The 72089-nt window shown below is 43.4% G+C and overlaps 1 protein-coding gene across 1 annotated transcript; it reads left to right on the top strand.

Moving 5' to 3' along the window:
* Nucleotides 1-17129: 17129 nt before the first annotated feature.
* LOC139381307 (uncharacterized) lies at nucleotides 17130-23920 on the top strand. The gene is made up of 5 exons (XM_071124758.1): nucleotides 17130-17252; nucleotides 17792-17854; nucleotides 18017-18598; nucleotides 20199-20372; nucleotides 23435-23920. Exons 1-5 carry the CDS (start codon nucleotides 17130-17132, stop codon nucleotides 23918-23920), a joined length of 1428 nt encoding a protein of 475 aa, XP_070980859.1.
* Nucleotides 23921-72089: the final 48169 nt, after the last annotated feature.

Genomic DNA, 72089 nt, shown 5'->3' with positions numbered 1-72089 from the left:
CTTCCCCAATCGCCCCTTATTCCCACTATGGTCAAATATATATATATATATATGCAGTCTCCTGACTCAAATCCCTCCTTGGTCGAGTGCCATCACCATCAAAAAGGTGTTTGCAGAGTACCAGTCACCTTAAAGTGCAGCCAAAATTAGACCATTCAGTCACTTTAAATGGGAAGAGAGGAATTCTGTCTGAAAGGCCCATGGTTTATCTGCATTTCTCCATGGCTAAGTCCCAAAGGGCACCCTATTCCCTAAATGGACCGTATGGGCTCTGGTCAAAATTAGCGCACTATAAAGGCCTTGAAAGGCCTTGAAAGAGAATGGACGCAGGCTAAGAGATAACATCACAGTTATAACTGACAGTCAGTGAAAAAACTGAAAAACATTACTGGAACATTGAGTCCCAAATGGTACCCTATTCCCTACATACAGTGACTTGCGAAAGGTTTCATCCGCCTGGCATAATTCCTATTTTGTTGCCTTGCAACCTGATATTAAATGGATTTTTAGGGGCTTGTATCATTTGATTTACACAACATGCTTACCACTTTAAAGATGCAAAACATTTTTTATTGTGAAACAAACAAGAATTAACACAAAAAAACTGAAAAGGTAAGAGTGCATAACTATTAACCCCCCCCAAAGTCAATACATTGTAGAGACACCTTTTGCAGCAATTACAGCTGCAAGTCTCTTGGGTTATGTCTCTATAAGCTTGGCACATCTAGCCACGGGGATTTTTGCCCATTCTTCAAGTCAAAACTGCTCCAGCTCCTTCAAGTTGGATGGGTTCCGCTGGTGTACAGCATTCTTAAAGTCGTACAACAGATTGATGTTTGGATTTTGACTAGGCCATTCCAAGACATTTATATGTTTCCTCTTAAACCACTTGAGTGTTGCTTCAGCAGTATGTTTAGGTTCATTGTCCTGCTGGAAGGTGAACCTCTGTCCCAGTCTCAAATCTCTGGAACACTGAAACAGGTTTCCCTCAAGAATTTCCCTGTATTTAGCACCATCCATCATTCCTTCAATTCTGATCAGTATCCCAGGCCCTGCCGATTAAAAATATCCCCACAGCATGATGCTGCCACCACCATGCTTCACTATGGGGATGGTGTTCTTAGGGTGATGACAGGTGTTGGGTTTGTGCCAAACATAGCATTTTCCTTGATGGCCAAAAAGCAACATTTTTGTCTCATCTGACCAGAGCACCATCTTCCATATGTTTGAGGAGTCTCCCACATGCCTTTTGGGGAACACCAAACATGTTTGATAATTATTTTATTTAAGCAATGGCTATTTCTGGCCACTCTTCTGTAAAGCCTAGTTCTGTGGAGTGTATGGCTAAATTTGGTCCTGTGGACAGATACTCCACTCTCCGCTGTGGAGCGTTGCAGCTCCTTCAGGGTTATCTTTGGTCTCTTTGTTGCCTCTCTGATTAATGCCCTCCTTGCATAGTCCATGAGTTTTGGTGGGTGGCCCTCTCTTGGCAGATTTGTTGTGGTGCCATATTCTTTCAATTTTTTAATAATGGATTTAATGGTACTCTGTGGGATGTTCAAAGTTTCGGATATTTTTTTTATAACCCAACCCTGATCTGTACTTCTCCACAACTTTTTCCCTGACCTGTTTGGAGAATTCCTTGGTCTTCATAGTGCTGCTTGCTTGGTGGTGCCCCTTGCTTAGTTTTGTTGAAGACTCTGGGGCCTTTCAGAAAGGTGTACAGTGGGGCAAAAAAGTATTAGTCACCCACCAATTGCGCAAGTTCTCCCACTTAAAAAGATGAGAGAGGCCTGTAATTTTCATCATAGGTACACTTCAACTATGACAGACAAAATGAGAAAAAAAATCCAGAAAATCACATTGTAGGATTTTTAATTTATTTATTTGCAAATTATGGTGGAAAATAAGTATTTGGTCACCTACAAACAAGCAAGATTTCTGGCTCTCGCAGACCTGTAACTTCTTCTTTAAGAGGCTCCTCTGTCCTCCTCTCGTCACCTGTATTAATGGCACTTGTTTGAACTTGTTATCAGTATAAAAGACACCTGTCCACAACCTCAAACAGTCACACTCCAAACTCCACTATGGCCAATACCAAAGAGCTGTCAAAGGACACCAGAAGCAAAATTGTAGACCTGCACCAGGCTGGGAAGACTGAATCTGCAATAGGTAAGCAGCTTGGTTTGAAGAAATCAACTATGGGAGCAATTATTAGGAAATGGAAGACATACAAGACCACTGATAATCTCCCTCGATCTGGGGCTCCACGCAAGATCTCACCCCGTGGGGTCAAAATGATCACAAGAACGGTGAGCAAAAATCCCAGAACCACACGGGGGGACCTAGTGAATGACCTGCAGAGAGCTGGGACCAAAGTAACAAAGCCTACCATCAGTAACACACTACTCCGCCAGGGACTCAAATCCTGCAGTGCCAGACGTGTCCCCCTGCTTAAGCCAGTACATGTCCAGGCCCGTCTGAAGTTTGCTAGAGAGCAATTGGATGATCCAGAGGAAGATTGGTAGAATGTCATATGGTCAGATGAAACTTAAATATGACTTTTTTGGTAAAAACTCAACTTGTCGTGTTTGGAGGACAAAGAATGCTGAGTTGCATCCAAAGAACACCAAACCTACTGTGAAGTATGGGGGTGGAAACATCATGCTTTGGGGCTGTTTTTCTGCAAAGGGACCAGGACGACTGATCCGTGTAAAGGAAAGAATGAATGGGGCCATGTATCGTGAGATTTTGAGTGAAAACCTCCTTCCATCAGCAAGGGCATTGAAGATGAAACGTGGCTGGGTCTTTCAGCATGACAATGATCCCAAACACACCGCCCGGGCAACGAAGGAGTGGCTTCATAAGAAGCATTTCAAGGTCCTGGAGTGGCCTAGCCAGTATCCAGATCTCAACCCCATAGAAAATCTTTGGAGGGAGTTGAAAGTTCGTGTTGCCCAGCAACAGCCCCAAAACATCACTACTGTAGAGGAGATCTGCATGGAGGAATGGGCCAAAATACCAGCAACAGTGTGTGAAAACCTTGTGAAGACTTTTGACCTCTGTCATTGCCAACAAAGGGTATATAACAAAGTATTGAGATAAACTTTTGTTATTGACCAAATACTTATTTTCCACCATAATTTGCAAATAAATTCATAAAAAATCCTACAATGTGATTTTCTGGATTTACAGGTTGCAATGCAACAAAATATGAAAAATGCCATGGGAGGTGAATACTTTTGCAAGGCACTGTAGTGCACTACTTTTGACCAGAGCCCTATGGGTAGTAGAGCCCTATGGGTAGTAGAGCCCTAAAGTAGTAGAGCCCTACTATGGGTAGTAGAGCCCTGTGAGTAGTAGAGCCCTATGAGTATTAGAGCCCTATGAGTAGTAGAGCCCTATTATGAGTAGTAGAGCCCTATTATGTGTAGTAGAGCCCTATGGGTAGTAGAGCCCTATGGGTATTAGAGCCCTGTGGGACCTGGTCAAAAGTATTGCACTATATAGATAGTAGGGTGCCATTTGGGACACAATCATTGTCTGCCTTGGGGGCAGAGGTTCGGGGGAGGAGGGAGGAGGAGGTGGGTGGAGGAGGAGGAGAAAATGGAGGAGGGATGAGGAGGGAGGAGAAGGAGGAAGAGGAGGAGGGAGAAAGAGGAGGGAGGAGGAGGTGGGTGGAGGAGGAGGAAACAGAGGAGGGAGGAGAAGGGAGGAAGAGGGAGGAGAAGGAGGAGGAGGAAGAGGAGGAGGAGGAGGGAGGAGGAGGAGGAGGAGGGAGGGGGAGGAGGGAGGAGGAGGTGGAGGGAGGAAGAGGAGGGAGGAGGAGGTGGGTGAGTGGGTGGAGGAGGAAGAGGAGGAGCAGGAGGAGGGAGGAGGGAGGAGAGAGGAGGATAGGGACAACAGTGTATGAGGCACAAACCAAAGAAATTCCCCCTTAAAGTGATTATGTTTCTCAAGAGATTTCCTTAAAGCCGTAACATTGAAATGAGTAACATTGAAATGATTCTCTTCCATCCACCCCTCATATAAATTCTGTTGAAACAGATATGTGGTTTGGAGAAAAAAATGAATATGTTCATAGACCAGTCAGTCTGTGACATTGTGTATCTCATTTCCACCTGCAGTCAGACTTTGTGTTCATATGATTTATTGATAACAATCATAAACAATAACAATGGTAAAAGATGTACAAACAAAAAATATGGTCCAATGTATTTTTAGGGTTACAAATTGTAATGGAAGGGTAAGAAAAATAACATTAGTGTCAGAGTTTTCTGTGACCTAACTTAGCTTGTGTCTCTATAGGAGCCTGTTTCAGCACAACAACTCTTGATTGACGTGGCTGATTTGTTTAGGAAAATAGCCAATGAGGTAGATTTTCAATTACCAGCAGCTGACAGATCATCTCTACAGGTCACATACTAACTGGTGTGTGTGTGACAGACAGAGCAGAAAGCCAACTGTGTTGTTTAATTAGTGTCGCTAGCGTGAGTGATTGACAGTTGTGATGTGCCTGTGTGTCTACAATAGACTAGATTGATAGGGACATTACAAGTGACTCTCATGGTAAGTAGCCTATTTTATAGTCATGGTGTATTTCACTTTTCTACAATGACAACTGGTTTCAGAGGTTTCCAATTTTGTTCTGTTTACATTATGGAGATGAGAACCTTAAAGATTTCCAACTCAAAAGAGTACTCAAAATAAATAATAAAATGACCGTACAACAACTTCAGAGAGAAGGAGAGTTGAATACAAACACAATCTCTGAGAGAGGTTTCAAGCTGTGCCCTTCAACAATAATTAAGGTATGTTTTTTGGCAGCCAAACAGGAGACAAAGAGAGTTATCTGCCCTCTACAGAGGTGGACTACAGTGATCCGACACTCTAATCTCTTTTAAATATGTTGGGCTTGTAAATGTGTAATGAAGCCCCTAAGCAAGTAAATAATAATAATAATGTATATTGGCTACATTTTAGCAGTGTGAAATGCTAGGCGATAAAGACAGCTGCTTATGAATATGCTATGAATGTGTTATAGTCCTGGTGGTTTGTTTATTTCAGCATCAATGAAAATAGTTTTTAGAGGTGTCTTTTTGTTTACATTCTGGCGATGTTTTGCAAGTGGGGGGTTGATAAGAGCCTCAATATTTATTCTGAAACTCGTGAGTCTATTCTTGTTTGTGTTCTGAGAAATTGAAATTAACTGAAGATCTCGTACAATGCTGTGTACTACTCCGTTCACAGAACAGCGCAAACAGGCTCTAACCAGAATAGAAAGAAGTACCTTAGCGTGTCTAGTCTTCTAGGCCAGCATCCCGGAGTCACCTCTTCACTGTTGACGTTGAAACTGGTGTTTCAAATCAAATCAAATCAATTCAAATCAAATTTTATTTGTCACATACACATGGTTAGCAGATGTTAATGCGAGTGTAGCGAAATGCTTGTGCTTCTAGTTCCGACAATGCAGTAATAACCAACAAGTAATCTAACTAACAATTCCAAAACTACTGTCTTATACACAGTGTAAGGGGATGAAGAATATGTACATAAGGATATATGAATAAGTGATGGTACAGAGCAGCATAGGCAAGATACAGTAGATGGTATCAAGTACAGTATATACATATGAGATGAGTATGTAAACAAAGTGGCATAGTTAAAGTGGCTAGTGATACATGTCTTACATAAGGATGCAGTCGATGATATAGAGTACAGTATATACGTATGCATATGAGATTAATAATGTAGGGTAAGTAACATTATATAAGGTAGCATTGTTTAAAGTGGCTAGTGATATATTTACATCATTTCCCATCAATTCCCATTATTAAAGTGGCTGGAGATGAGTCAGTGTCAGTGTCAGTGTGTTGGCAGCAGCCACTCAATGTTAGTGGTGGCTGTTTAACAGTCTGATGGCCTTGAGGTAGAAGCTGTTTTTCAGTCTCTCGGTCCCAGCTTTGATGCACCTGTACTGACCTCGCCTTCTGGATGATAGCGGGGTGAACAGGCAGTGGCTCGGGTGGTTGATGTCCTTGATGATCTTTATGGCCTTCCTGTGACATCGGGTGGTGTAGGTGTCCTGGAGGGCAGGTAGTTTGCCCCCGGTGATGCGTTGTGCAGACCTCACTACCCTCTGGAGAGCCTTACGGTTGAGGGCGGAGCAGTTGCCGTACCAGGCGGTGATACAGCCCGCCAGGATGCTCTCGATTGTGCATCTGTAGAAGTTTGTGAGTGCTTTTGGTGACAAGCCGAATTTCTTCAGCCTCCTGAGGTTGAAGAGGAGGCGCTGCTGCGCCTTCTTCACGATGCTGTCTGTGTGAGTGGACCAATTCAGTTTGTCTGTGATGTGTATGCTGAGGTACTTAAAACTTGCTACCCTCTCCACTACTGTTCCATCGATGTGGATAGGGGGGTGTTCCCTCTGCTGTTTCCTGAAGTCCACAATCATCTCCTTAGTTTTGTGGACGTTGAGTGTGAGGTTATTTTCCTGACACCACACTCCGAGGGCCCTCACCTCCTCCCTGTAGGCCGTCTCGTCGTTGTTGGTAATCAAGCCTACCACTGTTGTGTCGTCCGCAAACTTGATTGAGTTGGAGGCTTGCGTGGCCACGCAGTCGTGGGTGAACAGGGAGTACAGGAGAGGGCTCAGAACGCACCCTTGTGGGGCCCCAGTGTTGAGGATCAACGGGGAGGAGATGTTGTTGCCTACCCTCACCACCTGGGGGCGGCCCGTCAGGAAGTCCAGTACCCAGTTGCACAGGGCGGGGTCGAGACCCAGGGTCTCGAGCTTGATGACGAGCTTGGAGGGTACTATGGTGTTGAATGCCGAGCTGTAGTCGATGAACAGCATTCTCACATAGGTATTCCTCTTGTCCAGATGGGTTAGGGCAGTGTGCAGTGTGGTTGAGATTGCATCGTCTGTGGACCTATTTGGGCGGTAAGCAAATTGGAGTGGGTCTAGGGTGTCAGGTAGGGTGGAGGTGATATGGTCCTTGACTAGTCTCTCAAAGCACTTCATGATGACGGAAGTGAGTGCTACGGGGCGGTAGTCGTTTAGCTCAGTTACCTTAGCTTTCTTGGGAACAGGAACAATGGTGGCCCTCTTGAAGCATGTGGGAACAGCAGACTGGTATAGGGATTGATTGAATATGTCCGTAAACACACCGGCCAGCTGGTCTGCGCATGCTCTGAGGGCGCGGCTGGGGATGCCGTCTGGGCCTGCAGCCCTGCGAGGGTTAACACGTTTAAATGTCTTACTCACCTCGGCTGCAGTGAAGGAGAGACCGCATGTTTTCGTTGCAGGCCGTGTCAGTGGCACTGTATTGTCCTCAAAGCGTGCAAAAAAGTTATTTAGTCTGCCTGGGAGCAAGACATCCTGGTCCGTGACTGGGCTGGATTTCTTCCTGTAGTCCGTGATTGACTGTAGACCCTGCCACATGCCTCTTGTGTCTGAGCCGTTGAATTGAGATTCTACTTTGTCTCTGTACTGATGCTTAGCTTGTTTGATAGCCTGAATAGCTGCACTGTTTGTATTCGGTCATGTTACCAGACACCTTGCCCTGATTAAAAGCAGTGGTTCGCGTTTTCAGTTTCACGCGAATGCTGCCATCAATCCACGGTTTCTGGTTAGGGAATGTTTTAATCGTTGCTATGGGAACGACATCTTCAACGCACGTTCTAATGAACTCGCACACCGAATCAGCATATTAGTCAATATTGTTATCTGACGCAATACGAAACATATCCCAGTCCACGTGATGGAAGCAGTCTTGGAGTGTGGAGTCAGCTTGGTCGGACCAGCGTTGGACAGACCTCAGCGTGGGAGCCTCTTGTTTTAGTTTCTGTCTGTAGGCAGGGATCAACAAAATGGAGTCGTGGTCAGCTTTTCCGAAAGGTGGGGCGGGGCATGGCCTTATATGCGTCGCGGAAGTTAGAGTAACAATGGTCCAAGGTCTTTCCACCCCTGGTTGCGCAATCGATATGCTGATAAAATTTAGGGAGTCTTGTTTTCAGATTAGCCTTGTTAAAATCCCCAGCTACAATGAATACAGCCTCCGGATAAATGGTTTCCAGTTTGCAAAGAGTTAAATAAAGTTCGTTCAGAGCCATCGATGTGTCTGCTTGGGGGGGATATATACGGCTGTGATTATAATCGAAGAGAATTCTCTTGGTAGATAATGCGGTCTACATTTGATTGTGAGGAATTCTAAATCAGGTGAACAGAAGGATTTGAGTTCCTGTATGTTTCTTTCATCACACCATGTCTAGCCATAAGGGTACTATTTAATGATGCTGCCAGTTAATGGACTTGTGAAGCATCTGTTTCTCTAACTAGATACTCTAATGTACATGTCCTCTTGCTCAGTTGTGCACCGGGGCCTCCCACTCCTCTTTCTTTCAAAAACAAGGACATTTCTAAGTGACCCCAAACTTTTGAATGGTAGTGTACATACACAGCCATGATTAGCTGATAGGATGGTCTAGAAAAACAACAACAACAACAACAAAAGCACCTGTCAGTTGGAGCTGGAGCCGGACCCTGAAAAGCGACAAACTTCCACAGGTGTGTAGACTACTTTGTCTTGTCATCAAAACAAAAGGCATACATAATCTATCGTCATTATCATTGTTGTGCAGTTTTCAATGTGTCACCAGAAGATGCCGGACCTGAACAGCTTGTTTGTATGGTGGAACATCCGGGCCTATTCATTGCATCATGCCATGCTTATCTAGAGGGAAGACTATGGTATAATCGTCAGTATCGTCACAAAGTCTATTTCATCATTTTAAGAAATAAACTTTGTGATGACACTGGAGATGATCATTTATTTAAATTCCTCAAATGAATTACACATTTGGAATGTTTTCTGCTGCTGAAAGTAAATACAGAAACCAGACTGGAAAGTTGTTGTCATTCTTCATAAATATTTATTTTTATTTAACCTTTATTTAACTAGGCATGTCAATTAAGAATAAATTCTTATTCACAATGAAGGCCTACCCCGGCCAAACCCTAACCCCGGACGACGCTGGGCCAATTGTGCGCCACCCTATGGCTCCCCCAATCATGGCCAGTTGTGATACAGCCTGGAATCGAACCAGGGTCTGTAGTGACGCCTCTAGCACTGAGATGCAGTGCCGAAGACCGGGCGCATATATCAGTTATTTACGGAACATAATAAACAGATTGTAAACAAGATTATAATGAAGTCTAAATAATGGCATAAGTATATTTTCAGGTTATTGTTTTACATGTGTTCAAGCTCTGTAAACTATTCCTGTGAAAGGGAAGCAGATGGTGGTGAATGTTAGAGGGTGTTACTGTAGCTTAACATACTGTAAACTGTTCCTGTGAAAGGGAAACAGATGATGGTGAATGTTAGAGGGTGTTACTGTAGCTTAACATACTGTAAACTGTTCCTCTGAAAGGGAAACAGATGATGGTGAACGTTAGAGGGTGTTACTGTAGCTTAACATACTGTAAACTGTTCCTGTGAAAGGGAAACAGATGGCGGTGAACGTTAGAGGGTGTTACTGTAGCTTAACATACTGTAAACTGTTCCTGTGAAAGGGAAACAGATGGTGGTGAACGTTAGAGGGTGTTACTGTAGCTTAACATACTGTAAACTGTTCCTGTGAAAGGGAAACAGATGGTGGTGAACGTTAGAGGGTGTTACTGTAGCTTAACATACTGTAAACTGTTCCTGTGAAAGGGAAACAGATGATGGTGAACGTTAGAGGGTGTTACTGTAGCTAAACATACTGTAAACTGTTCCTGTGAAAGGGAAACAGATGGTGGTGAACGTTAGAGGGTGTTACTGTAGCTTAACATACTGTAAACTGTTCCTGTGAAAGGGAAACAGATGGTGGTGAACGTTAGAGGGTGTTACTGTAGCTTAACATACTGTAAACTGTTCCTGTGAAAGGGAAACAGATGGTGGTGAACGTTAGAGGGTGTTAGCTAAACATACTGTAAACTGTTCCTGTGAAAGGGAAACAGATGGTGGTGAACGTTAGAGGGTGTTAGCTAAACATACTCAGATAGGCGGTGTAGAGCAGCAGTAGAGTAGTCAGCAATGGTAGAAAGTACAAACAGTGGTTTTATTTACATTGTCTTTCCAACTATACCCAACTACAGTGTAATCTCATCCTGTGACAGAAAAAGTAGAAGAGGTAGTATTTCACATTTAATGCAACACACAGCAATCCCTAGCTTCTCAACAACAACTTGCTTGGCGGAATCTGTTGTGAAATAGGATTGTTGAACAATGTTGAACAATGTGATTGTTGGGGTAGAAATCTACTGGAAAATAGATCTCCAGGAAGATGGTTGCCTACTGCTGAATCTACACACACTACAAATGTATTTTAAAATAGTCATACAGTCAATCACAGATAGACCCATAGCCCCTAACCATTGACAAATCCTAGTAATCAGTTATAGGGCATGGTTCAACCACTACACTCTCTGAAAACCAGTAACATATAGAACTTTTGTCCCCATAGCAGGGGCTAGGGCTGTGCTGTAATAGTGCCTGTGTGTAGCTGGTGTAGAGGAGTCAGGCGCAGGACAGCAGATATGAGTAATAAACATAATGTACTCAAATATTCACAAATACAACACAATAAATCGAGCCCACAATAACGGACCGTATTAGAAACAAACAATCACTCACAAACAACCAGGGGGGAACAGATGGTTAAATAATGAACAAGTAATTGGGAGATTGAAACCAGGTGTGTAAGACAAGGACAAAACAAATGGAAAATGAAAAGTGGATCGGCGATGGCTAGAAGGCCGGTGATGTCGACAGCCGAACGCCGCCCGAACAAGGAGAGGGACCAACTTCGGCGGAAGGCGTGTCATGGGCGATATATCACCATATGTTTCATCGTTTTGACAGTATGAAGTTTTTGACAGTATTTTATGTTTTTGAACAATAAAAGTTCTAAATATGCTTTATGAGTAGTTCATGACCCTAGGGTGACAACACATGAATGATATGTCATTTCAATGGGACTTTCTCAATTCTGATTGTTTTATACGGTTCAATCCAATTTATTCAATTTCTGCATTTCCTGCACTTTTATCATTTCCACACTGTTGAAACATTCACTCCATCATCTGATCATACACCCATAACATGCACATACATTTACACTGACACACACACACACACACACACACACACACACACACACACACACACACACACACACACAATCTTCAAATACACAATCATCAAATACCCTGATGCCTAGTCACCTTACCCCGATACATATCTACCTCAATCCATTCAGTATCCCTGCACATTGTAAATATGGTACTGGAACTGACCATATATATACTATGCTTACTTACTTTATTGTGTTCTTCTTATTTATTTTTATATCTTGTGTGTTTTTGTTCTACCTTGTTGTTTTTTGTATTACATTGATATTGATTACTGCGTTATTGGGGTTAGAGTTAGCAAGAAATGCATTTCACTGTACTTGTGCATTTGAGATTAAAACTTGAAACTTGAATCTAAGGAGTCTTTATCGACTGCCCACCGAACACTGAACTTTTCTTAGAGGTGACCACAAGAAAGAAAGCTCCAACAGCAGAAACATGAGGAAAGGGGACAAGGCAATGTATTAGAAGCAGTAACCTCTCTCTTTGATGGATGTAGCCTGTCAGAAACAAATCTCTGCACACCGAGGTTTGTGAATGTTTTTGTACCCTCCATTTTGAAAGCCACTGATATTATTAGAGATTATTCTATACACCCCCTCACTACACGATAACGCTTTTTTGACAGTTTTTTCAGAAAAGGCTGCCTCCCAAATGGCACCGTATTTCCTTTTGTCAAAAGTAGTGCACTATATAGAGAATAGGGTGTCATTGGGACAAAAAAAGTGATAGAAAAGAGGTCTGATTTGTTCATTCAAGGCTAGAACATCCATCCGTGTTATTGACTGAAAGCCAAATTCAATGGAAATACAATCAGTTGGATGAGAGGTGTCTGATTCAGTTATCAGAATGCTGGCATCACCTCTTGGTACCAGGGAACATATTTCCTGGGATAGTGAAGGTTGATAGGTAGCCATATTCCAACTATTCTCAAACTAATATATTTGAACTCTTCTCAAGCACAAACAAAAACAAAAAGTGAAAAAAGCTACATGAAACATGAAACACACAAATCCTTTCCTGAATATTTGTCAGTTTAATTAGAATATACTATGTACAACAGTCACACAAGGACACTAGCCTCCTCTAATATTATAATTTATGCAATGTTTTTATCCAAAGTGACTTACAATCACGCGTGCATATATTTTTCATATGGGTGGTTCGGGAATCGAATCCTACAATCTTAGTGTTGCAAATGCCTTGCTCTACTATCTGACTCTAAAATGTGTATTTGTGTCATGTTCTGACCATGGTTCTTGTGTGTTTTCCTTGTTTTACGGTTGGTCAGGACGTGAGCTGGGTGGGCATTCTATGTTGTGTGTCTGGTTTGTCTATTTCTATGTTTGGCCTGATATGGTTCTCAATCAGAGGCAGGTGTTAGTCATTGTCTCTGATTGGGAACCATATTTAGGTATCCTGTTTTGTGTTGGGATTTGTGGGTGGTTGTTTCCTGTCTTTGTGTTTTCTGCACCAGTTAGGACTGGTTCAGTTTTCCGTTTATTGTTTTGTATCCTGTTCGAGTTACCTTATTAAATTAACATGAACTCTAACCACGCTGCGTTTTGGTCCGCCTCTCCTTCCCAGGAAGAAAGCCGTTACAATTTGCCTTTCATTAAATGATCCCTCAATTCGTTTGTGTGTGATAGATTTCAACGTTTTGCTGCAACAATGTCAATATCTTCACCTGTAAGATTTGACTGTAATCCCCTGGGTAACCCTCTCTCCAACCTCTACTGCAATTCTTGGAATTAAGTTACTAATTTATGTCACACCTGGATGTTCGATCTGATTATATGTGACCTTTATCTGTGTGGGTGTGTGTCATGCCTGCCATATGTCAATATCACCCTACTTAGAGTAGGATTGTACAAGTAAGATTGACAGGGACAGTGTAAATGAATCAACACATCAATTTAAATACGCCGGATTTAACATAAGACCTCATTTTCATGGGATTAAGCAGAGCAATGGCTGAGTCAGAAGATGTGTGCCTACCTGGGTATATCTCTAGATTCTTAAAGACTGTTCTTCTTTCTAACTGATCATTCCCACTCTTCTCTTCCCCTTTCATTGGATTGATAACCAAGACAAACACATGGGAGCATTAATAAATAAGGGATACCACACACGGTCGTAGTGGTCAAGAATGATGTCGCTCTTTATATTGAACATGGTCTAGAACATTAACTTCTTAGGGCTGCAATCCCGTTAACCGGATTGATATGATAACAGCCAGTGAAAGTGCACAGTGCCAAATTCAAACAACAGAAATCTCATAATTAAAATTCCTCAAACATATATGTATTTTATACCATTTTAAAGGTAATCTTGTTGTTAATCCCACCAAAGTGTCCAATTTCAAATAGGCTTTACAGCGAAAGCACCACAAATGATTATGTTAGGTCAGAGCCAAGCCAAAGAAAAACACAGCCATTTCTCCAGCCAAAGAGAAGAGTCACAAAAAAGCACAAATAGAGATAAAATTAATCACTAACATTTGATGATCTTCATCAGATGACACTCATAGGACTTCATGTTACACAATACATGTATGTTTTGTTCGATAAAGTGCATATTTATATAAAAAAATCTCAGTATACATTGGCGCGTTATGTTCACTAGTTCCAAAAACATCTGGTGATATTGCAGAGAGCCACATCATTTTACAGAAATACTCATTATAAATGTTGATGAAAATACAATTGTTAGACATGGAAATATAGATACACTTCTCCTTAATGCAACCGCTATGTCAGATTTTAAAAAAGCTTTACGGAAAAAGCAAACCATGCAATAATCAGAGTACAGTTTTCAGACAACAAAGCAGCCAAAAAGATATCCCCCATATTGGGTAGTCAAAATTAGTCATAAATAGCATTATAAATATTCACTTACCTTTGATGATCTTCATCAGAATGCATTCCCAGGAATCCCAGTTCCACATTAAATGTTTGATTTGTTCGATAATGTCCATCATTTTTGTCCAAAGAGCTACTTTTGTTAGCACGTTTGGCAAACAAATCCAAAGTCATGAAGCGCGTTCCCTAGTTGCAGACGAAATGTCAGAAAGTTCCGTTACTGTTCGTAGAAACATGTCAAACGATGTATGGAATCAATCTTTAGGATGTTTTTAACATAAAATTTCAATAATATTCCAACCGGAGAATTCCTTTGTCTTTAGAAAAGCAAAGGAACGTAGCTACCTCTCATGTGAAATGCGCGTGACCAGCGTGTGACTGCTGGCAGACCTCTGACTCATTCCTCTCTCATTCGGTCCCACTTCACAGTAGAATCCTCAAACAAGTTTCTAAAGATGGTTGACATCGAGTGGAAGCCTTAGGAAGTGCAACATAACCAATATCCCACTGTGTCTTCAATAGGGGCTGGGTTGAAAATCGACCAACCTCAGATTTCCCACTTCCTATTTGGATTTCTTCTCAGGTGTTTGCCTGCCATATAAGTTATGTTATACTCACAGACATCATTCAAACAGTTTTAAAAACTTCAGAGTGTTTTCTATCCAATACTAGTAATAATATGCATATATTAGCAACTGGGGCTGAGGAGCAGGCAGTTTACTCTGGGCACCTCTGGGCACCATTCATCCAAGCTACTCAATACTGCCCCTGCAGCCATAAGAAGTTAAAAAAAAATGTATAAATAATAAATAGTCATTCCTCTTTATATTGAACATGGTCTCTGACATGAAAAGATGTATAAATAATAGTATTTCCTATCTATATTGAACATGGGCTCTGACATTAAAATATGAATAAATAATAAATAGTATTTGCTCAGTAACGTACATTTCACAGATAGGTGTCACGCCCTGACCATAGAGAGCCCTTTATTCTCTATGTTGGTTAGGTCGGTGTGTGACTAGGGTGGGTTATCTAGGTTACTATATGTCTATGTTGGCCTGGTATGGTACCCAATCAGAGGCAACTGTTTATCGTTGTCTCTGATTGGGGATCATATTTAGGCAGCTTTTTCCAACTGGGTTTTTGTGGGATCTTGTTTTTGTGTAATGCCTGTGAGCACTGCATTGACTTCCCGTTTCATTTGTTCTGTATTGTTTTGGTGAGTTTCATTTATTAATTTAACATGTGGAACGCTATGCATGCTGCGCCTTGTTCCATTTATTCCAACGATCGTGACAATAGGCATGGAATACTCCCAGTCTTCCATCCCCTCCCTGTCCTCCATAAAATAGACCATGTCCTCCATCCCTTCCAAATCTTCCATAGAATACTGTCTGTCTTCCATCCCCTCCCTGTCCTCCATAGAATACTCCCTGTCCTCCATCCCTTCCCTGCCCTCCATAGAATACTGCGTCTTCTATCCCTCCCTGTCCTCCATAGAATACTCAGTGTCCTCCATCCCCTCCCTGTCCTCTATCCCCTCCCTGTCCTCTATCCCCTCCCTGTCTTCCATAGAATACTCCCAGTCCTCCATCTCCTCCCTGTCCTCCATAGAATACTGCGTCTTCCATCCCTCCCTGTCCTCCATAGAAAACTCAGTGTCCTCCATCCCCTCCCTGTCCTCCATCCCCCTCCAGTCCTCCATCCCTTCCCTGTCCTCCATAGAATACTCCCAATCCTCAATCCCCTCTCTGCCCTCTATCCCCTCCCTGTCCTCTATCCCCTCCCTGTCCTCCAACGCCCTCCCAGTCCTCCATAGAATACTCCCAGTCCTCCGTCCCCTACCTGTCCTCCATCGCCTCCCTGTCCTACATCACCTCCCTATCCTCCATAGTGTACTCCCTGTCCTCCATAGAATACTCAGTGTCCTCCATCCCCTCTCAGTCCTCCATCTCTTCCCTGTCCTCCATAGAATAATCTGTGTCCTCCATCCCCTCCCTGTTCTCTATCCCCTCCCTGTCCTCTATCCCCTCCCATTCCTCCATAGAATACTCCCTGTACTCCATGCCCTTCAGTCCTCCATCCCTTCCCTGTCCTCCATAGTGAACTCCCTACCCCATCCCCTCTCGGTCCTCCATCCCCTCCCTGTCCTCCAGAGTGTACTCCAAGTTCTCCATATTGTATTCCCAGTCCTCCATCCCCTCCCTGTCCCCCATAGTGTACTCCCAGTCCTCCATGCCCTCCCTGTCCTCCATAGAATACCCCGTGTCCGCCATCCATCCCTCACTGTCTTCGATAGAATACTTCTTGTCCTCCATCCCCTTCCAGTCCTCCATTCCTTCCCTGTCCTCCATAGAATACTCCCAGGACTCCATCCCCTCCCTGTCCTCCATAGAATGCTCCCCGTCCTCCATAGAATAATCCCTGTCCTCTATCACCTCCCTGTCCTCCATCCCTCCCTGTCCTCCATAGAATACCCCGTGTCCTCCATCCATCCCTCACTGTCTTCGATAGAATACTTCTTGTCCTCCATCCCCTTCCAGTCCTCCATTCCTTCCCTGTCCTCCATAGAATACTCCCAGGACTCCATCCCCTCCCTGTCCTCCATAGAATGCTCCCCGTCCTCCATAGAATAATCCCTGTCCTCTATCACCTCCCTGTCCTCCATCCTCTCCCTATCCTCTATCCCCTCCCTGTCCTCCATCCCCTCCCTGTCCTCTAACGCCTTCCAGTCCTCCATAGAATACTCCCTGTCCTCCATCCTCTCCCTGTCCTCAAATCCCCTCCCTATCCTCTATCCCCTCCCTGTCCTCCATCCTCTCTCTGTCCTCTATTCCCTCACTGTCCTCCATCCCCTCTCTGTCCTCTAACCCCTTCCAGTCCTCCATAGAAAACTCCTTGTCCTCTAACCCCTCCCTGTCCGCCATCCCCTCCCAGTCCCTCATCCCCTCCCTGTCATCCATCACCTCCCTGTCGTCCATAGTGTACTCCCTGTCCTCCATCCCATCAATGTACTACAGAGAATACTCCCTGTCTTCCGTCCCACCCTAACCTCCATATAATTCTCCCTGTCCTCCATCCCCTCCATGTCCTCTATCCTCTTCCTGTCCTACATAGAATACTCCCTGTCCTCCATCCCCTCCCTGTCCTCCATAGAATACTCCCTGTCCTCTGTCCCCTCCATGTCCTCCGTCCCCTCCATGTCCTCTGTTCTCTCCCTCTCCTCTATCCTCTTCCTGTCTTCTATCCCCTCCCTCTCCTTCTTCCCTTCCTTGTCCTTCATATAATACTCCCTTCCTCCATCCCCTCCCTGTCCTCCATAGAATACTCCCTGTCCTCCATCCTCTCCCTATCCTCTATCCCCTCCCTGTCCTCCATCCCCTCCCTGTCCTCTGTAGAATACCCCCTGTCCTCCATCCCCTCCCTGTCCTCTAACCACTTACAGTCCTCCATAGAACACTCCCTGTCCTCTAACCACTTCCAGTCCTCCATAGAATACTCCCTGTCTTCCGTCCCCTCCCTAACATCCATATAATTCTCCCTGTCCTCCATCCCCTCCCTGTCCTCTATCCCCTCCCTGTCCTACATAGAATACTCCCTGTCCTCTATCCCCTCCTTGTCCTCTATCCTCTCCCAGTCCTCTATCCACACCTTGTCATCTATCCCCTCCCTGTCCTCTATCACCTCCCTGTCCTCCATCCCCTCCCAGTCCTCCATATAACACCCCCTGGCTTCTATCCCCTCCCAGTCCTCCATCCCCTCCCTGTCCTACATAGAACACTCCCAGTCCTCCATCCCCTCCCTGTCCTCTGTAGAATACCCCCTGTCCTCTATCACCTCCCTGTCCTCCATCCCCTCCCAGTCCTCCATATAACACCCCCTGGCTTCTATCCCCTCCCTGTCCTCCATCCCCTCCCTGTCCTACATAGAACACTCCCAGTCCTCCATCCCCTCCCTGTACTCTGTAGAACAGCCCCTGTCCTCTATCCTCTCCCTGTCCTCAATCCCCTCCCTGTCCTACATAGAATACTCCCTGTACTCCATCCCCTCCCAGTCCTCCATAGAATACCCCCTGGCTTCTATCCCCTCTCTGTCCTCCATCCCCTTCCTGTCCTACATAGAACACTCCCAGTCATCCATCCCCTCCCTGTACTCTGTAGAACAGCCCCTGTCCTCTATCCTCTCCCTGTCCTCAATCCCCTCCCTGTCCTACATAGAATACTCCCTGTACTCCATCCCCTCCCAGTCCTCCATAGAATACCCCCTGGCTTCTATCCCCTCTCTGTCCTCCATCCCCTTCCTGTCCTACATAGAACACTCCCAGTCATCCATCCCCTCCCTGTACTCTGTAGAACAGCCCCTGTCCTCTATCCTCTCCCTGTCCTCAATCCCCTCCCTGTCCTACATAGAATACTCCCTGTACTCCATCCCCTCCCAGTCCTCCATAGAATACCCCCTGGCTTCTATCCCCTCCCTGTCCTCCATCCCCTTCCTGTCCTACATAGAACACTCCCAGTCCTCCAATCCCCTCCTTGTCCTCCATAGAATACTCACAGTCCTCCATCCCCTCCCAGTCCTCCATAGAATACCCCCTGGCTTCTATCCCCTCCCTGTCCTCCATCCCCTCCCTGTCCTACATAGAACACTCCCAGTCCTCCATCCCATCCCTGTACTCTGTAGAATACCCCCTGTCCTCTATCCCCTCCCTGTCCTCCATTCCCTCCCTGTCCTACATAGACCACTCCCAGTCCTCCAATCCCCTCCTTGTCCTCCATAGAATACTCCCTGTCCTCCATAGAATACTCCCTGTCCCACTTCTCCTCCCTGTCCTCCATCCCTCCCTGTCCTCCATAGAATGCTCCCTGTCCTCCACCCCTCCCTGTCCGCCATAGAATACTCCCTGTCCTCCATCCCCTCCCTGTCCTCCATAGAATACTCCCTGTCCTCCGTCCCCTCCATGTCCTCCGTCCCCTCCATGTCCGCTGTTCTCTCCCTCTCCTCTATCCTCTTCCTGTCTTCTATCCCCTCCCTCTCCTCCTTCCCTTCCTTGTCCTTCATATAATACTCCCTTCCTCCATCCCCTCCCTGTCCTCCATCCTCTCCCTATCCTCTATCCCCTCCCTGTCCTTCATCCCCTCCCTGTCCTCTAACGCCTTCCAGTCCTCCATAGAATACTCCCTGTCCTCCATCCTCTCCCTGTCCTCTATCCCCTCCCTATCCTCTATCCCCTCCTTGTCCTCCATCCCCTCTCTGTCCTCCATCCCCTCCCTGTCTTCCATAGAATACTCCCTGTCCTCTATCCCCTCCTTGTCCTCTATCCCCTCCCAGTCCTCTATCCCCTCCTTGTCCTCTATCCCCTCCCTGTCCTCTATCCTCTCCCTTCCTCCATCCCCTCCATGTCCTCCATCCCCTCCCAGTCCTCCGTCCCTCCCTGTCCTCTATAGAATACTCCCTGTCCTCCATCCTCTCCCTGTCCTCTATCCCCTCCCTGTCCTCCATCCCCTCCCTGTCCTCTAACCCCTTCCAGTCCTCAATGGAATACTCCTTGTCCTCTATCCCCTCCTTGTCCTCTATCCGCTTCCTGTCCTCTATCCCCTCCCTATCCTCTATCCCCTTCCAGTCCTACATAGAATACTACCTGTCCTCCATTCCCTCCCTGTCCTCCATAGAATACTCCGTGTCATCCATCCCCTCCCAGTCCTACATAGAATACTACCTGTCCTCCATCCCCTCCCTGTCCTCCATAGAATACTCCCTGTCCTCCATCCTCTTCCTGTCCTCTATCCCCTCCCTGTCCTCTATACCCTCCCTGTCCTCTAACCACTTCAGTCCTCCATAGAATACTACATGTCCTCTATCCCCTCCCTGTCCTCCATCCCCTCTCTGTACTCCATCACCTCCCTGTCCTCCATAGAATACTCTCTGTCCTCCATCCCCTCCCTGTCCTCTAACCACTTCCAGTCCTCCATAGAATACTCCCTGTCCTCTAAAGCCACTTCCAGTCCTCCATAGAATACTCCCTGTCTTCCGTCCCCTCCCTAACAACCATATAATTCTCCCTGTCCTCCATCCCCTCCCTGTCCTCTATCCCCTCCCTGTCCTACATAGAATGCTCCCTGTCCTCTATCCCCTCCTTGTCCTCTATCCTCTTCCAGTCCTCTATCCCCTCCTTGTCCTCTATCCCCTCCCTGTCCTCTATCACCTCCCTGTCCTCCATCCCCTCCCAGTCCTCCATAGAATACCCCCTGGCTTCTATCCCCTCCCTGTTCTCCATCCCCTCCCTGTCCTACATAGAACACTCCCAGTCCTCCATCCCCTCCCTGTACTCTGTAGAATACCCCCTTGTCCTCTATCCCCTCCCTCTCCATCCCCTCCCTGTCCTACATAGACCACTCCCAGTCCTCCAATCCCCTCCTTGTCCTCCATAGAATACTCCCTGTCCTCCATCCCCTCCCTGTCCTCCATAGAATACTCCCTGTCCTCCATAGAATACTCCCTGTCCTCCATCCCCTCCCTGTCCTCAATAGAATACTCCCTGTCCTCCATCCCCTCCATGTCCTCCGTCCCCTCCATGTCCTCTGTTCTCTCCTTCTCCTCTATCCTCTTCCTGTCTTCTATCCCCTCCCTCTCCTCCTTCCCTTCCTTGTCCTTCAGATAATACTCCCTTCCTCCATCCCCTCCCTGTCCTCCATAGAATACTCCCTTTCCTCCATCCTCTCCCTATACTCTATCCCCTCCCTGTTCTCCATCCCCTCCCTGTCCTCTAACCCCTTCCATTACTCCATAGAAAACTCCCTGTCCTCTAATCCCTCCCTGTCCTCTATCCCCTCCCAGTCCTCTATCCCTTCCTTGTCCTCTATCCCCTCCCTGTCCTCCATCCCCTCCCAGTCCTCTATCCCTTCCTTGTCCTCTATCCCCTCCCTGTCCTCCATCCCCTCCCAGTCCTCTATCCCTTCCTTGTCCTCTATCCCCTCCCTGTCCTCTATCCCCTCCCAGTCCTCTATCCCTTCCTTGTCCTCTATCAAATCAAATCAAATCAAATTTATTTATATAGCCCTTCGTACATCAGCTGATATCTCAAAGTGCTGTACAGAAACCCAGCCTAAAACCCCAAACAGCAAGCAATGCAGGTGTAGAAGCACGGTGGCTAGGAAAAACTCCCTAGAAAGGCCAAAACCTAGGAAGAAACCTAGAGAGGAACCAGGCTATGTGGGGTGGCCAGTCCTCTTCTGGCTGTGCCGGGTGGAGATTATAACAAAACATGGTCAAGATGTTCAAATGTTCATAAATTACCAGCATGGTCGAATAATAATAAGGCAGAATAGTTGAAACTGGAGCAGCAGCACAGTCAGGTGGACTGGGGACAGCAAGGAGTCATCATGTCAGATATTCCTGGGGCATGGTCCTAGGGCTCAGGTCCTCCGAGAGAGAGAAAGAAAGAGAGAATTAGAGAGAGCATATGTGGGATGGCCAGTCCTCTTCTGGCTGTGCCGGGTGGAGATTATAACAGAACATGGCCAAGATGTTCAAATGTTCATAAATGACCAGCATGGTCGAATAATAATAAGGCAGAACAGTTGAAACTGGAGCAGCAGCACAGCCAGGTGGACTGGGGACAGCAAGGAGTCATCATGTCAGGTAGTCCTGGGGCATGGTCCTAGGGCTCAGGTCCTCCGAGAGAGAGAAAGAGAGAGTATTAGAGAACGCACACTTAGATTCACACAGGACACTGAATAGGACAGGAGAAGTACTCCAGATATAACAAACTGACCCTAGCCCCCCGACACATAAACTACTGCAGCATAAATACTGGAGGCTGAGACAGGAGGGGTCAGGAGACACTGTGGCCCACTCCGAGGACACCCCCGGACAGGGCCAAACAGGAAGGATATAACCCCACCCACTTTGCCAAAACACAGCCCCCACACCACTAGAGGGATATCTTCAACCACCAACTTACCATCCTGAGACAAGGCTGAGTATAGCCCACAAAGACCTCCGCCACGGCACAACCCAAGGAGGGGGGGTGGGGGGGGGGGGTGGGGGGGGGGCGCCAACCCAGACAGGATGACCACATCAGTGACTCAACCCACTCAGGTGACGCACCCCCTCCAGGGACGGCATGAGAGAGCCCCAGTAAAGCCAGTGACTCAGCCCCTGTAATAGGGTTAGAGGCAGAGAATCCCAGTGGAAAGAGGGGAACCGGCCAGGCAGAGACAGCAAGGGCGGTTCGTTGCTCCAGAGCCTTTCCGTTCACCCTCCCACTCCTGGGCCAGACTACACAGACTACACATATGACCCACTGAAGAGATGAGTCTTCAGTAGAGACTTAAAGGTTGAGACCGAGTTTGCGTCTCTGACATGGGTAGGCAGACCGTTCCATAAAAATGGAGCTCTATAGGAGAAAGCCCTGCCTCCAGCTGTTTGCTTAAAAATTCTAGGGACAATTAGGAGGCCTGCGTCTTGTGACCGTAGCGTACGTGTAGGTATGTACGGCAGGACCAAATCAGAGAGATAGGTAGGAGCAAGCCCATGTAATGCTTTGTAGGTTAGCAGTAAAACCTTGAAATCAGCCCTTGCTTTGACAGGAAGCCAGTGTAGTAATAGTAATATGATCAATTTTTTTGGTTCTAGTCAGGATTCTAGCAGCCGTATTTAGCACTAACTGAAGTTTATTTAGTGCTTTATCCGGGTAGCCGGAAAGTAGAGCATTGCAGTAGTCTAACCTGGAAGTGACAAAAGCATGGATTAATTTTTCTGCATCATTTTTGGACAGAAAGTTTCTGATTTTTGCAATGTTACGTAGATGGAAAAAAGCTGTCCTTGAAATGGTCTTGATATGTTCTTCAAAAGAGAGATCAGGGTCCAGAGTAACGCCGAGGTCCTTCACAGTTTTATTTGAGACGACTGTACAACCATTAAGATTAATTGTCAGATTCAACAGAAGATCTCTTTGTTTCTTGGGACCTAGAACAAGCATCTCTGTTTTGTCCGAGTTTAAAAGTAGAAAGTTTGCAGCCATCCACTTCCTTATGTCTGAAACACACTCTTCTAGCAAGGGCAATTTTGGGGCCCATCCCTGTCCTCCATCCCCTCCCTGTCTTCCATAGAATACTCCCTGTCCTCTATCCCCTCCCTGTCCTCCATCACCTCCCTGTCCTCCATAGAATACTCCCTGTCCTCCATCCCCTCCCTGTCCTCTAACCACTTCCAGTCCTCCATAGAATACTCCCTGTCCTCTAACCACTTCCAGTCCTCCACTTCCGTCCCCTCCCTAACATCCATATCATTCTCCCTGTCCTCCATCCCCTCCCTGTCCTCTATCCCCTCCCTGTCCTACATATAATACTCCCTGTCCTCTATCCCCTCCTTGTCCTCTATCCTCTCCCAGTCCTCTATCCCCTCCTTGTCCTCTATCCCCTCCCTGTCCTCTATCACCTCCCTGTCCTCCATGCCCTCCCAGTCCTCCATAGAATACCCCCTGGCTTCTATCCCCTCCCTGTTCTCCATCCCCTCCCTGTCCTACATAGAACACTCCCAGTCCTCCATCCCCTCCCTGTACTCTGTAGAATACCCCCTGTCCTCTATCCCCTCCCTTTCCTCCATCCCCTCCCTGTCCTACATAGACCACTCCCAGTCCTCCATAGAATACTCCCTGTCCTCCATCCCCTCCCTGTCCTCCATAGAATACTCCCTGTCCTCCATAGAATGCTCCCTGTCCTCCATCCCCTCCCTGTCCTCCATAGAATACTCCCTGTCCTCCGTCCCCTCCATGTCCTCCGTCCCCTCCATGTCCTCTGTTCTCTCCCTCTCCTCTATCCTCTTCCTGTCTTCTATCCCCTCCCTCTCCTCCTTCCCTTCCTTGTCCTTCATATAATACTCCCTTCCTCCATCCCCTCCCTGTCCTCCATAGAATACTCCCTTTCCTCCATCCTCTCCCTATACTCTATCCCCTCCCTGTCCTCCATCCCCTCCCTGTCCTCTAACGCCTTCCAGTCCTCCATAGAATACTACCTGTCCTCCATCCCCTTCCTGTCCTCTATCCCCTCCCTGTCCTCTATCCCCTCCTTGTCCTCTATCCCCTCCTTGTCTTCTATCCCCTCCTTGTCTTCTATCCCCTCCTTGTCCTCTATCAGCACTCTGTCCTCTATCCCCTACCTGTCCTCCATCCCCTCCCTGTCCTCCATAGAATACTCCATGTCCTCCATAGAACACTCCCTGTCCTCCATCCCCTCTGTGTCCTCCATATAATGCTCCCTTTCCTCCATCCCCTCCCTCTCTATGTCTTCCTCTCTTTCCATCTCACTTGCCCCCCTCCTTCTCTAACCTCTCTCCTCCTGTTCCACCCTCCTCTCCTTCCCTCACTCCCCCTCCCACACTCTCCCTACCCCTCTCTCTCTCTCTCTCTCTCTCTCTCTCTCTCTCTCTCTCTCTCTCTCTCTCTCTCTCTCTCTCTCTCTCTCTCTCTCTCTCTCTCTCTCTCTCTCTCTCTCTCTCTCTCTCTCTCTCTCTCTCTCTCTCTCTCTCTCTCTCTCTCTCTCTCTCTCTCTCTCTCTCTCTCTCTCTCTCACTCAGGATGCTCTAAGGAATTCTCTCTCATTTTATTTCTTGAGACTCCATATGTCCTTGTTTCCTCAGTAGACTTTCTCCATATATATTATCTCAAGCGCCCTTTAAAACAGAATCTATTAAACTCATCACACTTCTCCTGGAGACGGTGATACGTGCAGGAACAAGGGATGACGAGAGAAAGATACAGGGAGAGAGAGACAGAGATAGATACATTGGGAGAGTTAAATCGTAAGAGAGAGATCAAACGTTTGTTCTGTAGGATTGATGACATAACAGGAAACCATCCCATTGCAGACAGACGCATGCTCCAGGAGAACATTGTGACCTTCAGTTGTTAGTATAGTAGATTTTTCACAGGTGAAGGTTTGACTTTTTATTGTAAAACTTTCTCTCTCTTTGTAAACCACAATTCATTCATGTACTTGCAATTTGAATGTTCTCAGTATGGCTTCTTTGTTGTAGTTCAGTATCATTTTCATTTAATGGCATGAGACAGCAGCGGTGTACGTGTGTGTCTGTCTCTCTCATCTCCTCCTCTCTCGTACCTGCCATGGCAGACACCTCAGTCAACATCTGCCAGGGCCCCGAGGCCCTCAGAACAGCCATCATCACTTCATGACAAATGCCTCTGTTAGTATTCACAATTTAATACCTCCAAAAGCAAGATGGTGGTGGAGGGAAGGCGTCTCACTAAATACTAGCCTGAGGTATGGAAGTCCCTTTGAGTTTAATCATACTGTCAGAGCGCTGGTAAAAATACACTGTATGGCTTTCTTCTTCTCTGTTTGCTCTGATGACAATACTTTAGGGTTTAACCCGTTAGTGTTTTGAACTTGTTGTCACACGCTTGTACATCGAACTAGCAAATAAAAACATGGCCGCAGAACATCGCAACGATACAGTAACTTGACAGTATGGAGGCAGGTGGTGGTCAGCCTGGTATCAGTTGTATGCGGTGGCAGAGTCCTGTAATGTTTTGAGGAACACCCTGTAAGCAGTCTGTGATGTATAGATGAAAAATAATTCAAGGAGTGTGCCTGTGGACACAGCTGTCAAATCCCCCAAATGATGATAGATTACACAATATCAGTAAATGAGACAATGGACTCTATTTTCGTCTGGCGTTAAGCAGCGCAATTGTCAAATGCATGTTTGTTTGCAATTTCGACCTGTTTGAATTAAGGATCTGATCCTTTTTTTTCATTTTTCGCCTAAAATGACATACCCAAATCTAACTGCCTGTAGCTCAGGACCTGAAGCAAGGAAATGCATATTCTTGATACGAATTGAAAGGAAACACTTTGAAGTTTGTGGAAATGTGAAAGAAATGTAGGAGAATATAACACATTAGATCTGGCAAAAGATAATACATAGAAAAAACATGTGTTTTTATTTTTCCCCCATCATCTTTGAAATGCAAGAGAAAGGCCATAATGTATTATTCCAGCTTAGGTGCAACTTGGATTGTGGCTACTAGATGGCAGCAGTGTATGTGAAACATAAAAAAAAAACATTTGATTAAAAAAAACAAGCATAGCCTCCACTCTTCTCAGTGAAAGCTGTTTTTTTCCTGCCCAATGCATTCGCCAAGCAGACTATCGATAAAGGGCTTTGCTAGTTAGACCCCTTTGAGACAAATCTTAATCACCAAAAGCTTTAATAAAAGATCAAGTTTGGCAAAATAGTGAGCTGACATCCCTTTTTTATCTATATAGTCTATTAAAATGTTTTAGCCAGCCCCTCTTATTATTTCAGATGTGTGTAAAAACCCTCCAGGCTAAACAGCTGAAGTGAGAAGTTTACATACACCTTAGCCAACTACATTTCAACTCAGTTTTTCACAATTCCTGACATTTAATCCAAGTAAAAATTCCCTGTCTTATGTCAGTTAGGATCACCACTTTATTTTAAGAATGTGAAATGTCAGAATAATAGTAGAGAGAGTGATTTATGATTTATGATGATTTCATCACATTCCCAGTGATTCAGAAGTTTATATACATATATTAGTATTTGGTAACATTGCCTTTAAATTGTTTAACGTGGGTCAAACATTTCGGGTAGCCTTCCACAAGCATCCCACAATAAGTTGGGTGATTTTTGGCCCATTCCTCCTGACAGAGCTGGTGTAACTGAGTCAGGTTTGTAGGCATCCTTGCTTGCATATGCTTTTTCAGTTTAGCCCACACATTTTCTATAGAATTGAGGTCAGGGCTTTGTGATGGCCACTCCAATACCTTGACTTTGTTGTCCTTAAGCCATTTTGCCACAACTTTGGAAGTATGCTTGGGGTCATTGTCCATTTGGAAGAGCCATTTGCGACCAAGCTTTAACTTCCTGACTGATGTCTTGATGTTGCTTCAATATATCCACATAATTTTCCTTCCACATTTTCCTCCTATTTTGTGAAGTGCACCTGTCCCTCCTGCAGCAAAGCATCCCCACAACATGATGCTGCCACCCCCGTGCTTCAAGGTTGGGATGGTGTTCTTTGGCTTGCAAGCGTCCCCCTTTTTCCTCCAGACATAACAATGGTCATTATGGCCAAACAGTTCTATTTTTGTTTCATCAGACCAGAGGACATTTCACCAAAAAGTATGATCTTTGTCCCCATGTGCAGTTACAAACCGTAGTCTGGATTTTTTTATGGCGGTTGTGGAGCAGTGGCTTCTTCCTTGCTGAGCGGCCTTTCAGGTTATGTCGATATAGGACTTGTTTTACTAGGGATATAGATACTTTTGTACCTGTTTCCTCCAGCATCTTCACAAGGTCCTTTGCTGTTGTTCTGGGATTGATTTGCACTTTTTGCACCAAAGTACATTCGTCTCTACGAGACAGAACGCGTCTCCTTCCTGAGCAGTATGACGGCTGTGTGGTCCCATGGTGTTTATACTTGCGAACTATTGTTTGTGCAGATGAACGTGGTACCTTCAAGCGTTTAGAAATTGCTCCCAAGGATGAACCAGACTTGTGGAGGTCTACAATTTCTTTCTGAGGTCTTGGCTGATTTCTTCTGATTTTCCCATGATGTCAAGCAAGAGGCACTGAGTTGAAGGTAGGCCTTGAAATACATCCACAGGTACACCTCCAATTGACTCTAATTATATAAATTTGCCTATCAGAAGCTTTTAAAGCCATGTCATCATTTTCTGGAATTTTTCAAGTTGTTTTCAGGCACAGTCGACTTAGTGTATGTAAACTTCTGACCCACTGGAATTGTGAAACAGTGAATGATAAGTGAAATACTGTCTATAAACAATTGTTGGAAATATTACTTGTGTCATGCACAAAGTAGATGTCCTAACCAACTTGCCAAAACTATAGTTTGTTAACAAGAAATGTGTGGAGTGGTTAAAAGACGAGTTTTAATGACTCCAACCTAAGTGTATGTAAACTTCCGACTTCAACTGTAGGGTACCATTAGGGTACGGGAGATGAGATAATCTGGAGACAACTGTAGGGTACCATTAGGGTACGGGAGATGAGATAATCTGGAGACAACTGTAGGGTACCATTAGGGTACGGGAGATGAGATAATCTGGAGACAACTGTAGGGTACCATTAGGGTACGGGAGATGAGATAATCTGGAGACAACTGTAGGGTACCATTAGGGTACGGGAGATGAGATAATCTGGAGACAACTGTAGGGTACCATTAGGGTACGGGAGATGAGAATTGAGAAATATTTCACTTATTTTCCTTTAACAATTGCTTGTTTTCCGTTTTGTTTAATTAAAAAACAAGTCCTTAGTAGGTTACCCTTTCCCTGCTCCATTGAAATCTGCTTCAAAAGAAATGTGTCTGGTGTCTTTCTTCTCCTGGCCATGCATTAGCCAGGAGCCTATTCGTAAAGGGTTTCTAAATGGTCTACTCCAGGCTTTTGCAATCATGCTTTTACATTATTCACACTTCACACAGACCTACCGGCAGTGCATACTTCATACGGCTTGTATCCATCCCCATTTCCAAAGACCGCCTCTTGTCCGGTTACCAAAGACATAGGCTATGTCAATTATTTAGTCCTATAACACCATTTTAACAGTAGTCCTAGGCTATATACGGCTTACTGAGAACATGCCTCTCACATACAATACCATTTAAGGACCTAGTAGTTTTTATAGGGCTCTGGTCAAAAGTAGTGCACTACATAGGGCTTTGGTCAAAAATAGTGCACTACATATGGCTTTGGTCAATAATAGTGCACTACATAGGCTTCTGGTCAACAGTAGTGCACCACATAGGGCTTTGGCCAAAAGTAGTGCACTACATAGGGCTTTGGTCAAAAGTAGTGCACTACATAGGGCTCTGGTCAAAAGTAGTGCACTACATAGAGAATACGGTGCCATTTGGGATGTAACCTACTTCCTTGTAACCTCTCTTGAAAACAACTGCTTGCAGAAATCTTGAGTCATCAGTCGGAGAGTGGCGTAAAATATCTCCCTTTCTCATCCCAGATTCAGATTCTGAGTGTTTAATAGTCACGTGTTCAGGGTTACAGGAGGGGATGTTGTTCAGATTCAGAGTGTTTAATGGTCACATGTTCAGGGTTACAGGAGGGATTGCTGTTCAGATTCAGTGTTTAATAGTCACGTGTTCAGGGTTACAGGAGGGATTGCTGTTCAGATTCAGTGTTTAATAGTCACGTGTTCAGGGTTACAGGAGGGATTGTTGTTCAGATTCAGTGTTTAATAGTCACGTGTTCAGGGTTACAGGAGGGATTGTTGTTCAGATTCAGTGTTTAATAGTCACATGTTCAGGGTTACAGGTGGGATTGTATGTTCAGATTCAGTGTTTAATAGTCACGTGTTCAGGGTTACAGGAGGGATTGTTGTTCAGATTCAGTGTGTAATAGTCACATGTTCAGGGTTACAGGTGGGATTGTTGTTCAGATTCAGTGTTTAATAGTCACGTGTTCAGGGTTACAGGAGGGATTGTTGTTCAGATTCAGTGTTTAATTGTCACGTGTTCAGGGTTACAGGAGGGATTGTTGTTCAGATTCCGTGTTTAATAGTCACGTGTTCAGGGTTACAGGAGGGGATGTTGTTCAGATTCAGAGTGTTTAATGGTCACATGTTCAGGGTTACAGGAGGGATTGCTGTTCAGATTCAGTGTTTAATAGTCACGTGTTCAGGGTTACAGGAGGGATTGTTGTTCAGATTCAGTGTTTAATAGTCACGTGTTCAGGGTTACAGGAGGGATTGTTGTTCAGATTCAGAGTGTTTAATGGTCACATGTTCAGGGTTACAGGAGGGATTGCTGTTCAGATTCAGTGTTTAATAGTCACGTGTTCAGGGTTACAGGAGGGATTGCTGTTCAGATTCAGTGTTTAATAGTCACGTGTTCAGGGTTACAGGAGGGATTGTTGTTCAGATTCAGTGTTTAATAGTCACGTGTTCAGGGTTACAGGAGGGATTGTTGTTCAGATTCAGTGTTTAATAGTCACATGTTCAGGGTTACAGGTGGGATTGTATGTTCAGATTCAGTGTTTAATAGTCACGTGTTCAGGGTTACAGGAGGGAATGTTGTTCAGATTCAGTGTGTAATAGTCACATGTTCAGGGTTACAGGTGGGATTGTTGTTCAGATTCAGTGTTTAATAGTCACGTGTTCAGGGTTACAGGAGGGATTGTTGTTCAGATTCAGTGTTTAATTGTCACGTGTTCAGGGTTACAGGAGGGATTGTTGTTCAGATTCCGTGTTTAATAGTCACGTGTTCAGGGTTACAGGAGGGGATGTTGTTCAGATTCAGAGTGTTTAATGGTCACATGTTCAGGGTTACAGGAGGGATTGTTGTTCAGATTCAGTGTTTAATAGTCACGTGTTCAGGGTTACAGGAGGGGATGTTGTTCAGATTCAGTGTTTAATAGTCACATGTTCAGGGTTACAGGTGGTATTGTATGTTCAGATTCAGTGTTTAATAGTCACGTGTTCAGGGTTACAGGAGGGATTGTTGTTCAGATTCATTGTTTAATAGTCACGTGTTCAGGGTTACAGGAGGGATTGCTGTTCAGATTCAGTGTTTAATAGTCACGTGTTCAGGGTTACAGGAGGGATTGTTGTTCAGATTCAGTGTTTAATAGTCACGTGTTCAGGTTTACAGGAGGGATTGTTGTTCAGATTCAGTGTTTAATAGTCACGTGTTCAGGGTTACAGAAGGGGATGTTGTTCAGATTCAGTGTGTAATAGTCACATGTTCAGGGTTACAGGTGGGATTGTTGTTCAGATTCAGTGTTTAATAGTCACGTGTTCAGGGTTACAGGAGGGATTGTTGTTCAGATTCAGTGTTTAATAGTCACATGTTCAGGGTTACAGGAGGGAATGTTGTTCAGATTCAGTGTTTAATAGTCACGTGTTCAGGGTTACAGGAGGGATTGTTGTTCAGATTCAGTGTTTAATAGTCACGTGTTCAGGGTTACAGGAGGGATTGTTGTTCAGATTCAGTGTTTAATTGTCACGTGTTCAGGGTTACAGGAGGGATTGTTGTTCAGATTCAGTGTTTAATAGTCACATGTTCAGGGTTACAGGTGGGATTGTTGTTCAGATTCCGTGTTTAATAGTCACGTGTTCAGGGTTACAGGAGGGATTGTTGTTCAGATTCAGTGTTTAATAGGCACGTGTTCAGGGTTACAGGAGGGATTGTTGTTCAGATTCAGTGTTTAATAGTCACATGTTCAGGGTTACAGGTGGGATTGTTGTTCAGATTCAGTGTTTAATAGTCACGTGTTCAGGGTTACAGGAGGGATTGTTGTTCAGATTCAGTGTTTAATAGTCACGTGTTCAGGGTTACAGGAGGGAATGTTGTTCAGATTCAGTGTTTAATAGTCACGTGTTCAGGGTTACAGGAGGGATTGTTGTTCAGATTCAGTGTTTAATAGTCACGTGTTCAGGGTTACAGGAGTGATTGTTGTTCAGATTCAGTGTTTAATTGTCACGTGTTCAGGGTTACAGGAGGGATTGTTGTTCAGATTCAGTGTTTAATAGTCACATGTTCAGGGTTACAGGTGGGATTGTTGTTCAGATTCTGTGTTTAATAGTCACGTGTTCAGGGTTACAGGAGGGATTGTTGTTCAGATTCAGTGTTTAATAGGCACGTGTTCAGGGTTACAGGAGGGATTGTTGTTCAGATTCAGTGTTTAATAGTCACGTGTTCAGGGTTACAGGAGGGATTGTTGTTCAGATTCAGTGTTTAATAGTCACGTGTTCAGGGTTACAGGAGGGATTGTTGTTCAGATTCAGTGTTTAATAGTCACGTGTTCAGGGTTACAGGAGGGATTGTTTTTCAGATTCAGTGTTTAATAGTCACATGTTCAGGGTTACAGGTGGGATTGTTGTTCAGATTCAGTGTTTAATAGTCACGTGTTCAGGGTTACAGGAGGGATTGTTGTTCAGATTCAGAGGGTTTAATAGTCACATGTTCAGGGTTACAGGTCCTAAATACAATATAAATATCAGTGTAAATTCAGAACTGTAGCAGGGATGATGAATACATGTCTGTTAGGGTGCAGGCAGAGTAGAGACTATGACCATATGGGGAGCAGCATGACCATTGAGGAGGTGGGGGGACCAAGTCCAATGCATTAGAAAAACATGTATCTATAGTATGCATATTGACAACTGCAACGGTGATTAATGCCGTTGGGGTGGGGGCAGAGTAAAGACTATGACCATATGGGGAGCAGCATGACCATTGAGGAGGTGGGGAGACCAAGTCAAATAAAAACTATACAATCATAACAGTAGTTATAATAATCCAGGAGTGGATGCAGAGCTGATTGTTTATTAATGTCTCCTTGAGAGAAACCATTATTTACCACACAATTATTTTCATAGTCTCATTCGCTATTTCTATTTTTAAACTGTAGTTAGAGATTTCTGTGTTCGTGTGTTTGTGTGCTAAAGCATAAAAAAATTACAAGATCAAATTAAAGATTTTAAAACAACCAAAAAGCAAGGCACTGTATTATTTAAAACCCACTCAAAATGTATATTTCTTATGTGCAGAGTAGCTAAATATTTTATAGCTACAGAATTCGACAGCCCCCTGAGACCAAACCTTGTCTTTCGAAACAAAGGAGTGTGCATCCCACCTATTCTCCTTATAATGCACTACTGTTGACCTACCTCAGCATTCATATCACTTGACAAACAGTGGCATCCTCACAGACACTGCTCCTGAAACTAAGTGGAAAGTGTCAACTTGATGCAGTTTAGATGATTGGCATCCATAATGCATGGGTGGAGAAATTTTACCCAGTATGAGGATAATCCATAGAGATGGATAGATGGTGCCCTGTGAGGAGAATTCATATAGATGTATAGATGAAACACTGTGTGAAGAGAATTCATAGAGATGTATAGATGGAACACTGTGCGGAGAAGACATAGATGGAACACTGTGTGAGGAGAATCCATAGAGATGTATAGACGGTACCCTGTGTGAGGAGAATCCATAGAGATGTATAGACGGTACCCTGTGTGAGGAGAATCCATAGAGATGTATAGACGGTACCCTGTGTGAGGAGAATCCATAGAGATGTATAGACGGTACCCTGTGTGAGGAGAATCCATAGAGATGTATAGACGGTACCCTGTGTGAGGAGAATCCATAGAGATGTATAGATGGTACCCTGTGCGAGGAGAATCCATAGAGATGTATAGACGGTACCCTGTGTGAGGAGAATCCATAGAGATCTATAGACGATACCCTATGTGAGAAGAATCCATAGAGATGGACAAAGGGAACACTTGACACAAAAGACTGTTTGGGTTTGGAGTGATCACTTAATGATCATTGCATGGTCTTCTTCCTGAAATGGGTTACAAAGGCCCTCTTCCCATCTCTATGAATCCCTTACATAAATGTTTACGCAGATCGATTCATTGCTTTCTTTTTATTTATAAAGATCTCTTAAACTGTTTTGTAATTTTGTAATTTGTATTGTGTTATTGCAGGGCTCCCTTGTAAAATAGATCTACATCTCAATGGGACTCTGCTAAAATAAAATATTAGGTGTAACGATTGTCGTCTGGAGAAGGAGAAGAGGACCAAAGTGCAGCGTGGTACGTATTCATAATCATTTTAATAAATTCTGTAAGGTGCAACAAAAACGCTAAACAGAAAATAACTACCCACAACCCATAGTGGGAGAACAGGCTGCCTAAGTATGGTTCTCAATCAGAGACAACGATTTCCAGCTGCCTCTGATTGGGAACCATACCAGGCCAAACACATAGAAATAGAAAACATAGAACACAAAACATAGAATACCCACCCCAACTCACGCCCTGACCAAACTAAAATAGAGACATAAAAAAGGAACTAAGGACAGGACGTGACATTAGGAGAATCTTTACACATGTACCAGAGTTACTCAACACAGTTTGTGTTGTTTAAAGTTGCTTGGGCTGCACATTCCATATCCATCTGCTCTGCACAAAAGACAACCTTGAACGCCCCCATTACATTGTGAGTTGGGGATGCAGCCAGCCAGGGCTCAGTTTGTGACAGCATCTGTCTTGGTCTAATTTAGCCCTGCCAGACTAGCCGCCACAGCCGGTGGATTGGCCAACTGGCAGCCTGCTGTTAGTGTCCAAGGTGCAATCTGTGGATGTGGCTCAAATGGATCCTTATTCCCTATGTAGTGCACTACTTTTGACCAGGGCCTATAGGGTGCACTCTATAGGGAATTGGCTGCCATTTAGGACACAAACTGTGTAATTAATTGATTGGATTTAAATAGCGTTTTCTTTTTTTTTACAAACTGAGGTTCTCAAAGCTCTTTATATGGTAGGGGGAAACTCACCTCATCCACCACCAATGTGTAGCACCCACCTAGGTGATGCACAGCGACCATTTTTTTGTGCCAGAACTCTCACCACACAGCAATTAGGAGGAGAGGTGAGGAGTGTACTGTTCTTCCACGTGACACTGCAGTATTCACTGGCTCCAGACTCTGAGTTTTGTTTTTTAGCAGAAGAGGTGAGTTTTTTTACTTGGCTCCCTTCTGTATTCTGTTCCAAGGTCTCCAAGGTCACTGAGCTACCCAAGATAGACTCTGACCTTGCTCGCTAATTGCAAACTGACTCTGAAGCTGTAGGTCACAAAAGAAGGATTTTGTCCAGAGATTTTTAGTGCAGTGTTGCATTGAAGTATAGAGGAACATACAAACTCAAATATTGGATGAAAATCATGCAAACTTCAAGGCAAGTACTAGCAATCATGTTAGACACACACATTCACCAAAATAAATGTGCAGATATAAAAATTGATATTTTCATATTGGGTAAAAACCTTCAGGGCTGTTGAGATAAGGTTCTTCAAATCTACATTCATGAAGTGGCAGTATACAGTTTGTTGAATCTAACTGAAGAATCTCTATCTGACGTGAATGTGAAGCTCTGCATTTTGAATTTGACCTTTATCATAACAAGTATAGGGGTCATGGAAACACAAGCACACATTACTCAGTGTTAAAATATCATACACTTCTCAGATACAGGAGGCACACACACACATACACACACACATAGACCTTGGTTTCCATGCCAACCGGTCTTGTCTGCGGCATTTATCTAATTAGGCTGAGTTGGGAATTCATCTTGCCTGACGATTCACCCCAAATCCATTCACCGTGGAACAGAAACATTAGTTCAAGTTTCACGTTTTTATTAGTACAGTGAAAAGCCTTCTTGCTCTTTCCTAAAAATAGAGTACTCAATATCGGTACCACTCTAAAAATATCAGTAGCTATATACAGGGTCTGTTCCAGGGTCAGTAGCTATATACAGGGTCTGTTCCAGGGTCAGTAGCTATATACAGGGTCTGTTCCAGTGTCAGTAGCTATATACAGGGTCAGTTCCAGGGTCAGTAGCTATATACAGGGTCAGTTCCAGTGTCAGTAGCTATATACAGGGTCAGTTCCAGTGTCAGTAGCTATATACAGGGTCTGTTCCAGGGTCAGTAGCTATATACAGGGTCTGTTCCCGGGTCAGTAGCTATATACAGGGTCTGTTCCAGGGTCAGTAGCTATATACAGGGTCTGTTCCAGTGTCAGTAGCTATTTACAGGGTCTGTTCCAGTGTCAGTAGCTATATACAGGGTCTGTTCCAGGGTCAGTAGCTATATACAGGGTCAGTTCCAGTGTCAGTAGCTATATACAGGGTCTGTTCCAGGGTCAGTAGCTAAATACAGGGTCAGTTCCAGTGTCAGTAGCTATATACAGGGTCTGTTCCAGGGTCAGTAGCTATATACAGGGTCTGTTCCAGTGTCAGTAGCTATATACAGGGTCAGTTCCAGTGTCAGTAGCTATATACAGGGTCTGTTCCAGGGTCAGTAGCTATATACAGGGTCAGTTCCACTGTCAGTAGCTATATACAGGGTCTGTTCCAGGGTCAGTAGCTATATACAGGGTCAGTAGCTTTATACAGGGTCAGTTCCAGGGTCAGTAGCTATATACAGGGTCTGTTCCAGGGTCAGTAGCTATATACAGGGTCTGTTCCAGGGTCAGTAGCTATAGTGCCTTGCGAAAGTATTCGGCCCCCTTGAACTTTGCGACCTTTTGCCACATTTCAGGCTTCAAACATAAAGATATAAAACTGTATCTTTTTGTGAAGAATCAACAAGTGGGACACAATCATGAAGTGGAACGACATTTATTGGATATTTCAACCTTTTTTAACAAATCAAAAACGGAAAAATTGGGCGTGCAAAATTATTCAGCCCCCTTAAGTTAATACTTTGTTGCACCACCTTTTGCTGTGATTACAGCTGTAAGTCGCTTGGGGTATGTCTCTATCAGTTTTGCACATCGAGAGACTGAAATGTTTTCCCATTCCTCCTTGCAAAACAGCTCGAGCTCAGTGAGGTTGGATGGAGAGCATTTGTGAACAGCAGTTTTCAGTTCTTTCCACAGATTCTCGATTGGATTCAGGTCTGGACTTTGACTTGGCCATTTTAACACCTGGATATGTTTATTTTTGAACCATTCCATTGTAGATTTTGCTTTATGTTTTGGATCATTGTCTTGTTGGAAGACAAATCTCCGTCCCAGTCTCATGTCTTTTGCAGACTCCATCAGGTTTTCTTCCAGAATGGTCCTGTATTTGGCTCCATCCATCTTCCCATCAATTTGAACCATCTTCCCTGTCCCTGCTGAAGAAAAGCAGGCCCAAACCATGATGCTGCCACCACCATGTTTGACAGTGGGGATGTTGTGTTCAGCTGTGTTGCTTTTACGCCAAACATAACGTTTTGCATTGTTGCCAAAAAGTTCAATTTTGTTTTCATCTGACCAGAGCACCTTCTTCCACATGTTTGGTGTGTCTCCCAGGTGGCTTGTGGCAAACTTTAAACAACACTTTTTATGGATATCTTTAAGAAATGGCTTTCTTCTTGCCACTCTCCCATAAAGGCCAGATTTGTGCAATATACGACTGATTGTTGTCCTATGGACAGAGTCTCCCACCTCAGCTGTAGATCTCTGCAGTTCATCCAGAGTGATCATGGGCCTCTTGGCTGCATCTCTGATCAGTCTTCTCCTTGTATGAGCTGAAAGTTTAGAGGGACGGCCAGGTCTTGGTAGATTTGCAGTGGTCTGATACTCCTTCCATTTCAATATTATTGCTTGCACAGTGCTCCTTGGGATGTTTAAAGCTTGGGAAATATTTTTGTATCCAAATCCGGCTTTAAACTTCTTCACAACAGTATCTCGGAACTGCCTGGTGTGTTCCTTGTTCTTAATGATGCTCTCTGCGCTTTTAACAGACCTCTGAGACTATCACAGTGCAGGTGCATTTATACGGAGACTTGATTACACACAGGTGGATTGTATTTATCATCATTAGTCATTTAGGTCAACATTGGATCATTCAGAGATCCTCACTGAACTTCTGGAGAGAGTTTGCTGCACTGAAAGTAAAGGGGCTGAATAATTTTGCACGCCCAATTTTTCAGTTTTTGATTTGTTAAAAAAGGTTGAAATATCCAATAAATGTCGTTCCACTTCATGATTGTGTCCCACTTGTTGTTGATTCTTCACAAAAAAATACAGTTTTATATCTTTATGTTTGAAGCCTGAAATGTGGCAATAGGTCGCAAAGTTCAAGGGGGCCGAATACTTTCGCAAGGCACTGTATATACAGGGTCAGTTCCAGGGTCAGTAGCTATATACAGGGTCTGTTCCAGGGTCAGTAGCTATATACAGGGTCAGTGCCAATGCCATATTTACAATGTGCAGAGATACTGGAGTGGTAGTTTTGTATAAAACTAGGTATCAGGATATATGATTGAGGACCTTATTACTATTAACACGTTTTTCTTTCTGTATTTTTTAAAATTAATATACAGTTGAAGTCAGAAGTTTACACAGTCAACTTAGTGTATGTAAACTTCTGACCCACTGAAATGATGATACAGTGAATTATAACTTAAATAATATGTCTGTAAACAATTGTTGGAAAATTACGTGTCATGCACAAAGTAGATGTCCTAACCGACTTGCCAAAACTATAGTTTTTTAACAAGACATTTGTGGGGTGGTTAAAAGACAAGTTTTAATGACTCCAACCTAAGTGTATATAAACTTCAGATTTTTTTAACCCCTTTTCTCCCCAATTTTGTGATATCCAATTGGTAGTTACAGTCTTGTCCCATGGTTGCAACTCCCATGCAGACTTGGGAGAGGTGAAGTTCGAGAGCCATGCGTCCTCTGAAACACGACCTCGCCAAGCCGCACTGCTTCTTGACACGCTTCTCACTTAACCCGGAAGCCAGCTGCACCAATGTGTTGGAGGAAACACGGTACAGCTGGCGACCGAAGTCAGCCTGCAGGCACCCGGCCCCCCACAAGGAGTCACTAGACCACGATGGGACAAGGACATCCCAAACCCGGCCAAACCCTCCTCTAACCTGGACGACGCTGGGCCAATTGTATGCCGCCTCATGGGTCTCCCAGTCACAGCCGGCTGCGACAGAGCCAGGGATCGAACCCGGATCTGTAGTGACGCCTCTAACACTGATCAGTGCCTTTGACTGCTGTACCACTCGGGAGGCTCTTGTATTTATATTTTGATCTATAAAAGAGACTTTGGTCTTAAGTGTGACTCCCTGATGAAATAAAATAACATTTTATTGAATTTAATTTTCAATAAAATAATATGATAAACAGAGTAGCAGCTGCATATATGATGATTGTATGTGAGTGTGTGGGTGGGTGTAGATTCAGAATGAATGTGTGTGTGGGTTATGTATGTGTGAGCAAATGATGTGTGTGTGTGGTGTGTGTGTTGGAGTTTCAGTATGAGTGTGTGCGAGTGTGCATAGAGTCAGTGCAAATCTAAAATGAAATTGTCAATGCAGATAGTCTGTTTATGCAGATAGTAGCTATTTATCAGTCTTATGGCTTAGGGATAGAAGCTGTTCAGGAGCCTGTTGGTGTCAGACTTGTTTCTCTAGGACTGCTTGTCATGCAGAAGCACTGAGAACAGTCCATGACTGGGTTGGCTAAAGTCTTTAACAATTTTCTCGGCCTTCCTTTCACACCGCCTGATAGAGAGGTCCTGGATGGCAACGAGCTCAGCCCCAGTGATGTACTAGGCTGTCTGAACCACCCTCTGTAGTGCCATGTGATCGAGGGCGGTGCAGTTGCCATACCAGGTGGTGATGCAGCCAGTCAAGATGATCTCAATGGTGCAGCCGTAGAGCTTTTGAAGATTTGTGGGCCCCATGCCCTCCTGAGCGGGAAGAGGCGCTGTCGCGATGTCGATGGGAAGCCAGGCATGACTCCACCAGACATCCCAGTCAGACAATCCAAAATAAAGGAACCACTTAGCTGGAAACTGAGAGATAAGTTGGAAACGTTGAAACTTTGAAAATGAAACCATCCATCAAGGTCAAATGGCCTAATTCTGTAGTGGTGGCGTTGTTTTGTTTTTCACACAACAACCTTGAGTAAGCAAAATGCAGGTTTTAAACAACTTTTAATTCACATGAACAATGACTGTATTTTAAAAACCATGTGGCAGCATTAACATAGTATTATACCACGCCAAACAACCACCATCTACCACACAACCTGCAAGGCACCTAGAAACATTTCTCTCTTAAAGGTTTTGTTTTAGTTTCTGACATCACAGCCACCTGAATTACCTAGCAAGCCACCATCTAGTTTACGATCCACAGTTTGTATTCTGTACCCTTCTGAAATACAATCAAATGAACGAAGTTCAGCTAAGATCAATAACACTTCCCCTTTCCAAGTGAAGGCATCTCCAATATAAAGAGAGCCACTTAGTTACTTATCAACTGTGTGTGTATGTGTGTGTGCGTGTATATCTGTGTTTATGTGTATGTGTGTGTATGCGTGTGTGTGAGACACACAAAGGTCGTCCTGAGACATTGCGGCTCAAGAATTAGAAACTGAACTTCCATAGTATCTTTAACTCTGAAGTTTACATTGTATGTGCAGCAGCCAAGCACGTTTTGCTTTCTTGTTGTCTATAGTATGTAAACCTTTCTCCCTGTGCTGTCTTGCCTGTATTTACAATAAAACACCCGCATCTATAGCACCTCTGCATTGCCAAACATACAGTATGTACTCCAAAAACTCTTAGAAAAGGCCAATATAGTGGTGTAGTTTGGATGAAAATGATGTTGAATATAGCAATAAAGTACATTCATCAATCTGACTCCAATATTATCTGAATAAATGCAGGAGGGAAGGGGGGAGGGAGGAAGGGAGGAGGGAAGGGAGGAAGGAAGGAAGGAAGGAAGGAAGGAAGGAAGGAAGGAAGGAAGGGAAGAGAGGGGGGAGGGAGGAAAGGAAGGACGTGGTGGGACGGAGGAGGCAATCTAGGAAGTGCCAGCAGAGTAAGTCAGGATACCAGCCCACTAAGATGGGGAAGGGAGGGAGAAGGGATGGAGGAAAGGAGTAAAGGGGAGAAGATAAGGGATGGGGAGAGGGGAGAGGATGGAGTAGAGGGGAGAAGATAAGGGATGGAGGAGAGGGGAAAGGATAAGGGATGGAGTAGAGGGGAGATAATAAGGGATGGAGGACAGGGGAGAGGATAAGGGATGGAGTAGAGGAGAGAGGATAAGGGATGGAGTAGAGGGGAGAGGATAAGGGATGGAGTAGAGGGGAGAGGATAAGGGAAGGAGGAGAGGAGTAGAGGGGAGAGGAGAAGGGATGGAGGAGAGGGGAGAGGATAAGGGATGGAGTAGAGGGGAGAGGATAAGGAATGGAGTAGAGGGGAGAGGATAAGGGATGGAGGAGAGGAGTAGAGGGGAGAGGATAAGGGATGGAGTAGAGGGGAGAGGATAAGGGATGGAGTAGAGGGGAGAGGATAAGGGATGGAGGAGAGGAGTAGAGGGGAGAGGAGAAGGGATGGAGGAGAGGGGAGAGGATAAGGGATGGCGTAGAGGGGAAAGGATAAGGGATGGAGGAGAAGAGTAGAGGGGAGAGGAGAAGGGATGGAGGAGAGGGGAGAGGATAAGGGAAGGAGGAGAGGAGTAGAGGGGAGAGGAGAAGGAATGGAGGAGAGGGGAGAGGATAAGGGATGGAGTAGAGGGGAGAGGATAAGGGATGGCGTAGAGGGGAAAGGATAAGGGATGGAGGAGAGGAGTAGAGGGGAGAGGAGAAGGGATGGAGGAGAGGGGAGAAGATAAGGGATGGAGTAGAGGGGAGAGGATATGGGATGGAGGAGAGGAGTAGAGGGGAGAGGAGAAGGGATGGAGGAGAGGGGAGAGGATAAGGGATGGAGTAGAGGGGAGAGGATAAGGGATGGAGTAGAGGTCATTTCCTAGACTATTCATGAGTTGCACCTCGTTACCATTGTTAGCTATGTTCTACAGATGCCGCAGCATATTGATGCCTAAAGGTAGAACTGGGGCTAATGACTTTGAACTGAGGCTAATGACTGTGACATCTAAATTACCCTATAGGGGCTTGGGAATACCATGACATTGCTAAAGTAGACACATAGTAGGAAGCAACTTTGCCATCATTATCATGTTGTCAAATGTACTTTAGACGGATGTAAATGTTGTCAATAGCTAGCAAAGTTAGTAAAAAAAACAATGGCTAGCGAGCTACTGCCATGACTCTCCTGTGAGGATACGAAGGATCAGGTTACAGTGAGTCCACTCCACAGCGCTCTCTCTCTCCCGCAGAGGGGGGAGAAGGGTGAAGTTGGCTGTTTTATGAAAGTTATAAGTACCTGCAGGAATTTTTACAATTTTACCTTTATTTAACTAGGCAAGTCAGTTAAGAACACATTCTTATTTTACATGATGGCCTAGTAGCAGTGGGTTAATTGCCTTGTTCAGGGGCAGAAGTACATATTTCTACCTTGTCAGCTTGGGGATTTGATCCTGCAACCTTTTGGTTACTAGTCCAATGCTCTAGTCACTAGGCTACCTACCAAACATTCTCTCTCCCACTATTTCAGAAATGGAAGTTAAAAATACCTGTTACAACAGAGAGAAATTTTGCAGTACTGTAACATTCAAGGTTGGATAATGAAACACTATTTCTGTAATACAAACAGTTGTACTTAAAGTGGGTACTTAAAGAACTGTTGTGTCAGATCAGTTGTTGTTTAGGGATCTCATTAAGGATGGTATAACAACATAACTGCATCTCTGAATGTGTGTATTTCCCAGCTGTCAGGTTTACATCCAAATGTTGTGGAATTTATAGGAATAAATATGAAACAATTTGTGAGAAGACGAAACGTGATTTTGGCCTTCTACATGAGAATTGTTTTTAATATAAAAGTTTTACCAAGTCAGTAACCATGCCCACGTGAGCACAGACATTGTGGCAATGGGATGGTACCGCACTCCAAGGAGAGTGCTCGCAACAAAGCCTCCTTCACACACGCTGCCAAACATACACTCGTAAAACTGATTATCCTACCAATCCTTGACTTTGGCGATGTCATTTACAAAATAGCCTCCAACACTCTACTCAGCAAATTGGATGCAGTCTATCACAGTGCCATCTGTTTTGTCACCAAAGCCCCATATACTACCCACCATTGCGACCTGTATGCTCTCGTTGGCTGGTCCTCGCTACATATTTGTCGCCAAAGCCACTGGTTACAGGTCATCTATAAGTCTTTGCTAGGTAAAGCTCCGCCTTATCTCAGTTTACTGGTCACCATAGCAACACCCACCCGTAGCACGCGCTGCAGCAGGTATATTTCAGTGGTCATCCCCAAAGCCAACACCTACTTTGGTCGCCTTTCCTTCCAGTTCTCTGCTGCCAATGACTGGAACAAATAAAAAAAAATCACTGACGTTGGAGACTTATATCTCCCTCACTAACTAAGCGTCAGCTGTCAGAGCAGCTTACCGACCTCTGCAGGTGTACACAGCCCATCTGTAAATAGCCCATCCAACCAACTACATACCTCATCCCCATGTTGGGTTTTGTTTTTCTGCTCTTTTGCACACCAGTATTTTGCACATACAGTGGGGCAAAAAAGTATTTAGTCAGCCACCAATTGTGCAAGTTCTCCCACTTAAAAAGATGAGAGAGGCCTGTAATTTTCATCATAGGTACACTTCAACTATGAAAGACAAAATGAGAAAAAAAATCCAGAAAATCACATTGTAGGATCTTTTATGAATTTATTTGCAAATTATGGTGGAAAATAAGTATTTGGTCACCTACAAACAAGAAAGATTTCTGGCTCTCACAGACCTGTAACTTCTTCTTTAAGAGGCTCCTCTATCCTCCACTCGTTACCTGTATTAACCTGTTGCGTCGACCAAACCCGGATCCGGGATTCTATTTACAGACCTAAGCTCATTACCATAACGCAACGTTAACTATTCATGAAAATCGCAAATTAAATGAAATAAATATGCCATCTCTCAAGCTTAGCCTTTTGAAAACAACACTGTCATCTCAGATTTTCAAAATATGCTTCTCAACCATAGGAAAACAATCATTTGTGTAAAAGTGGCTAGCTAGCGTAGCATTTAGCGTTAGCATTAGCGTTAGCATCCAGCAAGCAAGATTTCAACAAAAACATAAAAGCGTTCAAATAAAATAATTTACCTTTGAAGAACTTCGGATGTTTTCAATGAGGAGACTCTCAGTTAGATAGCAGATGCTCAGTTTTTCCAAAAAAGATTCTTTGTGTATTAGAAATAGCTCCGTTTTGTACATCACATTTGGCTACCAAAAAAAAAACGAAAATTCAGTCATCAAAACGCGAACTTTTTTCCAAATTAACTCCATAATATCGACTGAAAACATGGCAAACGTTGTTTAGAATCAATCCTCAAGGTGTTTTTCACATATCTCTTCAATGATATATAGTTCGTGGAAGCATGGTTTCTCCCCTCAATCAAATGGAAAAGTACAAGCAGCTGGCGTTTGCGCACCGAATTCCACGCAGGACACCAGGCGGACACTTGGAAAATGTAGTCTCTTATGGTCAATCTTCCAATGATATGCCTACAAATACGTCACAATGCTGTAAACACCTTGGGGAAACGACAGAAAGTGTAGGCTCATTCCTTGCGCAAACACAGCCATATAAGGAGACAATGGGGAAAACAGAGCTTCAGAGATTCTGCTCATTTCCTGCTTGACGCATCATCTTGGTTTCGCCTGTAGAATGAGTTCTGGGGCACTTACAGACAATATCTTTGCAGATTCTGAAACTTCAGAGTGTTTTCTTTCAAAAACTGTCAAGAACATGCATAGTCGAGCATCTTTTCGTGACAAAATATCGCGCTTAATACTTCTACCCCCTCCTTTTTCGAACATTCTGTTAAAAATCGCGCAACTTTTCAGCGTCCTGCTACTCATGCCAGGAATATAGTATATGCATATGATTAGTATGTGTGGATAGAAAACACTCTGAAGTTTCTAAAACTGGTTAAATCACGGCTGTGACTATAACAGATCGTGTGTTTCATTGAAAAACGCAAGAAAAACTGCTCTCTGAAAGCTAAAAATAATTTCCATAAGTCACTTCCATGGGTTGTTAAAAGAGGACAAAATTTAATATCGACCTGCATGCAATTCATACAAATTCCACACGATGTCGCCATTGTCGTCATTTTCAATTGAATTTATTGTTGGAAAATCCATCTATCTGGTTTCCGTTTCTTCCAGTCTCCACCCGGATGTTGTTAATGTGGACATTGGCAGCCATTGATTTGCAAACGAGGAGCTATTGAATATACATCGCCCTGTAATCATTTTGATATATTATAAACGTTTACTAATACCTAAAGTTGGATTACAAAAGAATTTCGAAGTGTTTTGTGAAAGTTTATCGTCAACTTTTTTAATTTAAAAAAATTACGCAGCGTTTAAAAACGATGTTTTTTTCTGAATGACACAGCTTCCATAGAAAGCTATTTTGGGTATATATGGACCGATTTAAACGAAAAAAAGACCCAATAGTGATGTTTATGGGGCATATAGGAGTGCCAAGAAAGAAGCTCGTCAAAGGTAATGAATGTTTTATATTTTATTTCTGCGTTTTGTGCTGCGTCGGATAAGCAGAGTCTTTGTTCGCATTCATGCATTTTCAGGTGGTGCATGCTATCAGATAATAGCTTCTCATGCTTTCGCCGAAAAGCATTTTAAAAATCTGACTTGTTGGCTAGGTTCACAACGAGTGTAGCTTTAATTCAATACCCTGCTTGTGAATTTTGATCAAGGTTTGAGTTTAAACGAGTACATTTAGCATTTAGCGTAGCGCATTTGCATTTCCAGGTGCCTACTTGAGACATATGCGTCTCAAGTAGAATCAAGAAGTTAAAACGGGAACGTTTTTTATCCAAAAATGAAATAGCGCCCCTAGAGATCCAACAGGTTAACCTGTTGCGACTCTAGGGGCAGTATTTTCATTTTTGGATAAAAAACGTTCCTGTTTTAAACAAGATATTTTGTAATGAAAAGATGCTCGACTATGCATATAATTGACAGCTTTGGAAAGAAAACACTCTGACGTTTCCAAAACTGCAAAGATATTGTCTGTGAGTGCAACAGAACTGATGTTACAGGCGAAAACCAGATAAAAATCAAATCAGGAAGTGCCACATTTTTTGAAACCGCTTCATGCCAATGACTCCTTATATGGCTGTGGATGGGCTACGAATGAGCTTACGTTTTCTACGTATTCCCCAAGATGTCTACAGCATTGTGACGTCTTTTTACGCATTTATGTTGAAGAATAGCCGTAAGGGACCACATTGAGCAAGTCTCCCGCAGAAAATCTTGCGTAAAGTACACAAGTAGCCATTTTTCCAATCGCTTCTTATGAGAAACCAATTGTCCCGACGGATATATTATCGAATCGATATGTGAAAAACACCTTGAGGATTGATTCTAAACAACGTTTACCATGTTTCTGTCGATATTATGGAGCTAATTTGGAAAAAAGTTTGGCGTTGTAGTGACTGCATTTTCCGGTCGATTTCTCAGCCAAACGTGAAGAACAAACGGAGCTATTTCGCCTACAAAAATTATATTTTTGGAAAAAAGGAACATTTGCTATCTAACTGGGAGTCTCCTGAGTGAAAACATCTGAAGTTCTTCAAAGGTAAATTATTTAATTTGATTTCTTTTCTTATTTTCGTGAAAATGTTGCCTGCTGGTAGCAGAGCCTAGCATAGCATTATGCCATGATAAACTTACACAAATGCTTGTCTAGCGTTGGCTGTAAAGCATATTTTGAAAATCTGAGATGACAGTGTGATTAATAAAAGGCTAAGCTGTGTCTCAATGTATTTCATTTGTGATTTTCATGAATAGGAAGATTTTCTAGGAAGATTTACGCTGCGTTATGCTAATTAGTTTGAGGCTATGGTTACGCTCCCGCATGCGGGTTTGAGAGTCATGAGAAGTTTTAATGGCACCTGTTTGAACTTGTTATCAGTATAAAAGACACCTGTCCACAACCTCAAACAGTCACACTCCAAACTCCACTATTGCCGAGGCCAAAGAGCTGTCAAAGGACACCAGAAACAAAATTGTAGACCTGCACCAGGCTGGGAAGACTGAATCTGCAATAGGTAAGCAGCTTGGTTTGAAGAAATCAACTGTGGGAGCAATTATTAGGAAATGGAAGACATACAAGACCACTGATAATCTCCCTCGATCTGGGGCTCCACGCAAGATCTCACCCCGTGGGGTCAAAATGATCACAAGAACGGTGAGCAAAAATCCCAGAACCACACAGGGGGACCTAGTGAATGACCTGCAGAGAGCTGGGACCAAAGTAACAAAGCCTACCATCAGTAACACACTACGCCGCAAGGGACTCAAATCCTGCAGTGCCAGACGTGTCCCCCTGCTTAAGCCAGTACATGTCCAGGCCCGTCTGAAGTTTGCTAGAGAGCATTTGGATGATCCAGAAGAAGATTGGGAGAATGTTATATGGTCAGATGAAACTAAAATGTTACTTTTTGGTAAAAACTCAACTCATCATGTTTGGAGGACAAAGAATGCTGAGTTGCATCCAAAGTACACCATACCTACTGTGATGCCTGGGTGTGGAAACATCATGCTTTGGGGCTGTTTTTCTGCAAAGGGACCAGGACGACTGATCCGTGTAAAGGAAAGAATGATTGGGGCCATGTATCGTGAGATTTCGATTGAAAACCTCCTTCCATCAGCAAGGGCATTGAAGATGAAACGTGGCTGGGTCTTTCAGCATGACAATGATCCCAAACACACCGCCCAGGCAACGAGGGGGTGGCTTCGTAAGAAGCATTTCAAGGTCCTGGAGTGGCCTAGCCAGTCTCCAGATCTCAACCCCATATAAAATCTTTGGAGGGAGTTGAAAGTCCGTGTTGCCCAGCAACAGCCCCAAAACATCACTGCTCTAGAGGAGATCTGCATGGAAGAATGGGCCAAAATACCAGCAACAGTGTGTGAAAACCTTGTGAAGACTTACAGAAAACGTTTGACCTCTGTCATTGCCAACAAAGGGTATATAACAAAGTATTGAGATAAACTTTTGTTATTGACCAAATACTTATTTTCCACCATAATTTGCAAATAAATTCATAAAAAATCCTACAATGTGATTTTCTGGATTTCTTTTTCTAATTTTGTCTGTCATAGTTGAAGTGTACCTATGATGAAAATTACAGGCCTTTCTCATCTTTTTAAGTGGGAGAACGTGCACAATTGGTGGCTGACTAAATTATTTCTTTTCCCCACTGTATATCATCACTCCAGTGTAAATTGCTAAATTGTATTTACTTTGCCACTATTGGCCTATTTATTGCCTTACCTCCTTACTTCATTTGCACACACTGTATACAGATTTTTGTATTGTGTTATTGACTGTACGTTTGTTTATTCCATGTGTAACTCTGTGTTGTTGTTTTTGTCGCACTGCTTTGCTTTATCTTGGACAGGTCGCAGTTGTAAATGAGAACTTTTACTCAACTGGCCTACCTGGTTAAATAAAGATTAAATAAACATTTAAAAAAATGTATACAAGACTCCTAATGAAATTTACATTACACCAGCGGGACTGACAGCGCAAGCTGAAAGGTATGAAATTGTTAGAAACTCTAAATTCTCTAGTTAGTAAATATATAACTTAGCCAATCAATGTAATTTTGTAAATGCCAGATTGCTATGGTAAGTCCCATCCTTCACCCAAGTTTAGGCAAAATCAGCCCAGTGCTGTTTGAGAGATCACATGTGACTAACATATGAATGTACGAAGAAACGTACAGAACGAGACATATCCACTAGGCATTAGGGTGCCATGTGGATTGCATACTTTGCCTATCTGATATACGGGGTTGAACTTTCAGTGTGCAATACAAGTGTGAGAGTGATTTAATAAAAGGCACAAATATAAATGTGAAATGGACTCTGTGTTTGCGGTATTCAAAAATGATTTGATTCTTCTTTATAGTATAGCTTAGAATCCACGACGGAGATCAGAGGATAATTATTAACCGTGAAGATCCATAAACAAAGTTCACCATAGTTGAACCCAGGAGAGCCTGAGGGAACCAGGCCTACTGTTATACATACTGCTTTCATATCATCCAAAGTACACAACAGTAACATTCACCTTAGAGAAGAAAGGCAAAACCTAAAGAGAAAGGAATAGAGAGAGAGAGAGAGAGAGAGCGAAAGATAGTGTGTGTGAGAGAGAGGGACAGAGAGAGAGGGAGCGAACTAGACGGAGAGAGAGAGAGGGAGAGAGAGAGGGAGAGATAGACACACACAGAGAGCATTGGTTGCTGAGTTCTCCTGAAAAAATATAAAATTAGAGTTGGATAAATGTAGATAAACTATATTTTTTTCAGGACTTTTACAGGATACTAACCTCAACATCAAAACCTTCAATCCAAATCCCAATTCCATACCTAAAACCTTGATTTTGGACGAAATTACCTGAATGGACTGTTACTACCAAGGATTATCAAGAAAAAACTTCTAACAAACCAAAACCTGCAGAAGTAACACATCGGAACCTGGAAATACCATCCGCAACAACACTGAGTGAGTAAAGTTCAGTCTGAACCTACTTCTGAAGGCTAAAAGTAAAAGACAATAATCTCGAGGGAATTTTGTTAAATGAAGCTTAATAAATAAGCCTACAAAGTCCCAAGCTGCTAGGAAAGAAACTGACCTGATGAGAAATCGCTTGAGCCTAACAATGGCAGGAGAGTTCCACAGACCCTCCCACAGACCCTCCCACAGACCCTCCCACCCAAATATATCAAATCAAATCAAATCAAATCAAATTTTATTTGTCACATACACATGGTTAGCAGATGTTAATGCGAGTGTAGCGAAATGCTTGTGCTTCTAGTTCCGACAATGCAGTAATAACAAGTAATCTAACTAACAATTCCAAAACTACTGTCTTGTACACAGTGTAAGGGGATAAAAAATATGTACATAAGGATATATGAATGAGTGATGGTACAGAGTACAGTATATACGTATGCATATGAGATGAATAATGTAGGGTAAGTAACATTATATAAGGTAGCATTGTTTAAAGTGGCTAGTGATATATTTACATCATTTCCCATCAATTCCCATTATTAAAGTGGCTGGAGTTGAGTCAGTGTCAGTGTGTTGGCAGCAGCCACTCAGTGTTAGTGGTGGCTGTTTAACAGTCTGATGGCCTTGAGATAGAAGCTGTTTTTCAGTCTCTCGATCCCAGCTTTGATGCACCTGTACTGACCTCGCCTTCTGGATGATAGCGGGGTGAACAGGCAGTGGCTCGGGTGGTTGATGTCCTTGATGATCTTTATGGCCTTCCTGTGACATCGGGTGGTGTAGGTGTCCTGGAGGGCAGGTAGTTTGCCCCCGGTGATGCGTTGTGCAGACCTCACTACCCTCTAGAGAGCCTTACGGTTGAGGGCGGTGCAGTTGCCATACCAGGCGGTGATACAGCCCGCCAGGATGCTCTCGATTGTGCATCTGTAGAAGTTTGTGAGTGCTTTTGGTGACAAGCCGAATTTCTTCAGCCTCCTGAGGTTGAAGAGGCGTTGCTGCGCCTTCTTCACGATGCTGTCTGTGTGAGTGGACCAATTCAGTTTGTCTGTGATGTGTATGCCGAGGAACTTAAAACTTGCTACCCTCTCCACTACTGTTCCATCGATGTGGATAGGGGGTTGTTCCCTCTGCTGTTTCCTGAAGTCCACAATAATTTCCTTAGTTTTGTTGACGTTGAGTGTGAGGTTATTTGCCTGACAACACACTCCGAGGGCCCTCACCTCCTCCCTGTAGGCCGTCTCGTCGTTGTTGGCAATCAAGCCTACCACTGTTGTATCGTCCGCAAACTTGATGATTGAGTTGGAGGCGTGCGTGGCCACGCAGTCGTGGGTGAACAGGGAGTACAGGAGAGGGCTCAGAACGCACCCTTGTGGGGCCCCAGTGTTGAGGATCAGCGGGGAGGAGATGTTGTTGCCTACCCTCACCACCTGGGGCGGCCCGTCAGGAAGTCCTGTACCCAGTTGCACAGGGCGGGGTCGAGACCCAGGGTCTCGAGCTTGATGACGAGCTTGGAGGGTACTATGGTGTTGAATGCCGAGCTGTAGTCGATGAACAGCATTCTCACATAGGTATTCCTCTTGTCCAGATGGGTTAGGGCAGTGTGCAGTGTGGTTGAGATTGCATCGTCTGTGCACCTATTTGGGCGGTAAGCAAATTGGAGTGGGTCTAGGGTGTCAGGTAGGGTGGAGGTGATATGGTCCTTGACTAGTCTCTCAAAGCACTTCATGATGACGGATGTGAGTGCTACGGGGCGGTAGTCGTTTAGCTCAGTTACCTTAGCTTTCTTGGGAACAGGAACAATGGTGGCCCTCTTGAAGCATGTGGGAACAGCAGACTGGTATAGGGATTGATTGAATATGTCCGTAAACACACCGGCCAGCTGGTCTGCGCATGCTCTGAGGGCGCGGCTGGGGATGCCGTCTGGGCCTGCAGCCTTGCGAGGGTTAACACGTTTAAATGTCTTACTCACCTCGGCTGCAGTGAAGGAGAGACCGCATGTTTTCGTTGCAGGCCGTGTCAGTGGCACTGTATTGTCCTCAAAGCGGGCAAAAAAGTTATTTAGTCTGCCTGGGAGCAAGACATCCTGGTCCGTGACTGGGCTGGAGTATAGAGGCCTTTGAAGCCCCCATGGCTTGTCCAGAGGTTCAAAGTATACAGTACCTCATGTACATTAAAAATAACACTGCAAGGAATAAGTACAGTGCCTTGAAAACGTATTCACCCCCTTGGCGTTTTTCCTATTTTGTTTCATTACACCCTGTAATTTAAATGGATTTTTATTTAGATTTCATGTAATGGACATACACAAATTAGTCCAAATTGGTTAAGTGAATTAAAAAAAAATCCTCGTTAAAAAAAAAACAAAAAAACTGAAAAGTGGTGCTTGCATATGTATTCTCCCCCTATATATACATGTGTTCTGAAAGGCCCCAGTCTGCAACACCACTGAGCAAGGGGCACCACCAAGCAAGCGGCACTATGAAGACCAATGAGCTCTCCAAGCATTTCAGGGACAAAGTTGTGGAGAAGTACAGAAGTACAGAAGTACAAAAATATCAGAAACTTTGAACATCCTACAGAGCACCATTATATCTGTTATTAAAAAATGGACAGAAACTCACGGACCATGCTCACGGACCATGCAAGGAGGGCATTAATCAGAGAGGCAACAAAGACACCAAAGATACCCTGAAGGAGCTACAAAGCTCCACAGCAGAGAGTGGAGTATCTGTCCATATGACCACTTTAAGCAGTACACTCCACAGAGCTGGGCTTTACAGAAGAGTGGCCAGAAAAAAGCCAGTGCTTAAAGAAAAAAATAAGCAAACACATTTGGTGTTCCCCAAAAGGAATTTGGGAGACTCCCCAAACATATGGAAGAAGGTATTCTGGTCAGATGAGACTAAAATGTAGCTTTTTGGCCATCAAAGAAAACGCTATGTCTGGCGCAAACCCAACACTTCCCATCACCCCGAGTTTAGCATCCCCACAGTGAAGCATGGTGGAGACAGCATCATGGGGATGTTTTTCATCGGCGGGGACTGGGAAACTGGTCAGAACTGAAGGAGTGATGATGGCCCTAATACAGGAAAACTCTTGAGGAAAACCGGTTTCAGTCTTACAGAGATTTGAGACTGGGACGTAGGTTCACCTTCCAGCAGGACAATGACCCTAAGCATACTGCTAAAGCAACACTCGAGTGGTTTAAGGGGAAACATTTAAATGTCTTGAAATGGCCTAGTCAAAGCCCAGACCTCAATCCAATTGAGAATATGTGGTATGATTTATAGATTTCTGTACACCAGCGTAACCCATCCAACTTGAAGGAGCTGGAGCAGTTTTGCCTTGTTGAATGGGCAAAAATCCCAGTGGCTAGATGTGCCAAGCTTATAGAGACATACCCCAAAAACTTGCAGCTGTAATTGCTGCAAAAGGTGGCTCTACAAAGTATTGACTTTGGGGGGGTGAATAGTTATGCACACTCAAGTTCTGTTTTTTTGTTGGTCAAAATGTCATAAAAAATATTTTGCATTTTCAAAGTGGTAGGCATGTTGTGTACATCAAATGATACAACCCCCCCCCCAAAAAAAACTATTTTAATTCCAGGTTGTAAGGCAACAATATAGGAAAAATGCCAAGGGGGGTGAATACTTTCGCAAGCCACTGTACAACAAAAAAATCTCCTCAAGGACAATTCAGAGACACTATTTGCTGACTGCTACAAAGAGGGGAATGTAAGGAACTTAATTTTCCACACATACCATCCCCAGGCATGGCGCAGTGCTATAAGAGCACACTACCCCTATGTCAAGAGAGGGTCAGAGGACTAGACATTGAGGAAATTGAAGCAACCTCATTCTACCTCTGTCTGGGACAGAAATGGTGCATGGCATCCTCATGCAGTTCCAGCAGGACATTATTACAGCATCAAAGAGAGCACAGCAGGAAAAGCTCTCTCTCTGTGACGACTTCCCCATCCTGAGTGAGTCTGGTCACATCTCTTCAAACTGTCCTGCAGACGAGAATAGTCACCACGCTGTCTGTGTGGGTGGACCATTTCAGTTTGTCCGGGATGTGCACGCCGGGGAACTTAAAACTTTCCACCTTCTCCACTACTCTCCCGTCGATGTGGATAGCACTGAACACACCCAGGTCCCACAACTGCACTGATCCTCCATCATTGAGAGGAATATATTCACAGAGCTGGAGAGAGACATGGTGGAGCTCAGAGAGCTAGTCCACACAATATAGACAGAACAAACCCACAAAACAGAACAGCACAACATACCTCCAACAAGACCCGGACGGCAGAAATTGGAGATGGACGGCTGTCTGAGAGAGCAGGATTCTCAACAGGGAAAATTGTCCTCATGTGTGATACCTATATCCCCCCAATATAATCCCCATACTTTAACTATGACAGCTTCTCCATCCTAGAAGAGGAGATCAACAATTTCCAGGCTCAGGGACATGTACTAGTCTGTGGCGACCTAAATGCCAGAACTGGACAAGAACCTGACACCCTCAGCACACAGGGGGACAAACACCTACCTGGAGGTGACAACATTCTCTCCCCCATATGCCCCCTATACACAACTACGACAACGTAACCAACAAAGACAGGTCACCTCCTGCAGCTCTGTCGGACGCAGGGTATGTACATAGTTAATGCTTCTAGGGGACTCTTATGGTAGGTACACATATAGCACATCTCTTGGCAGTAGTACTGTAGACTGCTTTATCACTGACCTCAACCCAGAGTCTCTTAGTGTGTTCACAGTAAGTCCACTGACACTCCTATCAGATCACAACAAAATCACACTGTACTTGAACAGAGCTTTGCTCAATCAAATCAAATTTTATTTGTCACATACACATGGTTAGCAGATGTTAATGCGAGTGTAGCAAAATGCTTGTGCTTCTGGTTCCGACCATGCAGTAATGTCTAACAAGTAATCTAACCTAACAATTTCACAACAACTACCTTATGCACACAAGTGTAAAGGAATTAATAAGAATATTTACATAAAAATATATGAATGAGTGATGGCCGAATGGTATAGGCAAGATGCAGTAGGTGGCATAGAGTACAGTATATACATATGAGATGAGTAATGTAGGGTATGTAAACATTATATAAAATGGCATTGTTTAACTTTTTATGGCTGCAGGGGCAGTATTGAGTAGCTTGGATGAAAGCTGCCCATATCAAACGGCCTGCTCCTCAGTCATAGTTGCTAAAATTTGCATATTATTATTAGTATTAGATAGAAAACACTCTAAAGTTTCTAAAACTGTTTGAATGATGTCTGTGAGTATAACAGAACTCATATTGGCAGGTAAAATCCTGAGTTGAATTCAAAACAGGAAGTCAGAAATCTGAGCTTGTATGTATTCACCAGAGTCCCCAATGAAATCCCCTTCAGATATGAATGATGTTGTACTGCCTAGGGGTTCCACTAGATGTCAACCATCAATATAAATTATAATGAGGCTTCTATGTTGTTGTGGGAGTGAATGAGAGCAGAATATATCAGATGTCCATCAAGCAGCCATTTTGTGATCGCACTTTTTCCTCATGGTAGTCACTTGCGTTCCATTGCTCACGTAGACAAGAAGGAATACTCCGGTTGGAACTTTATTGAAGCTATATGTTAAAAACATCCTAATGGTTGATTCTATACTTAGTTTGATATGTTTCTTCGATCGGTAATATCACTTTTTGAAGTTTTTGTCCGATATAACGTTAACCAGAATTAGATTTGGATATGTATACCAAACGTGCTAACAAAAGAAGGTATTTGGGCATAAATAACGGACATTTTCGAACAAAACAAACATTTATTGTGGACCTGGGATTCATGGAGTGCTTTCTGATGTAGATCATCAAAGGTAAGGGAATATTTATCATGTAATTTTTTGTTTTTGTTGACTCCATCTTTGCGGCTGTGGTGTTTTTACTTTAGAGCCCTCTCAAATTATTGCATGCCTTACTTTTTCCGTAATTTTTTTTAAAAATCTGACAGCGGTTGCATTAAGGAGAGGTATATCTATAATTCCATGTGTATAACTTGTATTATCATCTACATTTATGATGAGTATTTCTGTTGAATGATGTGGCTATGCAAAATCACTTGATGTTTTTGGAACTAGTGAATCTAACGCGCCAGTGTAAACTCAGATTTTTTTATATAAATATGAACTTTATCAAAAAAACATGATGTATTGTCTAACATGAAGTCCTATGAGTGTCATCTGATAAAATTAATCACTAACCTTAAATTATCTTAATCTTTATTTCTGGTTTTTGTGAATGCTATATTTTGCTGGAAAATGGCCGCGCTTATTGTGGTTTGGTGGAGACCTAACATAATCGTTTGTAGTGCTTTCGCTGAAAAGCCAATTTGAAATCGGACACTTTGGTGGGATTAACAATGAGAATAGCTTTAAAATGATATCAGACACATGTATGTTTTAGGAATTGTAATTATGAGATTCCCGTGGTTTGAATTTGGCGCTCTCTATTTTCACTGGTAGTTGTCATATCGATCCCGGCATCGTGATTGCAGCCATAACAGGTTTTAAAGTGGCTAGTGATAAATGTATTACATACATTTTTCCATTATTAAAATGTCTAGAGTTTAGTCAGTATGTTGGCAGCAGCCACTCAATGTTAGTGATGGCTGTTTAACAGTCTGATGGCCTTGAGATAGAAGCTGATTTTCAGTCTCTCGGCCCCCGCTTTGATGCACCTGTACTGACCTCGCCTTCTGGATGATAGCGGGGTGAACAGGCAGTGGCTCGGGTGGTTGTTGTCCTTGATGATCTTTATGGCCTTCCTGTGACATCGGGTGGTGTAGGTGTCCTGGAGGGCAGGTAGTTTGCCCCCGGTGATGCGTTGTGCAGACCTCACTACCCTCTGGAGAGCCTTCCGGTTATGGACGGAGCAGTTGCCGTACCAAAATAGGACACCCTGTTCATCTTGTATTTTTATACAGCCTGACAGAATGCTCGCAATTGTGCATCTGTAAAAGTTTGAGTGTTTTTGGTGACAAGCTGAATGTCTTCAGCCTCCTGAGGTTGAAGAGGCGCTGTTGCGCCTTCTTCACCACGCTGTCTGTGTGGGTGGACCATTTCAGTTTGTCCGGGATGTGCACGCCGGGGAACTTAAAACTTTCCACCTTCTCCACTACTCTCCCGTCGATGTGGATATGGGGCTGCTCCCTCTGCTGTTTCCTGAAGTCCACGATCATCTCCTTTGTTTTGTTGACATTGAGTGCGAGGTTATTTTCCTGACACCAAACTCTGAGGACCCTCAGCTCCTCCCTGTAGGCCGCCTCGTCGTTGTTGGTAATCAAGCCTACCACTGTAGTGTTGTCTGCAAACTTGATGATTTGAGTTGGAGGCGTGCATGGCCACGCAGTCATGGGTGAACAGGGAGTACAGGAGGGGGCTGAGAACACACCCTTGTGGGTCCCCAGTGTTGAGGATCAGCGGGGTGGAGATGTTACCTACCCTCACCACCTGGGGGCGGCCCGACCCAAGGTCACGAGATTAATGACGAGTTTGGAGGGTACAAGGGTGTTAAATGCTGAGCTGTAGTCGATGAACAGCATTCTTACATAGGTATTCCTCTTGTCCAGATGGGTTAGGGCAGTGTGATTGCGTCATCTGTGGACCTGCTGGGATTGTAAGCAAATTGGAGTGGTTCTAGGGTGTCAGGTAAGGTGGAGGTGTTATGGTCCTTGACTCTCAAAGCACTTCACGATGACGGAAGTGAGTGGTACGGAGCGGTAGTCATTTAGCTCAGTTACCTTAGCTTTCTTGTGAACAGGAATAATGGTGACCCTCTTGAAGCACGTGGGAACAGCAGACAGGGTTAAGGATTGATTGAATATGTCCGTGAACACACCAGCCAGCTGGTCTGCGCATGCTCTGAGGACGCGGCCGGGGATGCCGCCTGGGCTTGCAGCCCTGCGAGGGTTAACATGTTTAAATGTTTTACTTACGTTGGCTGCAGTGAAGGAGAGCCCGCAGGTTTTAGTAGCGGGCCGTGTCAGTGGCACTGTATTGTCCTCAAAGTGAGCAAAGAAGTTGTTTAGTTAGTCTGGGAGCAAAACATTGTGATCCGCGACGGGGCTGGTTTTTCTTTTGTAGTCCGTGATTGACTGTAGACCCTGCCACATGCCTCTCATGTCTGAGCCATTGATTTACGACTCTACTTTGACCTCTCAGCTTCCCTATAAAATCAAAACATTTCAAGCAGACTACCTATGAAAATGAACAACAATGACAAACGGTTTGGTGAAGAATGCAAAAACCTAAGAAATTGAGAAACCTATCCAACCAAAAACATAAAGATCCAGAAAACCTTACTCTACGCCTTCACTATGGTGAATCACTAAAACCATACAAAAATACACTATGGAAAAAGGAGAAACAGCAAATCAGAAATCACCTCAATGCAATTGAAGAATCCATAGATTCTAACCACTTCTGGGAAAATTGGAAAACTCTAAACAAACAACATACTTACTTGTCTAATCCTTTTGGATCTATGAACAAATAATAAACAGCAAAAACATATACATGATCAAATACAAATCTTAGAATCAACTATTAAAGACTACCAGAACCCACTGGATTCTCCAATTGTCTTGAATGATCTACAGTAGAGGTTGACCGATTAATCGGAATGACCGATTAATTAGGGACGTTTTCATAACAATCGGAAATCTGTATTTTTGGACACCAATTCTTTATTTTTTACACCTTTATTTAACTAGGCAAGTCAGTTAAGAACACATTCTTATTTTCAATGACGGCCTAGGAACGATGGGTTAACTGCCTTGTTCAGGGGCAGAACGACAGATGTTTTACCTTGTCATCTCGGGGATTCAATCTTGCAACCTTACAGTTAACTAGTCCAACGCTCTAACCACCTTCCTCTCATTGCACTCCACGAGGAGCCTGCCTGTTACGCGAATGCAGTAAGAAGCCAAGGTAAGTTGCTAGCTAGCATTAAACTTATCTTATAAAAAACAATCAATCATAATCACTAGTTAACTACACATGATTGATGATATTACTAGTTTATCTAGCGTGTCCTGTGTTGCATAATCGATGCGGTGCGCATTCGCGAAAAAGGACTGTCGTTGCTCCAACGTGTACCTAACCATAAACATCAATGCCTTTCTTAAAATCAATACACAGGTGTATATTTTTAAACCTGCATATTTAGTTAATATGCCTACTAACATGAATTTATTTTAACTAGGTAAATTGTGTCACTTCTCTTGCAACAGCGTAAGGGTATGTGCAGCATTTTGGGCCACCTGGCTCGTTGCAAACTGTGTGAAGACCATTTCTTCCTAACAAAGACAGCCAACTTCGCCAAGCGGGAATGATTTAACAAAAGCGCATTTGCGAAAAAAGCACAATCGTTGCATGACTGTACCTAACCATAAACACCAATGCCTTTCTTAAAATCAATACACACAAGTACATATATTTAAACCTGCATATTTAGCTAAAAGAATTCCAGGTTAGCATGCAATATTAACCAGGTGATATTGTGTCACTTCTCTTGCGTTCATTGCACGCAGAGTCAGGGTATTTGCAACAGTTTGGGCCACCTGGCTCGTTGCAAACTAATTTGCCAGAATTTTATGTAATTATGACATAACATTGAAGGTTGTACAATGTAACAGCAATATTTAGACTTAGGGATGCCACCCGTTAGATAAAATACGGAACGGTTCCGTATTACTCTGAAATAATAAACGTTTTGTTTTCTAAATTATAGTTTCCGGATTCGACCATATTAAATGACCAAAGGCTCGTATTTCTGTATGTTATTATGTTATAATTAAGTCTATGATTTGATAGAGCAGTCTGACTGAGCGGGGGTAGGCAGCAGCAGGCTCATAAGCAGTCATTCAAACAGCAGTTTCGTGCATTTTGCCAGCAGCTCTTCGCTGTGCTTCAAGCATTGAGCTGTTTATGACTTCAAGCCTATCAACTCCCGAGATTAGGCTGGTGGAACCGATGTGAAATTGCTAGCTAGTTAGCGGGGTGTGCGCTAATAGCGTTTCAAACGTCACTCGCTCTGAGACTTGGAGTAGTTGCTCCCCTTGCAGAGGGGATTTTGTGGAGCGATGGGTAACGATGCTTCGAGGATGGCTGTTGTCGATGTGTTCCTGGTTTGAGCCCAGGTAGGGGCGAGGAGAGGGATGGAAGCTATACTGTTACACTGGCAATACTAAAGTGCCTATAAGAACATCCAATAGTCAAAGGTATATCAAATACAAATAGTAGAGAGAGAAATAGTCCTATAAATACTATATTAACTACAACCTAAAACCTCTTAACTTGGAATATTGAAGTCTCATGTTAAAAGGAACCACCAGTTTTCATATGTTCTCATGTTCTGAGCAAGGAACTTAAACGTTAGCTTTTTTACATGGCACATATTGCACTTTTACTTTCTTCTCCAACACGTTGTTTTTGCATTATTTAAACCAAATGTAACATATTTCATTATTTATTTGAGGCAAAATGTATTTTTATTGATGTTTTATATTAAGTTAAAATAAGTGCTCATTCAGTATTGTTGTAATTGTCATTATTACAAACTAAAAAAAAACTTTAAAAATCGTCCGATTAATCGGTTTCGGCTGACCAATAAATCGGTATCGGTGTTGAAAAATCATAAATTGGTCGACCTCTAATCTACAGGACAAAATGGCCTGTAGTGTTGATGGTATCCTAAATGAAAATATATAATATACAGACCACACATTTCAATTGGCTATACTTAAACACTTTAACATCATCCTCAGCTTTGGCATATTCCCCAATATTTGTTAAAAAGGACTGATCACCCCAATCCACAAAAGTGGGGACCCCAATAACTACTGTGGGATATGCTACTCTGCATTATCATTAATAGCAGACTCGTACATTTCCTCAGCGAAAACAATGTACTGAGCAAATGTCAAACAGAATACGTATTCACCCTGCACACGTTAATTAACTGACAAACAAACAAACCAAAACAAAGACAAAATCTTCTCGTACTTTGTTGATTTCAAAAAAGCTTTTGACTCAATATGGCATGAGGGTCTGCTATACAAAGTGATGGAAAGTGGTGTTGGGGGTAAAACATACGACATTATAAAATCCATGTACACAAACAACAAGTGTGGTTAAAATTGACAAAAAACACACTTTTCTTCCCACAGAGCTGGGGGGTGAGACAGGGAAGCAGATTGAGCCCCACCTTCTTCAACATGCATTTCAACGAATTGGAGAGGGCACAAGAACAGTCTGCAGCACCTGGCCTCACCCTACTAGAATCTGAAGTCAAATGTCTACTGTTAGCTGATGATCTGGTGCTTCTGTCACCAACCAAGTAGGGCCTACAGCAGCAGCACCTAGATCTTCTGCACAGATTCTGTCAGACCTGGGCCCTGACAGTAAATCTCATTAAGACAGAAATAATGGTGTTCCAAAAAAGGTCCAGTTCTCAGGACCACAAATACAAATTCCATCTAGACACCGTTGTCCTAAAGCACACAAACTATACATACCTTGGACTAAACATCAGCGCCACAGGTAACTTCCACAAAGCTGTAAACGATCTGAGCGACAAGGCAAGAAGGGCCTTCTATGTCAACAAAAGCAACATACAATATGACATACCAATTAGGATCTGGCTAAAAATACTTGAATCAGTTATAGAACCCATTGCCTTTTATCGTTGTGAGGTCCACTCACCAACCAAGAACTCACAAAATGTGACAGACACCAAATTGAGACTCTGCATGCAGAATTCTGCAAAAATATCCTCTGTGTACAACGTAAAACACAAATTAATGCATGCAGTGCAGAATTAGACAGATACCCACTAATTGTCAAAATCCAGAAAAGAGACGTTAAATTCTACAACCACCTAAAAGGAAGCAATTCCCAAACCTTCCATAACAAAGCCATCACCTACAGAGAAATAAACCTGGAGAAGAGCCCCTAAGCAAGCTGGTCCTGGGGCTCTGTTCACAAACACAGACCCCACAGAGGCCCAGGTCAGCAACACAATTAAACCCAACCAAATCATGAGAAAACAAAAAGATAATTACTTGACACCTTGGAAAGAATTTACCAAAAAAAACAGAGCAACCTAGAATGCTACTTGGTCCTGAACAGAGAGTACACAGTGGCAGAATAACTAACCACCGTGACAGAATAACTGACCACCGTGACTGACCCAACCTTAAGGATATCTTTGACTATGTACAGACTCAGTGAGCATAGCCTTGCTATTGAGAAAGGCCGACGAAGGCAGATCTGGCTCTCAAGAGAAGACGGGCTATGTGCAAACTGCCCAAAAAAATGAAGTGGAAACTGAGTTGCATTTTCTAACCTACTGCCAAATGTATGAACATATTAGAGACACATATTTGCCTCAGATTATACGGACCTACAAAGAATTCGAAAACAAATCCAATTTTGATAAACTCCCATATATATTGAGTAAAATATCACAGTGTGCAATCACAACAGCAAGATTTGTGACCTGTTGCCACAAGAAAAGGGCAACAAGTGAAGAACAAACACCATTGAAAATAAAACCTACATTTAAGTTAATTTATTTACCATTTTGTACTTTAGCTATTTGCACATCATTACAACGCTGTACATATACAGTTGAAGTCAGAAGTTTACATCATTCAATTTCATTTTACAACCACTCCACAAATGTCTTGTTAAGACAAACTACAGATTTGGCAAGTCAGTTAGGACATCTACTGTGCATGACACAAGTAATTTTTCCAACAATTGTTTACAGAAAGATAATTTCACTAATACTTCACTGTATCAGAATTCCAGTAGGTCAGAAGTTTACAAACACTAAGTTGACTGTGCCTTTAAACAGCTTGGAAAATTCCAGAAAATGATGTCATGGTTTTAGAAGCTTCTGATAGGCTAATTGACATCATTTGAGTCAATTGGAGGTGTACCTGTGGATGTATTTCAAGGCCTACCTGCAAACTCAGTGCCTCTGCTTGGCATCATGGGAATATCAAAAGAAATCACCAAAGACCTCATTAAAAAATTGAGCAATTTCCAAATGCCTGAAGCTACCACGTTCATCTGTACAAACAATAGTACGCAAATAGAAAAACCATAGGACCACGCAGCAGTCATACTGCTCAGGAAGGAGACGGGTTCTGTCTCCTAGAGATGAACATACATTGGTGCGACGAGTGCAAATCAATCACAGAAAAACAGCAAAGGACCTTGTGAAGATGCTGGAGGAAACAGGTACAAAGTATCTATATCCACAGTAAAACGAGTCCTATATCAACATAACCTGAAAGGCCGCTCAGCAAGGAGGAAGCCGCCATAAAAAAAGCCAGACTACGGTTGCCAACTGCACATGGGGACAAAGATCATACTTTTTGGAGAAATGTCCTCTGGTCTGATGAAACAAAAATATAACTGTTTGGCCATAATGACCATCATCATGTTTGGAGGAAAAAAGGGGAGGCCTGCAAGCCAAAGAACACCATCCCATCCGTGAAGCATGGGGGTGGCAGTATCATGTTGTGGGGGTTCTTTGCTGCAGGAGGGACTGGTGCACTTCACAAAATAGATGGCATCCTGAGGGAGGAAAATTATGTGGATATATTGAAGCAACATGTCAAGACATCAGTCAGGAAGTTAAAGCTTGGTCGCAAATGGCTCTTCCAAATGGACAATGACCCCAAGCATACTTCCAGATTTGTGGCAAAATCGCCTAAGGACAACAAAGTCAAGGTATTGGAGTGGACATCACAAAGCCCTGACCTCAATCCTATAGAAAATGTGTGGGCAAAACTGAAAAAGCATGTGCGAGCAAGGATGCCAACAAACCTGACTCAGTTACACCAGCTCTGTCAGGAGGAAGAGGCCAAAATTCACTCAACTTATTGTGGGAAGCTTGTGGAAGGCTACCTGAAACGTTTGACCTAAGTTAAACAATGTAAAGGCAATGCTACCTAATACTAATTGAGTTTATGTAAACTTCTGACCCACTGGGAATGTGATGAAAGAAATAAAAGCTGAAATAGAATGATTTATCTACTATTATTCTGACATTTCACAATCTTAAAATAAAGTGGTGATCCTAACTGACCTAAGAGAGGGAATTTTTATTATGATTAAATGTTGGGAATTATGAAAACTAAGTTTAAATATATTTGGTGTATATAAACGTCCGACATCAACTGTACAGAACATGACATTTCAAATGTCTTTATTATTTTGGAACAGTAAATACATATACAGTAAATGCCAATGCAATTGAAATAGATAACAATAAAACAATGTAAACATATTTTTCCCATGAAAAGAAGTCCCTTTAATTGAAATTGAATTGAAAATTGAGAGAGTGGGAGATATGGAGGAGATATTGAGGGATGTTTTGAAGGAGAGAAACATCAAACGAACCCCCACATGGGCTGTTTGTAACTTCGTCCTGAACTACTCTAATACATTTTTCTGACTTTTTATTTTTTTATTTCCAGGCCAGTTCCCTGTGCTCTTTCTCTCTCACTCTCACCACCACTCTGACCTTCACTCAATTCAATTCAACGGGCTTTATTGGCATGGCAAACATGTGTTAACACACTCTCACTCTCACGTTTATGTGTTTGTGTTTGTGTGTTCATGTTTGTCCGTATTTACGTGTTTGTGCGTGTGTCTTTCTGTATGTGTGCTTCTGTGTGTGTGTGTGTGTCAATAAGAGCTAGCTGGCTGAGAAATCCAGAGCTGTGCTGTGGCCACTAGAGAAACGACACGTTCTACCTGCCCTGGAGCTCTCCATTTTAAAATGGTGACCTTTGAGTTGAAGGGGGCAGCAATGACACAGCTCTGTTAAGAATTTCAATCCACTTCAGACACGTACAGAGAGTGCTCTCAGCACTAGGAGGGTGGAACACACATCATCATATCTAAATCTGGGAGAGGGTTGTTGGGCCTATTGCTATTCCACTGTAATCTGAAACACATACTGATACTACAGTATAGCACATACTTTTTTTCATTCTTGCTAAGAGGATGAATATCAAATTCCACCAGATTGACCTTTTATCATCACTCAATCCACATTCTTTACTGTTTATACTACAAGGAATTTTTATTTTATAGATTTGTCCCTCCCTGAGGAATGCCTGGGCTGATGCAAGCTGAAGAAACCAGCATGGCTGCATATCTGATTGAGACCTTTCCTCTTCTTTCCCGAGGCAGCGATCAATTAATTCTAAACTCCTCTCAGTCTTGTCTCCTCTCCTTTGTCTCTTCGTTCTCATCTCCTCTCTCTATATAGTCACACAGGAGACTCAATACTAATCATTTCTCTCCTGTCTCTTTGGCTGTGTTCCTTATAATGCCTTTGTCATACTATCCCTATCTGATTCAGGGGGTTGAGTTTTCAGTGTGCAATACAAGCGTGAGAGTGATTTAACAAAAGGTAAACTATAAATGTGAAATTAACTCTGTTTGCAGTGTGCATTTTTTGTTGTTGATACTGCTTTATAGTATAGCCTAGAATCCACGATGGAGATCATAATGGTTTGTCATTTGCCTGTGACAAGCCAGCTGTTCCTTTGATGTGTAAGGTGCCACAGAGGACGAGAGGCTGTCTCTGCCCTGTCACACCATATCTATCCAGCATTTCATCTCCATCTATCAGGGAATGGAAGAGAGGTATTCTCTTCTTATCAACAACCAATCTGGAATCATAACATGATGCATCCTCCACCAGAAGAGAAAAGCGTGTGTGTGTGTGTGTGTGTGTGTACTTAACGTGGGCCGTTTCAGTCTTCCCCCTGCTCATAGGTGGCAGTAGGTGGATGGAGTGCAATAACAAACAAACAAGCCCAAAAATATAAAAAACATACAAAGAACACTATTCCCCAACCTCTTTAAACCAGTTGGAACACTATTCCCCAACCTCTTTAAACCAGATGGAACACTATTCCCCAACCTCTTCATACCAGATGGAACACTATTACCCAACCTCGTCATACCAGATGGAACACTATTACCCAACCTCTTTAAACCAGATGGAACACTATTACCCAACCTGTTCATACCAGATGGAACACTATTCCCCAACCTCTTCATACCAGATGGAATAGTATTACCCAACCTCTTTAAACCAGATGGAACACTATTCCCCAACCTCTTCATTCCACATGAATTCTCTCCTAGTTGAGCAGTACTGTCATGTCACCCAGCAGCCAACCAAGGACAGCCCAGAGACAGAAACTGCATCTAAATATTTCATTTAAATGCAGAGCAACAGAATGAAATGAAAACGATCGGCTTATTTTTGTCTGCGGCTAAAATGGCACCTGATTCCCTACATAGTGCACTACTTTTGAGCACTCCATTGGCCCTGGTAAAAAGTAGCGCACTATATAAGGAAAATGGTGCCATTTGGTATGCAGTGATAAGGGTTCGGACTAGGTAGGTTTCTTAGAGGAACAGAGAGGCTAAATACACTGCAGCAAGACAAAGCACAGTGAGCACAATGTTATTGAGTGAGTGAGAGACTGGGCAAGAACAGGACAAGTTAAATAAAACATACATTGCTCAAAGCTGGTATAAACTAGACAGAATGTAGAGGGGAAAGAGAGGAGGAGGGAGAGAAAGATTAAACTAAAGAGTAGAGAGGAAATTAAAGAGAATAACGGGTGAGAGATAGGAAGCAAGATAGAGATAGGAGTGAGAGATGAGAAGTGAGAGAGAGATGAGAAGTGAGAGAGAGATGAGAAGTGAGAGATGAGACGAAAGAGAGATGAGAAGAGAGGGTGAGAGAGACAAACAGAGATGGAGAAAGAAATATTGAATGACAGACAAGAGACAGTGAGAGAGAGAGAGAGAGAGAGGGCAGACAGAGACAGAGAGGAAAGAAAGAGAAAAACAGGAAGAGGAAGAGAAATGGAGGGAAGGAGAGGTAAGACACCAGGCAGCGTTTTCTGCTGATTGAGAGAGAGGGGCAGACAGAAAGACAGAGAGCAAGGCAGGGTAGAAAGAGACAGAGAGAGACAGAAGAGAGAGAGGGGCAGACAGAGAGACAGAGAGCGAGGCAGTGTAGAAAGAGACAGAGAGAGACAGAAGAGAGAGAAGGGGAGAGAGGGGGATGGAGAGAGAAAAGACAAGGTTCCGGAAAACTATAACCTGTGTTTAAAATACATGCTGCCTCTTTGCCAGATACAGAGACTTATAGAGATGTATCTGTGAGGGTGGTGGGTAGCCCTGCCAGATACTGAGACTCATCTTGCCAGATACTGAGACATAGAGATATATCAGTGAGGGTGTACGGCTGCTACAGCCCTGCTACACTGACAGATACTAAGCCTCAACAATACATATCTGTGTGGGTGTTGTGTTGCTACATCTCTGCCAAACTGCCAGATAGTGACACTCATATCATACCAATGTATCTGTGTGGGTGTTGGGTAGCTACATCTCTGCTAAACTGTGTCAGGAGTGGGGAGCTCTGTGCAGGGCACCTTCCTCTGCCTGTCAACCCTTCCTAGACCATCCAATTGGAGGAGGTAATGTTCCATCCTTTCCCATGCTGTTCACTCTTCCTCATCTACACTCCCAGGAACAAAGACTGTTCTCCCAGGACACACTGGGAGAGAATACAATGTCTATGGACGTTGTGTGAATATTCTGTAGGAAACTTGGCAGATGGTACCATGGGTCACATGCAAACTGACTGTCAACTAGTGCTCAAAAGATTGCAGAGCAATCTCATCAGATCAACTGCAATGACCAGATTGAGCATGATCCCCAGGTGGCTTTCTTCTAACTGTTCAGGAATAGCTTTACGTCTGAATCCCGGATCAAAACAAGTGATGGGGCAGCAATTTTGTTATTTTTCAAATGAAGGAGTATGCCTTTAAGTCTGTATAGCTAATCCCGATCCTGATCCCGATCCCCAGTCTGCATGGGAACAAGGGATGCAGATCTCTGTGCCTGCAGGGCTCTAGTCCTCTGTGTCCTTTAAACATCACCAGAATTGACCCCCGATCAATTCCTACTTATTCAGTCCAGTTCTCCCCTTCTCTCTTCTCCCCCTGGCGGGCTGGTTGATATGCATCCTTCCCCACAGCTAGAAGACTCTACCCTGTGTGTAAAGCTTGACTGACTGGCAGCAGGAGGGTTATCCCACTGCTAAACCCGCTTGAGTTGGGTACTAGTCCTCTTCCTACCTAGCCAGCTACACTCCTCCCCTCCTCCGCTCAGAGCTCTGATATTTGTAATAAACAGAATGCCACTTTGTTGAGTCATCTTGGGTACCTAGCTATACGCCTCATCTCCATTATCTGATTGGAGTGTCAACGTCAACAGCAGGAGTCCCTCAGAATATCACTTAATGGACTCATTCCTTTCATCTTCTAGAAGAGCAGAGGGCCTTTGGAATATATTGATCTCCGAAAAACGGGTTTGGAGACATACAGTTGAAGTCGGATATTTACATGCACTTTATCCAAATGCATTTAAACTCAGTTTCACACAATTCCTGACATTTAATCCAAGTAAAAATTCCCTGTTTTAGGTCAGTTAGGATCACCAATTTATTTTAAGAATGTGATATGTCAGAATAATAGTAGAGAGAATAATTTATTTCAGCTTTTATTTCTTTCATTACATTCCCAGTGGGTCAGAGGTTTACATACACACAATTATTATTTGGTAGCATTGCTTTTAAATTGTTTAACTTGGGTCAAACGTTTCAGGTAGCCTTCCACAAGCTTCCCATAACAAGTTGAGTGAATTTTGGCCCATTCCTCCTGACAAAGCAGGTGTAACTGAGTCAGGTTTGTAGGCCTCCTTGCTCGCACATGCTTTTTCAGTTCTGCCCACACATTTTCTAAAGGATTGAGGTCAGGGCTTTGTGATGGCCACTCCAATACCTTGACTTTGTTGTCCTTAAGCCATTTTGCCACAACTTTGGAAGTTTGGAAGAGCCATTTGCGACCAAGCTTTAACTTCCTGACTAATGTCTTGAGATGTTGCTTCAATATATCCACATAATTTTTCTCTTTCATGATGCCATCTATTTTGTGAAGTGAACCAGTCCCTCCTGCAGCAAAGCACCCCCACAACATGATGCTGCCCCCCCTGTGCATCACGGAATGGATGGTGTTCTTTGGCTTGCAGGCCTCCCATTTTTTCCTCCAAACATGATGATGGTCATTATGGCCAAACAGTTATATTTTTGTTTCATCAGACCAGAGGACATTTCTCCAAAAGTATGATCTTTGTCCCCATGTGCAGTTGGCAGTTTGACGGTTTTTGAGCAGTGGCTTCTTCCTTGCTGAGCGCTCTTTCAGGTTATGTCGAGGTAGGACTCGTTTTACTGTGGATATAGATACGTTTGTACCGGTTTCCTCCAGCATCTTCACAAGGTTCTTTGCTGTTGTTCTGGGATTGATTTGCACTTTTCACACCAAAGTATGTTCATCTCTAGGAGACAGAACGTGTCTCCTTCCTGAGCGGTATGACGGCTGCTTCGTCCGAGGGTGTTTATACTTGCGTACTACTGTTTATACAGATGGACGTGGTACCTTCAGGCGTTTTGAAATTTCTCCCAAGGATGAACCAGGTCTACAATTTCTTTCTGAGGTCTTGGGTGATTTCTTTAGATTTTCCCATGATGTCAAACAGAGAGGCCTGATTTGGAAGGTAGGCCTTGAAATACATCTACAGGTACACAGGTACACCTAATGTCAATTAGCCTATCAGAAGCTACTAAAGCCATGACATAATTTTCTGAAATTTTCCAAGCTGTTTATAGGCACAGTCAACCTAGTGTTTGTAAACTTCTGACCCACTGGAATTGTGATACACTGACCCACTGGAATTGTGATAGTCCCTGTGTGTGAATTCTGGGAATTAAATATGGGAATATGCTGTCTTGGCCAGATTGCCAGTTACCGTCTCCATCTGCACAGGAATGCATGTGTCATCTCTCCATAATTCAATGTGACATGTTCTCCTATAGATTGCCCCATGCAGACGACTCTGTGTGTGTGTGTGTGTGTGTGTGTGTGTGTGTGTGTGTGTGTGTGTGCGCATGTGTGTGTATTCACATTAATAATCTGTCACTCTGTATACATTAGTATGTTTACTGTATCAGTGGAATCAAAGATTGGAGCTCCAGCTGTTACTGTAAACCAATAACTGTAGATCACACGGTATGGTAGGACTGTAACTATAGATCACACAGTATTGGAAGGACTGTTACTGTAGATCACTCAGTATGGTAGGATTGTTACTGTAAACCATGTACTGTAGATCACTCAGTATGGTAGGATTGTTACTGTAGATCAATGTATGGTAGGACTGTTACGGTAGATCACACTGTATGGAAGGACTGTTACTGTAGATCACAATGTATTGTAGGACTGTTACTGTAGATCAATGTTTGGTAGGACTGTTACTGTAGATCAATGTATTGTAGGACTGTTACTCCAGATCATACTGTATGTTAGGAATGTTACTGTAGATCAATGTATGGTAGGACTGTTACTGTAAACCATGTACTGTAGATCACACTGTATGGTGTGACTGTTACTGTAGATCACACTGTATGGTGTGACTGTTACTGTAGATCACTCAGTATGGTAGGACTGTTACTCTAGATCATACTGTATGGTAGGAATGTTACTGTAGATCAATGTATGGTAGGACTGTTACTGTCAACCATGTACTGTAGATCACACTGTATGGTGTGGCTGTTACTGTAGATCACACTGTATGGTAGGACTGTTACTGTAGACCACTCAGTATGGTAGGATTGTTACTGTAAACCATGTACTGTAGATCACTCAGTATGGTAGGATTGTTACTGTAGATCATACTGTATGGTATGATTGTTACTGTAGATCACAATGTATGTTAGGATTGTTACTGTAGACCACAATGTATGGTAGGACTGTTACTGTAGATCACACTGTATGGTAGGACTGTTACTGTAGATCACACTATGGTAGGACTGTTACTGTAGATCACACTGTATGGTAGGACTGTTACTGTAGATCAATGTATGGTAGGACTGTTACTGTAGATCATACTGTATGGTAGGAATGTTACTGTAGATCACAATATATGGTAGGATTGTTACTGTAAACCATGTACTGTAGATCACACTGTATGTAGGATTGTTACTGTAGGACTGTTACTGTAGATCACACTGTATGGTAGGATTGTTACTGTAGCTCACACTGTATGGTGGGACTGTTACTGTAGATCACACTGTATGGTAGGACTGTCATTGTAAACCATGTACTGTAGACCACAGAGTTAGGTAGGACTGTTACTGTAAACCACGTGTCAAACTCATTCCACGATAGCTGAGTGTCTGTGGGTTTTCGCTTCGCCCTTGTACTTGATTGATGAATTAAGGTCAGTAATTAGTCAAGAACTCCCCTCACCTGGTTGTCTAGGTCTTAATCGAAAGGAAAAAACAAAAACCTGCAGAAAACCCACTGAGGAATGAATTTAACACCCCTGCCGTAAACCATGTACTGTAGATCATACTGTATACTGTATAGGATTGTTACTGTAAACCATGCAGATCACACTGTATGGTAGGACTGTTACTGTATATCACACTGTATGGTAGGACTGTTACTATTTACCATGTACTGAAGATCTACCCCTGAGCAAGCCAGTTAACCCACTGTTCCCTGACCGCGGATGACGTGGATGTCGATTAAGGCAGCTCTCCGCACCTCTTTGTGCAATTAAAACCATCCACATTGCTCTGTGTGGTTGATGTCAGTTTTGAGTGTTTATCCTGATGGCAAACAACTGTTGGTGATTTATAGCATCACATTAACAGTGTGCACAGTGTTCAGTCTGATTTAACCAGGCTATATTACCACTGTAGATATTAGTATAAAATCATTATGAAAAAAATAAACAGGGATAGAAAGGAGCTGACCGTTTGTTCCCTTTGATCAGAGTGAGATGTGGTATGTTACTGACTACTGAGAAGCCACTGAATATGGACAAGCCAAAGCCCCAGTCACAGTGAGCCTGATGGACTGTGTGGTTCAGCGGCATGTAAGGAGCCGTGGGACTCATGACGGTGTCATACTGGCAGCAAATTGCATTGAAAACTAAAAATGTTGTATCTCAGTACTAAAGAACATGCTTCTTCTCAAGGGGTTGCCCCCTGCTCTGTTTCAATAACACGGTACCTCATTTTGTTTACCTGTCAGCCCCAGCCTCAAACTCAGGTCCTGTATGTACCTAACTGACCCGCTCTGCCCATTCATCACCATTTACCCATTGTTGTCTCAGCTCTCCTGATCAACACCTGTGTTTGCTTTATGCCCCTCTCTAATGTCAATATGCCTTGTCTACTGCTGTCTTGGCTAGTTTTTATTGTATTATCTCACTGTAGAGCCCTCAGTCCTGCACAAAATGCCTTAGATAGCTCTGTAGTCCCACCCCACACACATGCGGAGACCTCACCCAGGTTAACTGATGCCTCTGTAACCGGTGCTATACTGCACCGCTGTAACTCTGCGTTGTGTTGGTTGATTGAGACTATCAAATCAAATTTATTTGTCACATACACATGGTTAGCAGATGTTAATGCGAGTGTAGCGAAATGCTTGTGCTTCTAGTTCCGACAATGCAGTAATAACCAACGAGTAATGTAACTAACAATTCCAAAACTACTACCTTACACTTGTGTGTATAAGGGATAAAGAATATGTACATAAAGATATATGAATGAGTGATGGTACAGAGCGGCATAGGCAAGATGCAGTAGATGGTATCGAGTACAGTATATACATATTAGATGAGTAATGTAGGCTATGTAAACATTATATTAAGTAGCATTGTTTAAAGTGGCTAGTGATATATTTTACATCAATTCCCATTATT

This window comes from Oncorhynchus clarkii, chromosome 23 (genome assembly GCF_045791955.1).
Source record: "Oncorhynchus clarkii lewisi isolate Uvic-CL-2024 chromosome 23, UVic_Ocla_1.0, whole genome shotgun sequence".
In the NCBI taxonomy this organism is placed as follows: Eukaryota; Metazoa; Chordata; class Actinopteri; order Salmoniformes; family Salmonidae; genus Oncorhynchus; species Oncorhynchus clarkii.
The sequence above is the reverse complement of the archived record's forward strand: the minus strand, read 5'-3'. Positions and strand labels throughout refer to the sequence as shown.

Excerpts from the sequence above, each read along its gene's own strand:
- LOC139381307 (XM_071124758.1), top strand. The coding sequence starts at position 17,130 with ATGTCCTCTATCCTCTTCCTGTCCTACATAGAATACTCCCTGTCCTCC. Across the intron at positions 18,599-20,198 it reads TCCTCCATAGAATACTCACA|TCCTCTATCCCCTCCTTGTC; the intron begins GTCCTCCATCCC and ends ATCCTCTTCCAG. Across the intron at positions 20,373-23,434 it reads CCATCCCCTCCCTGTACTCT|TCCTCTATCCCCTCCTTGTC; the intron begins GTAGAATACCCC and ends ATCCTCTCCCAG.